This window comes from Leucopleurus acutus (assembly GCF_964270905.1).
Source record: "Leucopleurus acutus genome assembly, chromosome: 2".
Lineage (NCBI taxonomy): Eukaryota > Metazoa > Chordata > Mammalia > Artiodactyla > Delphinidae > Leucopleurus > Leucopleurus acutus.
The window spans coordinates 146,433,178-146,505,266 of NC_139143.1; positions in this window are offsets into that span (position 1 = coordinate 146,433,178).

Sequence of the window (72,089 nt, forward strand, 5' to 3'; positions counted from 1 at the left end):
AGGCTTTTTCTTTCCTTTCAAGCTCTAATAGCATGAAGAGAATTCTCATAAATCCACCCAACAAAGGTCCTGTATGTGGCAATCCATGGACTCCTCTGCTCCCATGTTCCTCTTCTGGCTACAGCTGAGTGGCTTCACTACCATCTTGCATGTTTAACCTGGCCTTTCCATTAGAAAAAAGCCAGCCACTCTGATCCTATTCCCTTGTCCATGAAGTGGGAATAATCATTCCTACCTTTGGGGAGAAGAGGTCTTGTGAGAATTAAATCGGATGATAAAGTAGTGTATCCAGTTCCTGATATTGAGCAAGTTTTCAACATGGTCATTCAAGCCTTCTCTATCTTGGTGAAGGTCAATACTCGATGTTGTCCATTTCAGGGGTGATCTGAAGTGCCCTAATTAAGCTTCAACTTAGCCTACTTAATAGTTCTGCAGTGACTGTATATTTCATTTCTAAAGACTTGGTCTTTTAATCTTATTCTGAAGAACAACACCTTACCCTGTACTCAAGAAACTTTGGGTCCCTCTCTTTTTCCTGTCTTGACCTAGTTGGTGCTTTCGCCCCAGCTCTTCAGAATGAGCCCCAAGGCTTCTATAGTTTTTCCTGTCGAGCCATAGCTTCCTGCCAGCAATGAATTGCCATCTAGCCTCATTCACCGATGCCATTAGTAACCTCTTAGGTAACATAGTTGACAGTTGAGCTCTCGAGATGTAAAGAAGATTGGTTCCAATCCTTACTTCCCTGCCTTTCTCAAGATGCCTCTAACTTTCAGGAGGCTTAGGTGATTGTGACCATCTTTGACACTGTTTTTTCTCTTATGAATCACCTCACTATTTCCATCTACATTCTCTGTTCTACATCATATTGCTCCTTTGCCTTGATTTCTGTACAAAATCAGCTCAAACAATTTGAATTTATGGGACATTTATTGAAGATTAGCAGAGGGTTCTAAGAAGGAATTAATACTGCAGCAGTGAAAACAATTTCAAATTAAGCGTGAGGCTTTTAGTAGATTAGATCATTGTTTAGAAAATATCTACTTCCTACTACTACCTCCTCCTCCATCAGAGGAGTTTACCTCTCTACTCCATTGACAATAGGCTTGGTCATGTGACTTGCTTCAGCCAACAGAATGCTATCAGAGGTAACATGAGCAGAGGCTTGAAATATACTTGTGAGAAGGGATCTGGCCCTTGTAATTCTGTTATTGTAATTTTGCTATTGCCTGAAATAAACACATGGCCTGGAGCCACACTCAGCCTAGACTTTCAGCTAACTCACAGATGTGGGTTAATAATTACTTGTTGTTTTGTGTTTTGGAATCACTTGTTATGCAGCAATATCTAACTGACACAAGGTCTCATTGTTCTTGAATGTTTTTTGGCAACCTTGGCCTTGGGGAGTTTCCACTGTTCTCTTCATTCTGTACAGCGACCTAGTCTCATGCCATTTCACTAACTAATTTCTCTCCATTTCCCCTCCTTTTTACAAATTTTCTCTCTTTCCTATACCCCCAAACTCCTATTAATTTTGGATGCAGTGTACATTATTTCTCTCTTTTCATGCCTTAGCTTCTGCTTATGCATTCCCTAGAATGGTACTTTCATTTCAAGCTGCTTTAAAATTTTTTAATAAACAAAGAAAGATTCTCCCTTGGAGGAATTCTTGCTCTACCTGTTAAAACAACATTTTTTTTTTCATCTATCATCTACTCCCATCTCCATTCCCCATCTCAGATGTCAGATCCACATGTGGTTGCCTCTTAGAGAATTTCAGCAATGATATCAGGTGGCAGGCCATGCTTAGGTGGTCTGGGCTTGCTTTTATCACAATATTTGCTTGGTATTCACACTGACCTGGGCATTAAAACTAGTCTAACCCACACTAAATAGCATGTGTCCTTGAAAAAGGATCGTGAAACCTCTTATTTTGTCCTTACCTTTGGCCTCTTTCTCCTATCCATTCCAACATCTATCTATTTGGCCTTGTCTCCTACTCTTTTATTCTCTGCCACTGTTTTTTAACTGGTGTGTATTTATCTGATCTTTCCTATTCTAGGTCCTTTCTGTGTAACTGCCACTCCCTCCTCCCCTCAAGTTTAATGACAAAAGACCCCCATACACCAGGACAGTGCCTCAGTTTCCCTGATCAGAGGGCTCTGAGATATGGATAATCAGGGTTTCTCCATCCACTCAGGGCCTAATGGAGGGATGGGGAAATACCACCCACAATCCCAGCCAAGCTTGACACTGTTGTTTCTGTTTCTTGCCAGTCTGCATCCAGAATATCTTTCCTTCTGTGTTTTTGCCAACCTTCTGGCTGATTCTGTTCTTTCTGGAGCTGCTACCTTCTCCAACCTGGGCTCCTAAGATCAACCTCTGTCCTGTTCCTTTTGGTTCTTACTGTTCCCCAGAAATGTGCTTCATCCGCTAGCCCTGCCTGTCCTCATGACTTGAATATTGGTCCCTTCTACAGGGTCCCCACTGCTGTTTGCCCCATATTCCCGCTAAAGCATGCCATTTCTTACAATCAGTGCCTCTGTGCTGTTGGCATATCAGGCAGTAGGACTGTAGGGGTGTGATTTGACGTTCTCTTAGGAGCTCTTGTTGACACTCAGTATCCCAGTGCCTCCTGGATCAGGATCAGGGTCACTAGATATCTGAAGCACTGAAAGGACTATGATGTCCCTCCCTCATATGCAAATCAAAATAAAATCAAATAAAGCCATAAAACATAAAACTGATAGGCTAGCTGAAACTAAAATAAACTCCTCCCTCATTTTTGGATTAGAACATTCTGGATCAGTTTACTAGAGCAGAACTTTTCTTATATTGTTTCATTTAAAGTTATTCATTCATTCATGTATTTGAGTATTTATTAGGTAATGCTTCTTGAGGCATGGGTTCAGGTGGCTGCTATTAGAAAACCCAGTGCTGATCAAGTCTCTCTCAGTCTTGCTTACACTACTCCTCCCCCTTGCCCATGCTACCTGTGCTATCCATTTACACCTGTCTGCTACATATTTCCTCTTTCCATGCCCTCCAGAAAGATGAATGTTCTGCTCTGCTACTTAGAAAGGCCTTCCTCTCCTGCTTTCCCTCTTGCGGGGAGGAAAACCTAGTTAGTACTGTGACTATGAGTGGCTAATTAACTTATACTTTCTTGAATCTAGAGATCTCAGTTTTCTTTTTCCTCCCATCCACAACCAAATTCACCTGACACCTACATATTGCAACATTTCTGGCATTTGTAGGGGGAGGGGAGGTCTATGGAGAAGAGGTCTTCCTGGGGCCCTTGAGTAGTCAAGGATCAGTATGAGGCCAGCTTGGGTGGTGGGTCATGGAGGAGAGGGTGCCACAATGGGACCTGTGCCTGCCAGAGGAGACAGGAGTACACACAACCTCTCACCTAGGCACAGGACTCTACAGTTTATAAGGCTTTCATGTCATTTTCTAAATCCATCCTTATCACAGCCGATTTGACACCATGCTAATATTATCCTCATTTTACAGATGAGGAATTAAATTCCAGAGAGCCTAAGTGATTCGCCAAGTTACCCAGATGGTCGAGAAAGCTTAACCAACTGGATGGTTTTGTCAAAGGCTGGTCCATATTTGAGATCCAGTTTGGCCCATTTCATAACACTGAAAAAAGAATGGTTTTCTCCTTGGATTGATTTAAGTTATTTGCACGTATTTATATTTCTTCTCTATCTTCTTCCAAACAAGATTTAAGCAAACACCCACATATACTCACCCATATCCCAACTGAATATGTGGAAATCGCATTTTTGAAAGATTTTTGAACCCCAAACCTCAAATGGTTTGTTTAGTTTTTGGTCAACAAACAAGAGCACTTATATTTCCTTCACTAAGTTTTTAGGCTGGTTTACTTTTGCAGCGGGGTGAATAATGTCTAGCAAGGCCTCTTCTGTTGAAACCCAAATACACTCACGTTATGCACTTAGGTCTGGCCAGAGGAAGCCGAGACCCAGGAAACCTGCCAGGTGTTTACACTGCCTTTTCATGGAAAGCAAAGCTTTTTATTTTTGTTTGCTTATTTGTTGAGCTGTGGAAGGGAAGCTTGAAAAAGATCCATTCCAGGGCAATGGAGGGCAGAATGTTAAGAGGTGCTGATGAAATACATAGCTGATCTCTAGGTGGGTGATCGTCTTGCTATTTGATAGCTGGGGAAATCAAAGGTCCTTGGAGGACAGAGGGGACAGGACTTGTTCTGGATCTGTCATTTGGATAGCTGTGTGCTTGTTGGGCAAGTTACAGTCCTTAGGGAATATGGCTTTGCAGCTAAGAACCAAGGCCCTGGGATTAGTTCTAGGCCTGAATCATAGTTCCATCTTAAGCAAGTTGCATCCTATATCTGGACCTCAGATTTCCTCACCTGAAAGTGAGGATCATATCTTACTCTTGGGGACTCTTTTTTTTTGGAAGATGTAGGACCCCTTCTGGCTCAGATGTTCTTGGGGTCCACGGCGGTACCAGGATTGCTCTGGGCTGCTTGCTTTCACAACCAGTCACCCCTTTCTTGGCCTCTTGATGTTTCTCAAGGCTTTCCTTGTTGCCATGACAACTCAGGCCCCGACTTGAGAAGAGCCTTTCTCCACATGAACAAACACGTTGGTGGTATGTATATATCTTGGACCAGGTGTTGTGACCTGTGTAAGGAAGGAAGAATTTCCCCTGAGTTGCAAAATTAGCTACTAGCATTTAGGCACTGGTGGTCAGAAAATGCAAGGGTGTTTGTTCTCAGGATGTTTTCTGCCTTCTTTTGGTGATTGCTTGTGTTGACCCCTCGCTGAAAATATCCTTTCCCAGCTTCACTTCATCCCTTGATCCTACTGACAGACAGTGTGGAGCAGAAAAGAAAATGGTGCTTCATAGCCAGACACACCAGAATTCAGTCCTGTATCTGCTACTGTCTCACAGTGGAACCTCGAGAATGTACTTAACTATTTTGATCTCTTTGAGGCAGTATGCATGATGATTAGAGCATGGACCAGAGTGTCTGGTTTCAAATCCCAACTGCCAGTGGGCTCTCTGACTTTGAACATGTTACTGAGCTCGCTCAGTCTCAGATTCTCTATACTTAGGATGGGGGTAACAATAGCACCTCTCCCATTGCTTGTTGCAAGGATTAAATAAGATGTATTAATAATGAATAAAGGTAACAATAAAATATATTAAATATATACATTTAATATGTGTATATGTACATTAAATAGGTGATAAGTATATATATACATATATGTAGAGATATATTTATTTTTATCACTTATTTATTATATATACATTTATATAAATATATCCACACATATACCACTTAGAACTGTGCTCAGTGTATAGTTAATGCTAAGTAAGAGTCTGCTATCACTATAATCATCATCATTAAATTCTTTTCCTATGAAATGGGTGATGATAAACCTACTTCATAGAGTTATCTTTTTTTTTTTTTTTTCGGTTACACGGGCCTCTCACTGTTGTGGCCTCTCCCGTCGTGGAACACAGGCTCTGGACGCGCAGGATCAGTGGCCATGGCTCACGGGGCCAGCCGCTCTGCGGCATGTGTGATCTTCCTGGACTGGGGCACGAACCCATGTCCCCTGCATTGGTGGCGGACTCTCAACCACTGCGCCACCAGGGAAGCCCCATAGAGTTATCTTAAGACAAAGTATTTCCTTTTCTTCATTCTTGCTCCCAGTCCAGCTCAACTTTCCCTTTCTTTCTTTCTTTCTTCCTTCCTTCCTTCCTTCCTTCCTTTCTCTTTCTTTCTTTCTTTCTTTTCTTTCTTTCTTTCTTTCTTTCTTTCTTTCTTTCTTTCTTTCTTTCTTTCTTTCTTTCTTTCTTTCTTTCTTTCTTTCTTTCTTTCTTTCTTTCTTTCTCCCTCCCTCCCTCCCTCCCTCCCTCCCTTTCTTCCTTCCTTCCTTCCTTTCTTTCTTTCTTTCTTTCTTTCTTTCTTTCTTTCTTTCAACTGTAGGGTCTTTGAATTTTTTTCAAAAAGTTACTGTCTCAGACATAAGTACAAGGCAGAAAACAGTATAATTAGGACAATAGAGTGTGGCAGACAACAGTCTAGAGAAAGATATTTAAAAATTTTAGCCGGTTGAAAGCAAAACTTGTTAATAACTGCTTTCACTACAAAGTGCTCCTTTCAAGAGTAAGAAAAAAATTAACTTAGATTTAACATCCAATGTACAATCTTTTAGGCAGTTCTACTAAATGCTGGGGTGTCAAAAAACAACATAGGTGATATTTTTACACATAACAGTGTTTGCTGATGGAAAATTTGTTAGACAAGTCTGGTTTCATTTGTTGTTAACCATGATTTAATAAAATAGTTGGATTTCTGCATACTTTTCTAGCTAACCTATCATTATTTTCTGATCCTTCCAGCTCACATCACTTATGTCTTTTTCTGTCTTTGTATCCCCAGCGTGTGATGTCTAGTAAAAGTTAAATAAATGTTGTTTAACAGCATAATTAGAACCATAGTTTAGTACTTTCTTTTAAAATTCAAGGCTCAGATCAAATCTACCTTTGCGCCTCTGGTTTCTCCCAGGGCAAGTCTATCTCATCTTTCTCTATGTGCCTGGCTGGAGGTAAAAGCTATAAGGGGAACACAGTTTGCTCTTAATTGATAGTCAGGATTGAAAACTGTCCACAAAAATCCTTTCTCCCTTTTAGCATACAGCTAGTTGAGGTTTCCTAATCGCACTTACATTAGGTGTGACCACATGTCAGAGTTCTCTCCCAGGGGCTGTGAGCCCAGTGATGGCTCCGCCAGCAGCCCTGACCCCCATCAACTTCCCACATTTGCTTCTCCACGCTCATTCTCTCTTCCAGCCCACTGAGATGTTGACACCTAGGGTAACCTTGGAAGCCACAAAGTAAATATTTCAAGCCTCTATCAGTATGGAGGAGAGTGACCCTGCCAACACACACTCAGGACTGTTAAGTGAGCAAGAAATACATTTTGATTGTGTTAAGCCACTGAAATTTTGTCTCTTTGTTACCACAGCCTAGCATAATACAATATTGGGTACATAAACAAATCAAATTTTTGGTCCAGAAAATTATGACCACAAGTTCGGTTGAGCTACCGAAGTGAAGGGTAATGGAAACTAACGTTCCTTTTGGGCTCACTGAGTACCAGAACTAATACTTGGCAAGTGGCAGGGGCATTGTACAATTCCTCCCACATAATTTGTCTTGGAAGCCCACAATGCTAGGTACTATAATTCCTATTTAACAGATGAGAGATCTGAAATAGAGAATGGTAATGGAAATTGCACAAGTAAGTGAGAGAACTGAGATTCAAGGCAAACCTGATGAAGTCCAAAGCTCTTTTGCCCACCCCATGCTGCCCCTGGGGAGATGTCCAGTCCATTGCTCTCCTCCACAGATGTTTCATGGGGGCAAAGAAAGCATCATATAAGTTGGTATGTGCCAGTCTTGTTTTCAGACACTTTGAATGAACACCTCATTTTTTTAACCACATAACTGAGGCTGTTTCATGCGAAGTCTCTACTCCTGCAGATTGGGGAATCATCCATCCCACACAGCTAAGTATCAGCACAGGTGACTCTCTCAAGAGCCTGGCGTGTGGCCTGGTGCCAGGTCATAGCAGCTGATCCCAGCTTTCATGTCCCTATTTATGTTTCATGGCCTTCCTGGCCTCTGTTATACCCCTCAGAGTGGCTGCTTTGTCTACATTCCTTGGCAATTCTGAATAAACAGAAAACCCCAGCCCCCTTATGCAACTTTCAAGAGAGGCTTCTAAACACAGAGATGTTTGTAAACCTTCTTTCTCCCGCTTGCTTTAATGGAGTGCTGGGGTTTGGAAACCAGTCTTCCAGCTGGGTCATCTTGGGCACATCTCTGGGCTTTAGTATTTCCCTCTGCAAAAGAAGCTGGTCTGGAGCTGAGTTTTTAAAACTTTCTGTCACCAAAGACATCATTTGGTATAATAATTGATCTCAAACACCCTGATATAAAAAACTAAGGGCCATGTCTTATCTTCAGTGCCTGGCACAAAACCAGTGTTTAGTAGATATTTGCTACAAATTAGAGTTGGGATTAGAGTCTACAAAACTTCCTTAAGCTTGGTAGTCATTCGTACTCTTCACCAACTATTCAAGTGCCCACCTCTTTCAGACACATGGTGCCTGGGTCTGCCAAGTCCCCTCATGGCTATTGCTAGGCCACCAGCCATGTTCTGGTCCACAAACTGTGAGCAGAAAGTTAAACATTTTGTCTCCGGTGCAAGATCCTCAAGTGTTCTATAGCTGTCCACAGGAAGAAGGCAATGTTCTAGATGGGGGCTGCCTGGTCATTCTGGGTCCTAGAGGGAGGGCAGTGACGCAGAGCCTTAGCTGGCTCAGCAGACATGCAGTAGAAGCAGAGGCACATCTTTGTTGCTCTAAAGCACTGAGATTTTTTTTTTTTTTTTTTGCGGTACGCGGGCCTCTCACTGTTGCGGCCTCTCCCGTTGTGGAGCACAGGCTCCAGACGCGCAGGCTCAGCGGCCATGGCTCACGGGCCCAGCTGCTCCATGGCATGTGGGATCTTCCCGGACCGGGGCACGAACCCGCGTCCCCTACATCGGCAGGTGGACTCTCAACCACTGCGCCACCAGGGAAGCCCAGCACTGAGATTTTGAAGTCGTTTGTTGTCATAGTGTAATCTAGCCTGTCCCCACTGATTCAGTAAATTACATCATGATCAAGTGGCTTTCCCATTTTTAATAACCACAGAAAATGTATATATACATCTTCCATCTAGAGCCTCTAACAAGAATGAACAAAGTAGTGTGATCACATTAAACTGATAGCATTCTGGCCAAAATCAAAGCAATGTGCTAATTTCAGTAGCAATGATCACAATAGGATAGTTTCTTTCCACTTAAGAATATATTTTCTGTTAGGCTTTAATTTAAGTTAATTTTTTGAATTGAAATATAGTTGATTTACAAAGTTTCAGGTACACATCAAAGTGATTCAGTTATACATATACATATATATATATATACATATATATACACACACACTATTTTTCAGATTCTTTTCCATTATAATTTATCACAAGATATTGAGTATAGTTCCCTGTGCTCTACAATAGGTCCTTGGTTATCTATTTTATATATAGTAGTGTGTATATTTTAATTCCAAACTGGTAATTTATCCCTCCCCTACCCCTTTTCCCCTTTGGTAACCATATATTTGTTTTTGGTGTCTGTGAGTCTATTTCTGTTTTGAGTATAAGTTCATTTCTATCATTTTTTTAAGATTCCACATATAAGTGATATCACGATATTTGTCTTTCTCTGTCTGACTTACTTCACCTAGTATGATAATCTCTAGGTCCATATATGTTGCTGCAAATAGCATTATTTCATTCTTTTTATGGCTGGGTAATATTTCATTGTATATATATACCACACCTTCTTTATTCATTCATCTGTCAATGGACACTTAGACATTTGTTTCCATGTCTCGGCTATTGTAAATAGTGCTGCTATGAAAATTGGGGTGCATGTATCTTTTCTAATTAGAGTTTTCTCCAGATATATGCCCAGGAGTGGGATTGTTGAATTGTATGATAACTCTATTTTTAGTTCTTTAAGGAACCTCCAAACTGTTTTCCATAGTGGCTGTACCAGTTTACATTCCTACCAACAGTGTAGGTGGGTTCCCTTTTCGCCACACCATTTATTATTTGTAGACTTTTTGATGATGGCCATTCTGACCAGTATGAGGTATTACCTCACTGTGGTTTTGATTTGCATTTCTCTAATAATTAGTGATGTTGACCATCTTTTCATATGCCTACTGGTCAGGTGTATGTCTTCTTCTTTTTTCTTTTTTTTTTTTTGGCCACACTGCACGGCATGTGGGATCTTAATTCCCTGACCAGGGATCGAACCCATGCCCCCTGCAGTGGAAGCGCGGAATCTTAACCACTGGACCGCCAGGGGAGACCCTGTATGTCTTCTTTAGAGAAATGTCTATTTAGATCTTCTGCCCATTTTTTGACGGGGCTGTTTGTTTGTTTCTTTGATATTGAGCTCTATGAGCTGTTTATATGTTTTGGAAATTAATCCCTTGTCGGTTGCATTGTTTGCAAATACCTTCTCTCATTCTATTAGGCTTTTAAAACTCTTATATATAACTTAGATGCTTGTTGCTACTTCATCTCTTGTTTCTATTGAGTGTGCCCAGTTCTGTATCACTGGCCTAATGTACCCTAGAGGCCCTCCCAGTCTGACCCACTGGAAAGAGCCTGCTTCTTGGAAGCAAATAGTATATTCTTTGACCTCTCTGAACTTCAGTTTCCTTACTTGTAAAGAGGAAGAAAAATACTACCTTACAGAGCGATTGTGAAGGTCAAATAAACTGTTATATCTGCTGCACTTCAAATAGCTTACAGCGCATGTGGAGTTGGCTCCCTGAGTGTGTCAGGTGCCCTTTAGCTTTTAGTGTGGTGACGATGTTTCGGTTTGTCCTGAATGGCCCCAATTTCTCTACTTGTCCTTACATAATTATTAAGTATCCCCTTTCACTCTCAAATATTCCTGTTTTGAGACAACTGATTGCATGATCCCTGTAGCTCTAAGCATCTGTGGTTCTATGGTCTTGATTATAACAAGCACCAGGGTCCATTTAGCTGCCATCTTCTGTGGTGGTTCCTTTGGTCATTCAGTAACTGTTCTCTCTTGCAAGGTGTTCAAGACAGACCTGCTTTAGCCAGAACTTTTCATATTAATGTGATAGTGGACATCTCTGAAAGAGGCATAGAGGCAAAGTGTTGGAGAGAACCCAAAGATCGTATAGTTCAACACCTCAATTATCCCTGGGCAAATAGGACATAGAAGAGAGGTCACCCAATAATTAGCAGAAGGCCAGCTCTCATGTCTCTCCATGTCACACTCCTTATATGCTAGCCTCGTAGGTAGGTGTCCAAGCCCTAGGATGAGATTACAGAGTTCAAGACCCAGCTCTGCTACATGCTGGGCACTTCTCATCTGTCATGTGTGGGTAATAGTATATCTACCTCCTAGTTATTGAGAGAGAGAGTTCATGACTTAAAGCATGCGGAATACTCAGAGCATGTGTGGGACACAGTGAGGGCTCAGAAAATGTTGCCTCCCTTCTGCTGTCATAATCTACCTCATGGTTCCAACCATGGGCATTGTTATTTTGTTAGATACTGGGCTACACAAAAGCTTGAACCTTCTTTGTCCTCATGGAGTATATTGTCCAGCAATTTGGATCTCTCTGCAAATTTTATAATCAGTTCATTGTAAAAAGTGGGACAGGAAGTGGCTGAGGAGAATCTGGCCCTTCTCTCCCATAATACATTTTGCGAGCCTAAAAGTTAATAATAAAATAATGACTATGGGCACAGACTTCTACATCCTTCTACATCCAGATTGCCTGGGTTCAAATCCTCGCTCTGCCACTTGTTAACCATGTGACTTGAGGAAGTTCCTTAATTACTCTGTGCTCCAGTCTTCTCATCTATGAAATGGGAGTGGTTATAGTAACACCTATCACACTGGGTGCTTGTGGTGGTCAGTGTGCTAATATGAATTAAGTACTTAGAACAGTGTGTAAAGCATAGTAAATGCCGTGTAATGCCAGATTTTTTAAAATTAGTATTACACACGCTAAATGATTTTCTCTAATATTTTTCTCTGCTTTCTCTATCTAGTGAAACTCTGGTCATTGTTTCCCTCTACCATGATGCCCTTTTAATTTATTATACAAACAGCTGTATAAAGTAATACAAATAAGGATAAATCATTTATAGGTCCATTACTTCATCAAGTTGTCTGCCATCTTTTCCCCAAGTTCTCTTGCAGTCTTAGACAATTCACACTTACAAACTTCACCTGGCTTTAATCATACTATATTAAGTTTTTATTTTTTCTTTGAACTTTTTATTTTAACATAAAGATTTAGAGAGAAGTTGCAGGAATAGTGCAAAGAATCCCTGTGCCTTACTTTGGGCTGTTATAACAAAGTACCATAGATTGGGGGGACTTATCAACAGCATGAATATGTTTCTTACGTCTCAGGAGACTGGTAAGTCCAAGAGCCAAGTGCCATCATGGCTGGGTTCTAGTGAGGGCCCCCTTCTGGGCTGCAGACTGCCCACTTCTCCCTGTGTCCTCACATGGCTGAAGGAGAGGGAAAACAAGTGGGCTGTCTCATGATTTTTATAAGGGCACTAATCCCATTCATGAGGGTTCTACCCTCTTGATCCCATGTGTTAATCCTAATTACCTCCCAAAGACCCCTACTTCCTAACACCATCACATTAGAGGGTAGGATTTCAGTATATGAATTTTGGAAGAAACACAAACATTCAGTCCATAACATCCTTTACACCGTTTTCCCTAGATCACCCAAATGTTAATATCTTATTACACTTTTAAAAATTATTTTCTCTTTTCCTCTCTGTGTTTTCTGAAATATTTGAGAATAAGTTGCAGACATATTTCTTTATCCCTAAATGCTTCAGTGTGTTTTTCCTAAAAACAAAGATATTCTCTTCCATATCCACAGTATAATTAGCAAAATCAGGAAATTAGCATTGAGAGAATACTATTATCTAATTTATGGACCTTATTCAAAATTTCCCAATTTCCCAATAATGCCTTTATAACAAAAGAAAATCATGGCTTATGCATTACATTCAATTGTCATGTCTCTTCAGTCTTAGTTAATCTGGAGCAATTTCACTCAGTCTCTCTATGTCTTTCCTGGCATTGACATTTTTGAAATGCACAGGTAAGTTATTTTGTGGAATATTCCTCAATTTGGTTATCTGATGTTCCCTCAGGATTAGATTCAGATTATGCATTTTTGGCAAAAATATCACAGAATGATGTTATGGTCTTCTCAGTGCCTTATGTCAGGAAGCACGTGGTGTCTGCCAGTTTTCTCTACTGTAAAGTTCCTATTTTCCTCTTTGTAATTAAGAATTTTGGAGAGATACTTTGAAACTATGCCAATATCTTGTTACTCCTCAAACTTTCACCCACTAGTTTTAGCACTCATTGATAATTCTTGCCTGAATCAATTATTGTTATGGGTGCCAAATGGTGATCTTTTAAATCCAATATTTTGTCTACTTTTCTACTTTCTACTGTAAGAAAGATCTTTCCCTTCTCCACCATTTGGTTAGATCCATACAGACTCATGTATGTATTCCTTTTTTATTCAGTGAATTATAATCTTTACTATATTTATTTGTTTGGCTGTTCATATTGTATCATTGGCCACCTCTAGTCATTTTCCAAATTTGTTTCAAAAACCACTTCTTTCAGAAACCTGGTCCAGTCCACTCAGGCTGAGTGAGCAGCTCACTCCTTTGTGTGCCTCTGGACTGTGTACTTTCCTCTCCTTATACATGTTTCTTGTTGGCTACTTGTTGGTTTCTATTTTCCCATTAGATTTTGAGCTTTTTAGTATTAGGAAACTGTCTGATTCATCTCTATATCCTCAATGTTTAGTGCAGTGACTGGTGGAAGGGGGAAACTCAGTTCATCCTTGTTAAAAGCATGAATGAATGGAAGAAAGAAAAACAGTGCTTAAGTTTCTACCAATCTGCCTCAATCTTTTTTGGACACCAGCTCCAACTAGCAAAAAGGAAATCATCTATTAACGTTCATAGCATGCTACTGTGGGTCTTGCAATAGCAAGGCCAAATCAGTGTGGATTAAATTGTTGACACGTAGGAACTTAACATAAACGTTTTTCCCCCATCGCAGGAGCTGCCTGCCAACTCTGATCTCATATCCTTACTATTTCTTTACCATTAGTTTGATATGGTGCTGTTTTTCCTATTGGTTCTTCATTCATTAAGAACCTCTATGCTCAAAGATAAAATAAAGAGGTGTTATCAACCCTGCCACTGGCGGTGGTAAATCTAATGGAAAGGGCCTGGGCTCTTGATCAAGTGACTAACTAACCTGGTTTAGTTTCCAATCCGTGCAGCTAGATGTGTGACTCTGGGCAAGTTATTAACCTTATTGAGGCTTCATTTCCTTCACTCTGAAATAAAGATCATAACACCTGTGACCCAAAGACATCTTGGGCTCCAAATGATATAACCTACGTGAAATCACTTTGAAACTCTCTGGAGCTTCTGAAACTTTACATGGTGTTCCATTTGTCTGAGATGAACCTTCCTGGTCTCTGCTGCCTCTTTATTGGCAAATCCCTCCTTACGTTTCAGAACTCCACTCATATATCACCTTGTGGCCTCCAAGTAACATATTGTGCCCCTCAGATCTCTGTTTTGTCCAAATACAATAAAAAGGGACCCTGGGGTATTTATTTTCCATTCACAAGCCACACACTGACTGGTTCCCCCTGAACTGCACCTGGATATTCTTCATGGCATCTTATTTCTTTGCATAGTAATGATCCCCCAGTTAAACTTTCAGCTCTTGGACTGTGAAAGTATCCTTTGGCCCCCAAAGGTTCCCCCTCTCAGGATAAGCCATACCTCAAATCCTCATACTTGGGCTTATCCACTATGTGAGACACTCATTCCTGCTTCACCCTAACCCAATGGATTTCCCCTAGATTTGAGAAGAAGAAAACTGTTATAGATGGAAAGGGAGACTCCCCAGGCCAGAACGTGCTCTGATGAACTTAGGGGCAGGAGAGGAATAAAGATGCAGACATAGAGCAAGGACTTGAGGACAACGGGGAGGGGGAAGGGTAAGCTGGGACAAAATGAGAGAGAGGCATGGACATATATACACTACCAAACATAAAATAGATAGCTAGTGGGAAGCAGCCATATGGCACAGCGAGATCAGCTCGGTGCTTTGTGACCACCTAGAGGGGTGGGTGGGATAGGGAGGTTGGGAGGGAGACGCAAGAGGGAGAAGATATGGGGATATATGTATACATATAGCTGATTCAATTTGTTATACAGCAGAAACTAACGCAACATTGTAAAGCAATTATACTCCAACAAAGATGTTAAAAAAAAAAGGAGCCAGATGGGGCACATTAAACTTTTCCTTTGTTTGTCCATTACCAGTAAGGAAGTATTCATCCCCTGTAATCTGCCTTTGTAGTGGTAGTAGGTTCAAAATATGCTATAGTAAGAAGGATTTTGCCATTGTTCCCAGGATGGAATGGAGTAATTGATCTGCAATGCTTCCAAGGACACAGAAAAGGGGAAGTGGCAGCACATGTGCCATATTTGTGCCATCCCTGATCTAGTCCAACCTTTTCTATAACTGATGAATCTTATTGCCATCTTGGGCTAGACGTTCTTTCTGGTCCTTGACGGTTTCACATTCTCAGTGTCTGGTCCTTCGCATTCAGAAGGAAGTGTGGGTAAGATGCTCTCCAAAGGTGAGGTATAGCAGGATGATGGATGATATTTCTGCCACTCCTGAATTTTCATCACTGCATTCCTGATTTGACAAGTGCACTAGTGTCCCAGGCTGGGGAAGGACTGATGGATGAATCGGTCCTCTGTACATGGCCGTTGGGCAGGAAATTAATAAGAATGCTAGCTGACATGATCTATGGTACTGTAAGCTCATTATGCCTGATTAGCTTCCAGCCTTTCACTCCCTCTGACAGCTACAGGGCCTCAAGGTTTCCAATAGCAACTGTTTCTCTTTCTCTAACTGATGGCTAGGTCTCCAACCATGAAACCAGACCCTCCCACAGACTTGTCAGAGTGGGGAATTTTCTGCTTCCTGTTACCTTCCCCTTCTCAGCAATGGGAAGGTGAGCTCCTGAGTTATCTAAGTGGTGTTGACAGTGAGACCCTTTGTACTCAGAAAACAAAGTTTGAAGGGGTCAATCCAGTTCAGCTGATCAAGTTCTTATCAAGCTACTTACTATGTGCTGACATCGGTGTTCATTATGGAGGAGGCTATAGAGGTAGACCACGTGAAGCAGAAAATGAGGGAGAAGTATTTTAATTTCTATAACAAATATTTATGAAGTACAATGGCCCCAAGCACTGTGGTAGGTGTTAGGAACAAAGGGGTATGAGAAAAGTAGATAGAATGAAATTGATGAGAATGCCATAAATCAATTCAAATCAATATATAGATATTGAATTCACATATTATTATATGAATATAATTGAATATATGTATTCAATTGAATCCAAAATGAATTATGTCTATCAATACATACATACATATACTCATATATATACATACATATATTTATTTATACACACATGTATTCATACTTGTTTATTATACATACATATATTCATATATACATATATTCTAAAAGCACCTACTATACCTACTATACCCTCAAAATTGGGTTAACCTCTCTACGGCGTCTCCCTTTGTCATTCTGAACACCCTATCACCCCAGTCTTCCTCCCTTAAAACACACACTTTTTTTGTATTTTTGTTTATTTATTTCAGCTTTTACTTTAGTTTGTTTTTCAGATAGCCATAGATTAGCCTACATTTGTCATTATGAAGAAGATATGTGGGCTGAGATTTCAATTTCAATAGAGATGGGAGAGCAAATTAATAGTGAGTAAATTTAATTTAGGTAATTATTACTGGCAGTTTTTATAGTAATTATTCTTATGAATATGGATTCCAAACAAATCCACTTCAAAGTGCTGTTGATTCTTCTCCCATAGGCAGCCAAGTGGAGACTTTTGCTATCTTGGTAGAATAGAAAGGAGATGGATTTTTGCTTTAGAGTCAATCTCAAAAGTTACGGCTTCAGAGAACTCTTCCCTGATCCCACTCACAAGGTCAGGCTTCCTGTTACGCGAGAAGTGTATTGACTGAAATTGTGGCTCTATAAGTCATAAAGTGCCACGCAAATGCTGATAATTATTATCTACTGTCTGGGACATGATCAGAGGGAAATAAAAATAAGATATGCTTTTGCATATCTTCGGGTTAGGTCTAGTTTAATTTTAGCCTATGGAAAAGGGTGAATTTTTCTTCTTCTTCCCACTATTCATGGCCAACCACAGGGGACCTCACTAGTGACTAAGTTGCCACACCCCTAACCTGGCCCAAAAAGTAATAGGGTATGAAAATACACATGGCCTTAGAACAATTCAGACCTGAATTTAATGGCATTTAAAGGATAACAACCAGGCAGACATGCCTAGCCTCCCTGAAACTGTCTCTCAATGACCTCTTAAGAAATTAACATTTGAGGTAGTGGGAAGTTCATTGGTCTGGGCAGATGTTGCAAACCTTAGTCCTCCAGTTAAAAGGGGAGCAGAGGACCATGCTCTTCCATATTCCCTGGTCTCTTGTCACAGCAAGACGTTCTGGCTCAAGTTCTATTCAATTTTCAAAAGATTTTTCTAAATACTTTAAGAGGCTGTTTTTTCCTATCTTTCTTTCCCAGGGATCATGGAGGGTGTTGTGGTTTGCTTGCCATGTGAACTCTAGTGAGTCATTTTGTGTCTCTGAAGCTGTTTCCTCATGTAGAAAATGGAACTCAAAATCTCTACCTTGCCTACCTCTGAAAGTTGTTTGTGGAACTGGATCAGCAAAGAGAGAGAAGATCCCTTAAAACTCTATGGAAATATAAGGATTCTTTATTATCAGGGGTCTTTGGAGGGAAGGGAAGAGAAGGAAGGTATGTGCTGTCTTCGCAGATCAGCACCAATATTTTCAAAATCAAGTTGACACGTACAAATTAATAGTCCCATCTTGACATGCTCACTGGTCAAAAACAAGTACAGACACCAAAATGCTGGCTGACCTTCTCACCCCTGCCCCGTCCTGCTTCCTCCAAGTGCATATCTGTGGTTTTTGACAGCTTAAGTTTCTTTCTTTCTTTTTTTCCCATACAACCATAGATTAGCCTACATCTGTCATTCTGAATAAGATATGAAGGCTGAAATTTCAACTTTAATAGTGATGGTGAGAGCAAATTAATATAGGATAAATCTGATTGAGCTAAATATTACTGGCAGTAATTTTATGATGATCATTCTTATGAGTATGGAGTTCTAAAGAAATTCACCTTGCAGCTTTGTCGGTGATTCTCTTTCCCATAGACAGCCAAACACAGAGTTTCGCTCTGATCATGGCAGAATAGAAAGGGGATAGGTTTTAGCCCCAGGCAGTTCTGAGTGCCAACCTTGATCAAATTACTTATTTTCCACATATGTGTTATAACAGGGCTACTTTTTTGTCAGGGCTACTTATTTTTAGCTGTACTTTCATATCATATAAATCTTGCTGCCTGCAGGCCTTCTCACTCTTTGAAACAATGAATTTCAGAGCTTTGGGGAGAAGCCTAGTATCTTCATAAAACAACAGAGCTATTGCTCAGTTATGACTTAAACATTAGATATTTGTTTGAGTCCGTAGCAAGCTAAAAGCTTAAAGGTGAGTTTTGTGGAAGAAGAATACAGCAGTTAGGATTTGCATTTGGTTGTGTGTCACAGAAACCTGGCTACCAGGACTTCATCCATAGCGTTTTGTTTCATGTTTTGTGGTTCTGTTTTTGTTTTTCTCACCTGACAACAAATCCAGAGGCAGGTAGTCCAGAGCTAGTGTGGTGGCAACACAATGCTGTTTGGGACCCTGTGATGGTCGGTTCTGTGTGTCAACTTGGCTAGACTACTATAGACTATAGTCACCAGTTATCCATGCAAACACTAATCTAGTGCTGGGAAGGTATTTTATAGATGCGATTCAAGCCTATAATCAGTTTTCTTTAGGTAAGGAAGATTATCCTAGATAATTTGGGTAGCCCCGATTCAATCCATTGAAAGACCTTCAGAGCAGAACTGAGGCTCCCCTGAAGAAAAAAGAATTTCACCTGTGGATCTCAGCTTCCTCCTGTGCCCCGGAGTTCCAGCCTGCCCTTCCTGATAAGCTGCCTTACAGGTTTCAGACTTGCCTGGACTAGACAGCCCTCATGATTGATTACATACATCAGTCCTTTGCAATGCAACTCTCTCTCTGTCATGGTCCCCACCTCCATCCCCCCAAACTAGTTCTGCTTCTCTAGTGGAACCATGCCTGATATAGATCCAGGCTCCTGCTACCTTTCTCTGTCACCATCTTTAGTGTTTGCAGGCTGGCTACTGCACTGCTAGGCCTCATGCCTGCGTTCCTGGCAGGAAGGAGGGGAAAAGAAAAAGGACAGAAACCCAAAACAAACACCAGTCAAGCCTGTTCTCTTTCCAGCGCCTTCCACTTGTAGCTTATTGGGGAGGACTCAGTCACATGACCAGCCCTAGCAACCACTGGGTCTGGGGCACACTCTGACCCTGAATGAAAAAGGGGATCTATAGTAAGGAAGAACATGTTGGGTTGGTGACTACAGAGAAAATTTTTAAAGTTCCTTTGTCCTATGAAGAACAAATCCTGAGCCTCTTAGGTCATAGTTTCTTCTGTAGTTGTAGGAAGGCTACTACTTCCACCTGTGGCAACCAGGCCCTGAGGCTGGCTGCCTTGATGTAGAAGAACACATGTGCAGGTAATGGGAGCCCTGAGGTCTATGCCTTCCACCTGGAAAGATTCTAGGAAAGAGAGAAATAGGAGAGGCAGGCAGATTGTGCCCTACCTCTCTCAGCGTCTCAATCCAGTGTAGGGAGAGCTGTAGGTGTTACATGAGTGGTATAGCAGAAAGAGGCACTGCTCTTGGCCTTATATTTAGGACTCTGAAAGGAAATGCAAAGGCAAACTCATCGGTACAGAATAGAGAGAGAGATAACCAAAATTAGGCTTTTCCAAACCATCTGTCTTTCCTGTGTGTTATGATCAGGTGACCCAAATTTCCCACATGACCCTGGGCTTGGAACGCGATTGAGCTGAGAGTCAGCAAGCTTTCTGTAGGATCTGCTGCAGCGAGTGAGGAGAGCCATGGGCAGGATGGAGACAGTGCTGTGGACTGGAGGTGAGGCGCTGGCAGAACCTGAGGTGTCAGAGACAAGGCTGAGTTGTTAGCAAGCACCCCAGGACCTTCAGAATCTGGCCAGGGGTATGGGAAGGAGGTAGGGTGGGTCTGGGAGAGAGAAATAGAGACCCTGAGCTGCCTAGGTGCCTCCTCTGGTGGCAGAGGACAGGGCAATGCCCAGGCTCAAGAGCAGTTTCCAGAAGTAATAGCGGTGGCCAGTCCAGTGAGCAGCTCCCAATGGCCCCTCCACAGAAGAGGCTGGCGATGGTCTGAGGGTCCCCAGGGATACAGCCCTCATCGCCACTCTGCTGTCTTCGGTCCTCTCCCCAGATACCACCCCAGACAGAAGCAGGAGAAGAGGGCCAAATATGAATGACTGAGCCAGTTTCACCCAAAGAAAGCTAAACTAACCACAAAGGACTGCTGACTTATTGCATCAGGATGTACGTGCAGCAGACTGGATTAGAATATAGGGCCCCGGACCCCTCAACTGTCCAGGAGATGGAAACTCATTCATAGTTAAACTCATGAGAGTTAAGGAGAAAATGAGCTATATTTCTTTGCACATTAGAATCAGTGTGTAATGTTGTACCCTCACACCCCACCCCCAGCCACCATGTGAAATGAGGACAGTAATACTTATTACCTCCTGAGGTGGTTGGGAGAATGTAAATGAATCTCGCCCCCTCTGTTAAGGCGCAGGTGGCTCAGGTATGATTAATAGGGTAGCTTAATATCAGTTACCTGCACTGACTGGCCAGCAGGACCTAAACAAAGCAAGGCTTCCTGTCGCCCTTGGGATGGCAAAGTAAGGAAGGTGTCTAGGAGCACACCTCACCCCTACCGGATTGTCACATTTTCTAACCCATATCTTCCCCACCCCACCAATCACCCATATGTGCTGTATTATCTCATTTCTTTTCCTTCATAGTGCATCACAATACTGTGTTTATTGTACATCTCTAGAAGGGCAAGAGCCATATCTAATTTCCTAAAAACTTATGTATATAGTAGCTATGTATTAATTAGTTAATGAATGATGTCATTACTTCCTTGGGGCCCTATGAACTCAGCTTTCATATACCCAATGTGGCTGATCATACGTGGGTGTATTTTCATCAAAGGGAAAAATAGTTTATAGAACATATTTCTCTCTGCAATCACTATCCATTAACATAATTTGTTAATTTTAATTTACTTTTCAAAACCAATGGAAAATTAGTATTTTAATAAACACCAACTTTAAAGTACTTATGAATCAGGATTCAAATATGTGATCTATTTAGTCTTATAATACAATACTTATATTTTTTTGTAACACAAAACCAAAACATACCACCTCCAAGAATTCTATATCCTAATCTTGCTTTCATTGTGATCTGTTTTCCAGATTTTTTCTTTACTCTTAGTGTTTTAGGGGAATGAAGCTCTCCTCCCACCTAGGACCCATTGTAGCTTGTAGGAAAGAAGTTCCAGAATGGCTTTCCAGAGTGTTTCCTCCAAAGAATATGTGTGTATATGCGTGTGTGTGTTTCATATATCAATACATACACACACACATATTTGCATGTGTTTTATATACATATGCAATGATATCTATATTTTTCACACACACAGAGTACATATATTTGAAGTATAGTACTTTATGAATCGTAAAGTCATAAAGTTAAAGCCAGAAGCCTCCTAAAAACTATCACTCCAGCTCCCTTGTTTTAGAGTTGAGGGACTTTTCAAAGATCAGACAGTCCGTGGATGCCAGAGCTGTGCTTTGCATACCAAACTCTTGACTTTTGGTTAAGAGCCTTTTCCAGGACCCAGCCTGCCTTCAATAAATGTGTCTCTCGTCTGGTTGGGAACTGGGCCCTGTGGCCAACCTAGACACATACCACTCTATTGAGAATCATGGTGAAAAAAACCCAATTTCTTGAACCCTATCAGTGAGAGAGCTCATTTAGCACCTACTCTGTTCACAGGAAACTTTTGACATATTCTTTAAGCTTCGTTATTATTCCAGCAGGAAATTGGAAAGATTCTGGTGCCAAAAAGGCTGTGCTGAAGTGATAAAGCCAGATAGAGCTGCTAATGGAGGGTGTCTGTGGAGGGAAGGGGCGAGAAAGACGGAGAAAGAGAGAGAAAGAGGGAGAGGTATGGGGAGGGGAGGACAGACATCGTGATGAAGAAATGAGAAGATAGAGATGGTGAGAGAGCCAGTGAGAGATTAGAGGGGAGCAGAGAGAGAGATGGACTTAGGGAAGATATACAGAGAGAAGAGCAGGAAAGGGAGGAAGGAGAAGGGAAGGTGAAGGCAGAGACACATACAGGATACCCAAAAGCCAGAGGACTTAGAATAAGCTTATTTTTACATGGTATATTAGTTACTTTTTCTAATATCATGTGCAATATATTTTTCTTCAACCTCCAGACACTTTTTCAGGTGAAGTACCTCCATATGCAAAGCATTGGGTCCAATTGTTAATATAAAAAGTTCAAATAAACACACTATTTTCGTTGTATTTTTCAAACTTTTTTGTAGTATACTGGCACCCTGGAAAGAGATAGAAGAGAGGAGAGAAGAGTGGAGGGGAGGTGGCAGTGGGGAGACAGGTGAGGAAAACGAAGAGCTAGGAACATGATAGGCAGATTCAGAAACTTAGACAAATAAAGCTACAGAAAGAACTAGGACTGAGACATGTATAATGCAGCTCTGCAATTCGACCTTAAAAGTGAAGAATGCAGTGGGCCTGGCATGGGAAACCCAAGAGAATCAACGGCCAAATGTCTTCCCTGGCTAAGGGGTTTGGAGTGGACGTAGATTTGGACTGTGATGTGGTTCTCTCTTTAAAGAACAGATTGGAGGGTTCTTTTCAATACATGAATCTGAAGAAAAAATGGGGGGTGTCTTTTTTCTAACTTGTTTATACAATACTGAAAGCTCAGGAGATGTTATGAACTGAATTTTGACCCCTAAAACTCATATGTTCATGGCCTAACTCCCAGTGTGAATGTATTTAGAGATGGAGCCTTTGGGCAAGTAAAAGGTTAAATGAGGTCATAGAGTGGGGCTCTGATCTAATAGGACTTGTGTCCTCATAAGAAGAGGAAGAGACACCATCTCTCTCTCTCTCTCTCTCTCTCTCTCTCCTCCCCCTCTCCCTCCCTCCCTCTCTCTCTCTGTCTCCATACACAGAGGAAAGGTTATGTGGGGACAAAGCAAGAAGGCAGCCATCAGCAAACAAGGAAGAGATTGTCACCAGAAACTGAATCTTCCCACACCTCGATCTGGGACTTCCAGACTCTAGTACTTTGAGAAAATTAATCTCTGTTGTTTAAGCCACCCAGTCTATGGTATTTTGTTATGGCAGCCCAAGCTGACTAATACAGGAGGGGTGGAGTTTGATTAGGTTTTGTCAAATGCCTTTATTTATAGGCACTGAAATTTACATCCAGACCTGGCAAATAGTAGTTCTCAATAAATGTGTGTTGAGAAAGACCAATAGGTAAGTATTTTTACCAGTTTACACTAGGCTAATGGTAATGTAATAGCAATCACATTAACATGAAATAATACCAAGCTATGAAAATGTTAGTTGTTTTTGCATTTGATCCTCACAGCAACTCAAGAGACACAGCTATGACTATCATGCCCATTTTACAGATGGGAAAATGATATTACCCCTTTAGTGCTGCAGTTTCCTAAAGGTCCCTCATTGGGTTAGTGTCAGGACCATTCTCAAACCCACACCTTCTGACTCCCTCCAGGACTCCCTTCAGCCAGAAATGCTTCTTCTCTGGGAAGAAGTTAGAACTCACTTGTTGGAGTTACTGCTTTTTTGAATCTGTCTAAAAAATAAAATGTGTTCCTTCATAGCTCAATGTGATCATAGCCAGGAATTTTTGGCAAAAATTTTTATCATCACAGTATGTTCTGGTCGATTAATGTGTGGAAGGGGATGGTGAAGCATGACATCCATCCATAATGCATGGAGGGTGGGTCAGGGGGGACTAGGGGAGCGGTGAGCAAAGCCCCTTTAGAATCAGGGACATCATGTGAACCACTGAAAGTTACATTAAACAAAGAGGAGGAATGTTGAAGTCCTGCAACTTGAGAGAAATCTAATACTGGAGCTTCAAGGCAGAATAACTTAGAAGTTCAGAGCAAGGAAAATAGAAAATGACATCTGATACAGGAAAATATCTCTGACCTGGACAATAAAATAAAATTAGCCTGCACTGCATGTTGGGAAGGTAGGGTTTTAAAGAAAGGGAATTTTGGCAATGATTAGTGACTTAGCTTTATACCAAAGAAAAAAATTGACTACATAATGAAATGCTTTTGTCTTTGACTGCTGGGTGGACAGTTTCAAGATACATTTCTTAAACACCTGTCTACCACAGGTGTGGCCAAATCAATGATGCAACCTTATATTGGCTTTCTCTCCTTCCTCTTTTTTGCCTGTGTTTTCCTCCTGTCCCTCATCCCTTCTTCCTGGAATCACTTCCTAAATAACCTGCCTGCACTTTGTCTTGGGTTCTGCCTTTGAGGGAATCCAGGCTAAGAGGGTCGATTATAGAAGAGATCCTGGAAAGTAGAACTTCAGAATGAGATTTCTGGGGCTTCATCAGTAGGATCTGCAGGATCAAAGGCCTAGTACCCAAGAAGGGAACTCATACTAGGAGACACACTAAGATTTGCACTGAACTTCAAACTGTATTTTCACCTGGCCATTTTGGGTTCCTCTATCATTGAACCAACAAGCAAAGAAGGAGTTGCTGAACTGGTTCAGGTAATGGACCCTGACTCCCAAGAGGAGCTAGGGTTGCTGCCATAGAATGGAGGGAGGGCTGAGTATGTCAGAAGCTCAAGGGACTCATCTTCCATGCGTGGTAAGAACGGTGAGCTGACAACTGAAGCAACCATGCCCAGGAGCAGCTTAGACACGCTTAGGGATGCCATCCTGGGGCAGGTCACCAGGAAAGCAGCCTAGACTGGCTCAAGTATGGGCTGGGAGTGAGGGCAATCTGTAGAAGGTGTTGGAGGAGGGAGGTAATGGATACTAATTAAGGCCTGGGACAGCTGTGACTGTGAGGATGTAGCTTGTTTCACTTGCAGAATAGCAGCTAGCCACCTCCTTGAAGGAGATGAACTTAGCTTTGCATGAGCAAATCTGGGTGATGCCAAGGATGGACCATATTAGGTGCCTCTTGTGAGGTACTTCAAACCCTCTCAGCACCTCTTCTTACTTCAGCTGCTTCTGAGACAGCAATTTCAATCTATAGGGAGCAGTATTGTGTTAACTGACAAAGCCAGGAAAGGTCTGAGTGTGAATGAGTTAGTTCCCATGGGGTTATGCTTGACCAATGGGGTCAACAGCTGGTGAATAAATTCTTCCTCTACTCACCTCCTGGGAGAATAGTTCTGAGATGTATTCTAGAAGACTCCTTAGGAGTCCTGGCAGGATCAAGCATCACTCTCCTATAGTGGTGACCAGATCAGTAATGATTCATCTTCATATTAGTCTTCTTTCCTTTTCTCTTTCCGTGTGTTTTATTTGCCCTGCTCCCAACTCCTATTTCCAGGAATCACTTCCCAGATGAAGTTTCTACACACTAGCCTTTGTCTCAGTATCTGCTTTGGGAGAAATCCAGGCTAAGATCATGCAGTTTTGAAATTGTCTTCTAGTTGCACTAGATATCTAGTTTTAGCAATACTATATTAAGCATATACATATTAAGTAAATACCATATTACTAGATTTTTATTTATTTTGGTGAGTTGGAGACTGCTCACCTTTTAATTATGGGACTTTGAATTATTCACAGTATTTATTGTACTTACAGTTTTCAAACAATTTTTAACTATTCTTTTCTGTTGTCTATTCTTACTATCAGACGTTTGCCTTTCTATATCTGGTTCTCAGAATGACAGTATTTGGGAATTCTCACAAGGGATGCTGATCAGATGGCTAACGACAAGGTGGGTAAGGAATCTTTCATAATCTTTTATATTTGCTATGTGTTTTTTCCTAGTCTGTTGCTTACTTTCTAAATAAGGGTTTTTTTTAATTGTTGATCTTGTATGTGATGTTTAATAATAGTCAATGTTTAAGGAGATTAAACTATATGTATTAAAAACAAATAATACTGGCTCTTAAAACTAGAACTATAACCAGAAAAATACGTTTATGGTATAACATTAAATGAAAAAAGAGGATATAAAACTGTATTATATTGAATACAATAACTATGAAAAAAGGCTGACAGTGATTCCTCTGAGATAGTAACTGATAGTATAGTACTCTAGTCTTGGGCTCAAGGATAAAAATATTTTTTAAATCTTATCTAATTCTGTTATATTCCTAAAAAATATTTTCTAAAGTAAGTGAAAGTTAAACACATGCAATTTTTGGTGTCAAGTAAACTGATGTGATTCAAATCTGATTGTGCCTGTCTTTTCCACGCAGTTGGTAACACACAGGGCTTTGTTCTTTCATTTGGAGAAAGTCACACTTTATTAATAATAACAACCCAGTCTCTTGAGGGATCACCGAGCAAAGGCACAGGGCTTTGAAATGCTAGGCTCTGCCCCAGCTTTCAGGATATTTGGAGAACATTTCCCTGGAAGCTAAAGGGGCAGGGAATTTACTTTCTTTCGATGGCCTCCTCAAACATATGTAACTTACTGGAGCTTAAAGACTTACATTTGTAAAAGCCATTAGTGTCGATTAATATAGACAAATGATTGAAATGGGGACATTGGGAGGTGCAACTCCACACCTTGTACCATTTATGGGCAGGAAATGAGGAACAATTAGGTTGGTGAGGCTGGAAAACACCCCACTAGCCCTGCCTGCATGGGGTCAGCTTCAGGAAAGCTCAAGGGGAGTGTAATGGGAGAAGGGCTAGGGCTAGGACAGCGACAGGTGGGAGCAACAGACAGCAGTTTTGGCCAAAGCAGATTTCTCAGCTCCGCTCCTCCATGTTTGACATTGCTGGTGATAATGATGACAACTTGGATTTGCGTTCTTACAACTACCTTGGAAGTATACTCAGTTGTTGGTTCACTCATCTATGTTTTTCAGTCAACAAATATTTTCTGAGAACTTAGTCTGTTCAAGGGATCTTATGGCGAATGGGGCATCATCTCTGCCTTTATGGAAGTGATAGTCTAGGGAATTTCAAGGTAGTGTGATAGATCATGGGAGATGAGGGAGCTCATAGGGTGGCACTTAAATCGAGTTGTACATGTTATGAAGGCTTCTTATAGGAGGTGAGGTGCAAGATGAGGCTGGATGAGCAAATAAAAATCCTCAATTTAAAAAATGAGAAAACTGACTTATAGAGTTCAAGCAATCTGCCATGCCACAAAAAACAAAGAGGAAGCCAGCTCATATCTGGCTTTAAGGGCAAAATGACATAAATGAATGTTTCTAATGGGAGTTGACCTACTTATATGCCTAATACATTTTGAAATTTTTGATTGAATTATTTGTGAAAAATTATATTTTATACCCTCTGCCTAAGCAGGCTAGGAAGTTGATGGTTTTTAATTTTACTAGAATTCACTCAAATACATACTTCTCAAATAACTCTAAGGCACTTTGCTTAGTCCCAAGGGGCACACAAGCAAATTCAGTGGTGCCCCTGTGCTCTAGACTCATGGGCTGGTGGAGAAGGCTGTGACGAGGATGAGAATAGAATTTCTCAAATCGTGCCCTGTGAGATAGGAGAATAAGAAATTCCATCTGGTTTTGTATAGAGAGTATGATTAACAGATTTAGATAGACCTAATGAGATATAGTATTTGAGTGAGGCTTTACAGTAGGAGACAGGGGGAAGGATCAATCTTATAAGCAAGAATTCACATAACATGATATTACGTTGAGTTGCTACATTTTGAGTGTGATTTTTGAATGTGATGCTTCATCATGATGAAGTGTTATGTCTCCTATTGGGTTTTTCTTTCTCCTGATCATCAGCTCTATGTATTCCAACAGCCATTTTTCTATCAGCCAGCTCATATGAATGCTTACCTAGTTTGCAGTTTAAAATTGTGTTTGGACTGGAAAATTTGATAACTCAACTCATTAAAGCATATGATAGATTAGATAACAGTTCAAAACATTATTAGAATGGACATAACACAGGGATCACTGGTTCAGCAGCACGAAACACAGATGAGACTAGAGTCTAAGGTAACATAAGGACTCTGATGATGCACTGGAGAGTGCATGCCTTTTTAAAATGGGGCCAGTTATTACTCATAGACCAAGAGATTATGGCCAGGCAGGAAGAGGTGTTCAGAGTTACTAGATCTTCTGATTTTCCAGAGAAATCAGGAATCTGCATTTTTTGTGTGTAATCTAAAGCATTTTAAATGTTAGCAATAAATTACTGCTTCAGAATATACTACATGGAGCAATTACAGTTAAAGATAATCCACAGATTGGATCCTACCTACAAACCAGCGATTTGCAACAGCTGGCTGGCCCAATAATAACTGGACTAAGGTTTTGAGCACATTCCTAAGTGCCTTATTCATATAACTCATTTAATTCTCACAACAAACCTTTAGAAGCAGGAAAGGTAATGATGATGATGATGATGATGATGATGATGATGATGATGATGATGATGATGATGATTTTACAAAATGAAGAAATGAAACACAGAGAAGTTAAGGAATTTCCCAAGAACATCCAGCTATCAAATAGCAGAGTCAGCATTCAATGCGAGGCGATTTGGCTCCAGAATTTGTGTTCATAATCACTACACTACAATGTTTCTCAAAATAAATGGCTTTTGTATAGGGACTCCTTGACAATGATTAGAGGTACCCATGGACCGTTTTTCTGATCTTAATTTTACTTCAAATGGTAGGGGTGTGAGAGACTCCCATGAATGCATTGCAATGCCTCACTTATTCTAAGTTTATTTTGCAATAGCGTCAAACTGTAATGCCAAGAACAAACGTCTTTGGAAGCCTAGACTCAAGTTTTAATTCTTGCTCCTCCAATTATTGGCTGGCTGAGTCTTGGTTTCCTCACTTGAATAATGAGGATGATGAAAAATATCCTGCAGGGTTATTGTAAGAAATAGAAATGATGCATGAAAAATACTTGGCTCAAAATAAGTGCTTGTTAAATTAGAGACATTATGATGACAATGATCATTTTTGGCGAAACATTTAACTAATACATTTAAGACACTATGTTGTGGAGAATCAAATATTAATCCTATATAGTTCCTGCCATAAGAAAATCGAGGGGTCAAGTAGTTAAGTAGAGATGATACACTTACGAATTGTGGCAATATAAGGTACCAATTATAAGTATACAGATGAGGATGATCTAAAAGGAAGAGATTAATATCATTGGAGGAGATCAATGAAGACTTCTTGAAAGAAGTGGCATTCAAGTTGCTTTTTTTTTAAAAAAAAAAGATAAGAGAGCTTTGGGCAAGAAGACTTGAAATTAGAAGGTTACAGATGAAGTAAGATAGTATGAGCAGAGGCACCAAGTTGGGACATATGGGTGTCCTGAATGTGGAAATACTAATTAGCTAACTGGACGTAGAGACCAGGATATGTGGAAGACAATGGCTGTAGAGACATCTGCAGGACCATTCTTCAGGTTCAGCCAACAGGTAGCATTGTTGTTTCTCACAGTCCACACAAGGTCTGTGTTTGCATGTTCTCTGGGTTGTAAAGGGGAAATGGAGGGGACAGCTGGCAAGTGTGCAAACTGGAGGGAAGGAACTTAATTCCTGTCCAGTCAATGTTCACTGACTTATGGAGAAGGAATTCCAGTTGGAAAGCCATATGTCCTGGTATAAAAGCAGGGGGATGATGTGTGGAATCAAAAGATTTTTATAAAACAAGTTGAAAATTGGGAGTTGTGAAGGTGTCTACTAGAAGAACCATTTGAAATCCATTGGCTCCATGTAAACCTGTAAGACTTCCCTATGTACAGAATGGAACGCTCATCTGGAGAGTTCTCTCTTCACAACAAAGACTAAGTTCAAACCAGAAAAGCAGTGTTATATGGTAGGAAAAATGCCAACTGTGGAGTCATTCACCCTGGGGTCCAAAGTCTGGGTCTTTTCCTGACTAGCTCTAAAAACTCAAACAAGTCATTTGTCTCTCAGCTCCCATCGCATCTTTAAAATGAAGATAATATTTACTGTGCTTTAATGATATCATAATTAAACATTTTATGAGGTGATGTTTATATGATAGGGGTATAGCCATGTTGGTGTAGTATCACCTGCAGCATGGTGTAATGCTGCAAGTGATACTGAGGTGAATCTGAGTCCATTCTCCGTGATATATTGTCTTGGTGTCTCTGGAGTAACATCCTGACTTATGTCCATCACCTCTTTCCAAATTCCTTCAGGCTACATCCCTATCTCTACATCCTTCGAATATATCCTTTCAAATTCTACCCAACTGCAATTAAGTATAGGCATGCCCAGGCAAAAGCAACATGGTACAGGAGAAAGAACATGGATTTGGAGTCATAAGTCATGGACTCTTAATGTTGGCCCTACCAATAAATGGGGGCTTTGAGCCTCAATTTCCTCATCTGAAAAAAGTAGTGAAGAAATGAGAAAAGGTATGTGAAAGTATATGATACACTCCAGGTTCTTAATGCATATGTAATGAATGATAGGGGTGGAAAGAAGAAAACCAAATGATTCTTGGCCACTGCCTCTGGAAACTGGCTGTCTTGGCATAGCACAAGGTGGTGGTGATGGAAAAAAAGGATTCACGATAGCTTCAGTTGCTAATGATGGCATTCTTTTTGTGCCCTGATGACAAAATAAGAGAATTTGTTTCTCCCCTGACCTACATGTGTAGTTAAGCCCACCAGGGGTTCCCAGATAGAGACCAGAACTATTTATTTCCCAACTACTCCTGTATTTTTCATATCTTTGCCTTTGCCCAGTATGTGCCCTCCACCTAAAATTATTTTCTTTTATATTTGACTATCCCTTCTCTTTTGCTATATCACTGAGGCTGAAAGTTGAATCTTATTTTTTACTATGTCTCCTATGATTTCCCCATATCACCTAACCCAATGCTATGCATGTGGTAAGTTCTCAGGACTTTTTTTCCCTTAGGGAATGGATAGAAAATATAGATGTTAAGAGTTAGAGGATAACTTAGATATTCATTCTAGTCCACGGCTGCCATTTCTCAAAATGAGATCCACAAACTATAGATGGCATTCTGTGAAGCACCTGAAAATATTGGTAAAATGTTGCATATAAAACTGAATATTCATTTTTTTTTCTAGGTAGAGTATCCATAGCTTTTCTCATATTTTCAAAGCCCAACATGATCCACAAAATGCTTAAAATCCACCCTTTTATTTTATAAATTAAGCCTAAAGAAGGCACATATTTTGGCTAAAGTAATATAGTCACCAAGATACTAATAGAACGAGGAAGAGACACAGGACTTATTAGTTTTCCTCCCAGAGGCCTTGACAAGCGTGCTATCATTCATTCATCTGTTCTTTCACCCTTTCAACTCATTCTTATATGGGTACTCTGTACTATTCACTATTGTAAGTGCTGAGCTTAGAACATTGAACTAAATGGACAAATACCCTTGCCTTCATAGAGCTTACTTTTTAAAATTATTTTTATTGTAGTGTAGTTGATTAACAATGTTGTGTTAGTTTCAGGTGTACAGCAAAGTGATTCAGTTATACATATACCCACTCTTTTTTAGATTCTTTTCCCTTATAGGTCATTACAGAGTATTGAGTAGAGTTCCCTGTGCTATACTGTAGGTTCTTATTAGTTATCTATTTTATATATAGCAGTGGGTATACTTACTTTCTAGAGGAGAGTGGCAGAAAATAAACAAAAAAACAATAAAACCCATGCTGTATCAGAAGGTGTATCGGAAGGTGGTTCCAAGGAGAAAACCAATAGTGAGAAAGGAAATGGAAAGTGCCCCTGGGGAGGGGTGGCACTGGTTTAAAGAAAGAGGTCAGAGAAAATCTCTCTGGAATGGAGATTTTTGAGCTGTCCGTGAATTACAGCCAATTCTTGTTATTTGTGGAGTTATGTTCTATAAAGTTGCCACGAGTACTAAATTAGCAAATAGTGAACCATGGCTCCCAGGGGAAATATAATGTTAGGCTCCTGTGAGCCTCTGTTCGCAACACCTTAGTCAGCCAATCAATTCATAATCCTGTTTTATGTGAGTTTCTGTTTAAAGACACCTAATTTAATATATACTGTTGAATCATTAGCATTGAACTCACGCCCAACAGTACTATAACTCATGCCTGCATGACGCTTATCTAACACATATATTAATCTCTGTCAGGCACATCACAACCTTCTCAGTCTTTGAAACACTAGCCAGCATTTCAGCACTATGTTTGGGGGCCATTTTAAACAGCAAAATCACCAACAGAGAGCACAAAAATGTGAAAAACATGGCACTATTAGGGCACGAGAAAGACACTTGTTTATAGGACAAGAGTCAAAATGAGAAGGCGGAGCATCTCCTAGTTTTAACTCAACTGGGGGCATGTGTGATGAGCATCTCAAGTGTTCCACCACCTTGTGAATGACCATGAAAGCTCGCAAGTATTGATTTGTGGGATTAGAAACAAATTTTAGCAAGCCAGCGAATTCACAAATTTGGAATCCACAAATAATGAGGACCAACTGTAGTTGGCTTGCTGGGAAATGGAGGTGGTTTCCTGGAATACTGATTGATACCCATAGGTTTCCTAACTCCCTGCTAGTGCTCTTCAGTGGTTTACAGTCTGTGCTTACTCTAAATGTTTGTTCCCAACGGCTGTGGTATAAGACATTTTTTTTTCTCTTAATCGGCTCAAATGTTACCGAGTGGGGAAAAAAAAAAAAGAGTGAGAAAAGCCAGATGCAGAAGCAGAGAAACTTTTCCATCCAGGAGTGTTGTTCAGGCAGACAAACTGCTTGTATTTCCTGTAGACCTTTAAATTTGGGGGCCCCAATCCTAGCCACTGTGCAGGGATAATTTGTGACTCCTTTTCAGTGTAATTAATCCCTCCTCTCCACCTCACCTCCAACTTCCCTTCCCCATGGACATGGTCCAAAAACATTAGCAAATTTCCTTTTCTGATTTGTGACTTGTCCCACAGAGCATAATGTCTCTAACTAGGTGATTTTAGTCAGAAAGTTAAGAGCAGTTTTATGTTGTCTTTAAACCAGAATTTCCCCCGCGCTCCCCGCCCCACCCACCCCCAGGCAACGCAATTCCAATTTTTAATGAAAATCACTGGAAACAGAAATTTTTGTGAAAAACAGTTTGAGAAAGGCAGTTTGTTCTGGAAAACAGGACTCAGCAGTGCAGCTTGGCCGTGCTACAGGAAGTCCTTGAATGGAGTGGAGGGACTGAATCTAAGCCGCAGACTAGGGAGGGGAAGAAACGCAGGGTCTAGGCCTAGTTCTACTTGTACACCCTATGTGACCTCGGGCAAATTTCTCCCTCTCTGTGCTTCCATTTCTTAATTGGGAAATGGGAGGTTAGATACTCTATAGGATAACTCCCAGCCTCAGGATTCTGGGACACTAGAAAGATAAAATCTAATAATAGTCTTTAATCTGTATCCATTAATTTATCAGAAAAATATTTTGAAGTATGTTTTGAAGCCTAGTTTCTTTCTAAGAAAATCTTTCTGAGACTAAAACATTTTAGAGTTTTTAGAATTTGTAGAGTTTTAGAGTCACCATCAATATGCTCTGAATGTCTGTACTTTACTTATGTAGCCATGGTATACCTGGTAACAAAGTCTGCATTTCCTCACACAAGAGCTAAGAGCTTGTATGATTTAACCCTTGCCTATCAATTCAGACTCACCTCTCCTCACCCCAACCCTTTCCTTTACCATTATTCACCCTATGTCAAACCACGCAGAGTTTTTCTTCAATTCCCTCTCCATATCAGGCACACTCACCTTTGCTCTCCATTTGGAAAAACCCATTTCCCCATTTGTTCTTTTAGAAGGAGACTATTTGTTCAAGGTTTTAAGAATTTGCTCATATCTAATCTCTCCTGGGAAGGCTTTCAGGTCTTTGCCAGGTATATCTGATTTCCCTCACCCCATACCAGTAGAGTTCTAGCAAAGCACTGGTAACTGTTTTTTTTTTGTTTGTTTGTTTTGTTTTTTGTGGTACGCGGGCCTCTCACTGCCGTGGCCTCTCCCGTTGTGGAGCACAGGCTCCGGACACGCAGGCTCAGCGGCCATGGCTCACGGGCCCAGCCACTCCGCGGCATGCGGGATCTTCCCGGACCGGGACACGAACCCACATCCCCTGCATTGACAGGCGGACTCTCAACCACTGCACCCCCAGGGAAGCCCAGCACTGGGAACTTTGGTAAAATGTATTTATACATTCATCTTCTTGGCTAAACTGTGAAACCCTGACAGACATGTCTACTTTCCTGACACCAAGAAAAATATTTGGTACCTGGTACTCAGGAATGCTTGATGAATGAAGAATGAATGAATAAATCCAAGATAAAAACACGTGGAAAATCGAAGCATGATTACTTCATCACTGATCCCAAATTATGGAGTCAACCTCTACATAGCACTAGCCATGGGTGTCATGAAGAATATGGGCCTAGTATTGCCAGATCTTCCAAATTTTCAAGCAAAGCAAAGCAAAAAATTCCAAATATTTATGCAAAATATTACCATTTTTAATATTGGCAAGGCATTTAAAATTGTTTAAAATCTGGTTTGGCACATATAACATAGGCCTCCAGGTGTGCAAGCTTTGGCCTAAGATAAAATCCTTTGCAAGCAATTTATGCCTTTCCAAACTTGTACCTGCCTGACTGTATTCTCCACTTCATCTTTACTCACTCATGGCAATCACTTCCATTTCTATCATTCTTTGATAACAACTCGTGTTTATGTTCTTTAAGACCGTTGCACCTACTTTTTCTCTTATGGACTTTTCTTTCAATCTTCAACTGGAGAAATTCTTCCATATTTCACTCTCAGTTTCATGTGACTAACCTATTTCTTATGGAGACTTCTACTCCAAAGAAAGAGAAACTCTCTCCTCTAAGATTTAGTAGAACTCTGGGTGGATTTCTATCATTGTTTTTGCCACCATGTATTATAGTCACTTGTCTGTAGGCTATTCTAGAGCATTCTTTTATGTATCTCTTTTTTTTACAAATAATTGAATTTCTCCACTGTGCCATATACTGTGTTACTGTTAAGGATTCAGATGTGAAATCAACATTGTCCCAGTTCCCAAGGAGCTCACAATCTGACAAAAAAGGGACATTATTTTATTTATCTCTCAATCTCTAGTACTTTGCACCAAATGATAGGGGCTCAATAGATTTAATTAAATGAGTCAAGTATACAATGCTGATTTTCTGAGCATTTATGATGAACAGTGCACTCTGAGGGAAGCAAAAACTGTCCCTGGTGTCTTGCAAATAGTAAGTACTCCCTCAGTATTTGCAAACATGAGTAAGGCATGACGCCTCCATTGCCGCCCCCCCCTCATTTTTATGATCTGCTTGGGAATATCTATATATCTATATCTATGTCTATATACTTATGGAAAATAATGATTGCATTTGAAGTCCCACCTAGAAAGTAGGTTAGAAGCATTGCAGAAGTTTAACATAATGAAAAGTAATCATGGAATGGGGTACTTAAGAAAGGTTCCAGTAAGGAGGTATGTTCTAAATTGTGGATTAAAGGATTAATATGATTGGATTTTGGGAAAAGATGCAGAGTAGGTGATGTCAATGGATACAGACGGTGAGGTAGGAATGGGTAAGTCTTATCTGGAGGTGAGTAAACCAAACAAGGGAACAAATGCTTAATGGACACCTATGGCCCATGCATAATCATATACACATCAAACACAGTGATCTCATGTCCTTCCCATAGCCAGGCTGGAAGCTCATGAGGATGGGGAGCTTTTCTGTTGGAGTCATCACTGTATCCCCACACTAACACCATATCTTGCACATGGTAAACACTCATAAATACATGAGTGAATGAAGGACCCTATGAAGTAGATGTGATTGTCCCCATTTTACAAATCAGGAAACAAATTTCAAAGATGGGCAATGACTTTCCCAATGTCCAGACCTGTAGTGAAAGCATGGACCACATCACCAGTATCTTCTGGAGAGTGGTTAGGAAGGAAAATTCTTCAGACCAATGGAATCTGAAATCCAGGTGGTTCTGATGTACACAAAAATTTGTGACCTACACTTTCAGGGGAGAAGGTGGCAGTGCAAGTTCTGTCTGGCTTAAAATACTAAACTACGGTCTATCTGCAACCAAAGCATTATTTAAGACTACATTTTCTAAAATGTGTTTTGTGGAACATTTTCTAATGTTCCTAATGTTAATATCATGACAAAATCAAAATTTCCGTGTTCAAATATGTTGGAAAAACACTGGGTTTAACAAGGTTAAACAGGTTTCTTTTTTAAAATGTTTTTTTATTGTGGTAAAAGTCACATAAAACATACTATTTTAACCATATATTGATATGCATTTTTAAGGTTAACTTAATATATGTCCTACAAACAGATTGTACTTTTCTCCCCTTGTGCTATACAGGAGGCCCTCACCAGCCGTCTACTTTATACATAGTATTATACATATGTCAATCCCAATCTCCCAATCCATCCTCCCCCATCCCCCCTTGGTGTCCATACATTGGGTCTCTATGTCTATGTCTCTATTTCTACTTTGGAAATAGGTTCATCTGTATCATTTTTCTAAATTCCACATATATGCGTTATATCCCTTTTATGGCTGAGTAATATTTCATTGTATATATGTACCACATCTTCTTTATCCATTCGCCTTTTGATGGACATTTAGGTTGCTTCCATGTCCTGGTTATTGTAAATAGTGCTGCAATGAACATTGGGGTGCATGTATTTTTGGAATTATAGTTTTCTCAGGGTATATGCCCAGGAGTGGGATTGCTAGGTCATATAGTAGTTCTATTTTTAGTTTTTTAAGGTACCTCCATACTGTTTTCCACAGTGGGCTGTATCAATTTACATTCTACCAACAGTGTAAGAGGGTTCCTTTCCTCCACACCCTCTCCAGGATTTATTGCTTGTAGATTTTTTGATGATGGCCATTCTGACCAGTGTGAGGTGATACCTCATTGTAGTTTTGATTTACATTTCTCTAATAAGTAGTGAAGTTGAGCATCTTTTCACATTCCTCTTGGCCATCTGTATGTCTTCTTTGGAGAAATATCTATTTAGGTCTTCCATCCAATTTTTTTTTTTTTTTTTTTTTTGGCGGTACGCAGGCCTCTCACTGTTGTGGCCCTTTCTGCTGCAGAGCACAGGCTCCGGACATGCAGGCTCAGCGGGCATGGCTCACGGGCCCAGCCGCTCTGCGGCACGTGGGATCCCCCCAGACCAGGGCATGAACCTGCGTCTCCTGCATTGGCAGGTGGACTCCCAACCACTGCACCACCAGGGAAGCCCCCACCCATTTTTTGATTGGGTTGTTTGTTTGTTTAATTTGAGCTGCATGAGCTGTTTGTATATTTTGGAGATTAATCTGTTGTTGGTTGCTTCCTTTGCAAATATTTTCTCTCATTCTGAGGGTTGTCTTTTCATCTTGTTTATGGTCTCCTTTGCTGTGCAACAGCTTTTAAGTTTAATTAGGTCCCATTTGTTTGTTTTTATTTTCATTACTCTAGGAGGTGGGTAAAAAAATAGCTTGTTGTGATTTATGTCAAAGAGTATTTTCCTCTAAGAGTTTTATAGTGTCTGGCCTTACATTTAGGTCTTTAATCCATTTTGAGTTTATTTTTGTATATGTGTTAGGAAGTGTTCTAATTTTATTCTTTTACATGTAGCTGTACAGTTTTCCCAGCACCACTTATTGAAGAGACTGTCTTTTCTCCATTGTATTCTTCCCTCCTTTGTCATAGATTAGGTGACCACAGGTGTGTGAGTTTATCTCTGGGCTTTCTATCCTGTTCCATTGATCTGTATTTCTGTTTTTGTGCCAGTACCATACAGTCTTGATTACTATAGCTTTGTAATATAGTCTGAAGTCAGGGAGCCTGATTCTTCCAGCTCCATTTTTCTTTCTGAAGATTGCTTTGGCTATTCAGAGTCTTTTTTCAGGGTCTTTTTGTTTCCATAAAAAATGTAAAATTGTTTGTTCTAATTCTGTGAAAAATGCCATTGGTAATTTGATAGGGATTGTATTGAACCTGTAGATAATTTGGGCAGTATAGTAATTTTTACAGTAATTATTCTTCCAATTCAGGAGCATGGCATATCTCTCCATCTGTTTGTGTCATCTTTGATTTCTTTCATCAGTGTTTTATAGTGTTCTGAGTACAGGTCTTTTGTCTTCTTAGGTAGGTTTATTCCTAGGTATTTTATTCTTCTTTGTTGCGATGGTAAATGGGGTTGTTTCCTTAATTTCTCTTTCTCATTTTTCATTGTTAGTTATAGGAATGCAAGGGATTTCTGTGCATTAATTTTGTATCCTGCAACTTTACCAAATTCATTGATTAGCACCAGTAGTTTTCTGGTGACATCTTTAGGATTTTCTTTGTATAGTATCATGTTATCTGCAAACAGTGACAGTTTTACTTCTTCTTTTCCAATTTGGATTCCTTTTATTTCTTTTTCTTCTCTGATTGCTGTGGCTAAGACTTCCAGAAGAGTGTTGAATAATAATGGCAAGAATGGACACCCTCGTCTTGTTCCTGATCTTAGAGGAAATACTGTTTATCCTATATGGGACTCTCTGTGCTTTCTGGACTTGGGTTGCTATTTCCTCTCACACGTTAGGGAAGTTTTCAACTATAATCTCTTCAAATATTTTCTCAGATGCTTTCTCTTTCTCTTCTTCTTCTGGGACCCCTATATTTTTAATGCTGGTGCACTTAATGTTGTCCCAGAGGTCTCTGAGACTGTCCTCATTTCTTTTCATTCTTTATTCTGCTCCTCTGTAGTTATTTCCACCATTCTATCTTCCAGCTCACTTATTCATTCTTCTGCCTCAGTTATTCTGCTATTGATTCCTTCTAGTGTATTTTTCATTTCAGCTATTGTGTTGTTCATCACTGTTCATTTCCTCTTTAGTTCTTCTAGGTCTTTGTTAAACATTTCTTGTATTTTCTCGTTCCATGCCTCCATTATATTTCTGGGATTTTGGATCATCTTTATTATCATTACTCTGAATTCTTTTTCAGGTAGATTGCCTGTTTCCTCTTCATTTATTTGGTCTTGTAGGTTTTTACCTTGATCCTTTGTCTCTGACATATTTCTTGGTCACCTCATTTTTGTTGATAGGTGGAGCTGTGTTCCTGTCTTGCTGGTTGTTTGGCTTAAGGCATCCAGCACTGGAGTTTATAGGCAGTTGGGTGGAGTCGGGTCTTGGTGCCAAGATGAGGACCTCTGGGAGAGCTCACACCAATTAATATTTCCTGGGGCCTGAAGTTCTCTGTTAGTCCAGTGACTTGGACTCAGCACTCCCACCACAGGGGTTCAGGCCCGACCCCTGGCCTGGGAACAAAGACCCCACAAGCCACGTGGTGCAGCAAAAACAAACAAACAAAAAACCACAAAAATCAGACAACAAATGAAAAGAGCATAACAATAGCAGAGAAAAAAAATAAAATTAGAAAATATATTAGAAAAAATAAAAATGAAACAACCACCACAAAATAAAATACAGCAACAAAATAAAAAAGATTTAAGAACATTTTTAAAATAAATAAATAAGTAATCAGTAAAAAAATAAAAATTCCCTGGTGCTTCCACTATCAGTGTCCTTACCCCCATGGTGAGCTACATCAAACCCCCACCTCCCTGGGAGGACTTCCAAGACCTCTAGGTAGGTCTCTGGACCTGTTGTGTCACCCCCACCTCTGTGTGTGTTCTTTTCACCGGTGTCTGCTCCTGAAACTGGCCCAGATCACATGTTCCCTTGCTGGCCACCTGGGGCACAGGCTTCCATGGGTGTGTCCTCAGGGGTAGGCACAGTGGGAGGACGGTTTAATCTTCTAGACCTTCCCCAAGGAGAACAGGTTCCTGTAGGTCTCCTCTATCATGTCCCTTTATGAGGCCCTCTGAGCAGGGTTCAGGCATTCCCACTCCTCCTGAGTGAATTCAGTGGCCACACCCTCAAAGCTGAACTGTTCCCAAGAAAGAACCATTCAAGACTCCAGTTCTTCCCTCTCCTGGTGTCTTCCTTAGGCAAAATGAGTCTTTAGAAGTCAATCCAAGAAACTTTCCAATATATTAGAAGAGGAGAAGAAGGCACTCAAGCCTGGAATAAAGCTGAGGTGGAGGGCCAGGTGCTAGGATTTTAGGTCCCTAGAGACTCTCACACCTTGAGTATGGGTAGATGGCTACTGCGCAGCACAGATTTACATTAGAAAGAAAAAACGTATACTCTGTACTGTGACCTTGGCTCTGAGATCTCTCAACAGGTTTCTTTATAGTAGAGTTTATCTGAGACTTTACAGTACACTGTCTTCATGCATCTCTAATATGGCAATATGAGTTTCCAGTCTTATATAAGGCAGTGTGGATTAGTAGTAAATGTAGACTTTGGAGTTTGACCACTTGTATTCAAATTCTTTATCACTGACTATCTTTGTGGCCTTGGGCAAATCTGCTAACAACTCTGTCTCTCAGTTTCCTAATCTGTAAGTGGATAATAATAATTTCTACTTCATGGAGTTTTTGTGGAGATTAAATAAGATACTACAAGTAAAACATTTATCATAATATTTGGTACATAGCTTAAAATAGATGTTAGTGATTATCATTATTTTAATGTCAACATTTTTAGAAAATACTACAGATTGGCTCACTCAACACCCATGTTGGCCCCTTTCTAGGATGTTTTCCTACATTGGCTGGACATCCCCAAAGTACATTTGCTGACATCCTTGAACTGAAGTGCAGTATTTGACTTAGGTTATGCCAAGCAAACATACTTAAACAAGTTTTAGAGGGAAGAAGAGGCAATGAGAGGAGATAGCCCAGAATGATCGAATCTTCTGGAAAGGGAAAATGGAGAGATGTTTGGTTTTGGCGGGGAGGGAGTTGAGGCAGAAGCTCGAGTGTCCACTTTTAGCATCGTGAGTACCCTTTGGCAGATGGCAGCAATGGCAGTGAGGACTCTGATATATACAGTCTCATTTCTCAAAGTGTGGTTCACAGACCAGCACTGGCATCACCAGTGAGCTGGTTAGAAAAGCAAAAGCTCAGGCCACACCCTAGACCTGTAAAATGGGAATCTGTATTAACCAAAGCCCAGAAGATTTGCATGCGTATTAAAGTCTGAGAAACACTCACTGGAGTCCTATGGGACATTCTTATGGTGTAGCTAGACACCTTTGCTGGCTGCATTTAGCACTTAACATTCAGTTATAGAGTACCGTTTCTGTAAAATTCTTTCTGCTCAAATTAGCTAGTGTGAGTTCTTTTAACTACAACTGAAAGTTTGACCATATAACCACAAAAGTCTTTTTTTTTTTTTTTTTTGGTGAGGGAGGGTTAGCATGTGACACTTTGGAAAGCACTCTTGTAAAACAATAGGAAGTAAAAGTCACTCATGAATAGGGAACCAGATTTTAGAGGGAAGTCCTCTTTTATTCTCTTGAATCTATTGCTCATAAAGGCAAAAGGAGCTTTGCATTAGCAAGTACAAAAATCCTCGACTGGACTTCCCTGGTGGCGCAGTGGTTGACAGTCTGCCTGCCGATGCAGGGGACATGGGTTTGTGCCCTTGTCCGGGAAGATTCCACATGCCGCGGAGCGGCTGGGCCCGTGAGCCACGGCCGCTGGGCCTGCGTGTCCGGAGCCTGGGCTCCGCAGCGGGAGAGGCCACAACAGTGAGAGGCCTGTGTACCGCAAAAAAAAAAAAAAAAAAAAAAAAAAAAGAAAAAATCCACAACTGACAGAACTGGATTGTGTTTAAAACAATCTGGAAATTTTCAGTAGAGGCACTAATATGTTTCCATGCACTTTAGATAAACATTTATTTCTCCTTACAGAAACCTTAATTCATATGTACAAATTTCCTTGATTAGTTATAAAGCAAGATGCTAAGATCATGTGTTAGAAATCGACCTAAGCCAGTTGGGTTAAACACACATCTTGGTTTCTTTTTGGTAGAAATTAGTAGGTTCAAAGAGTTTGGGGTGGGAGAGCTTTAGCTGCACACTCATAACCTTGCTACCAGGTTATTCTCAAAGCTAATCCCAGACCAAATTCTTCCATATATATAAACATTTCATAAAAAACAAATATATCATTAACAAGCTGACACCAAACAGTTCATACATGTGTTTTCTAAAGTTGAATTTCCAGCTCTTTGTCTTTTCAGTTTCTGTAAACAGAATTTTGAATAAAACGTGGCTCTCAAGGCAAACATAGCAACTTTCCAGAGGCAGGGTTCTGTGACCCTTGAAGTTACCTCCAGCCATCCAGGGCAAAAGGTGGAGGCACCATTCTTAAGAGTTACAGCTTATAAGCCTTGCTGGATTCTTACACCCTGAATATACAATAGTGGGGTGAGAGAATGTAAGAGTGTGGGAGAATCTCTAATATACTTTAACAAATTCTTACACATTTCACCGAAGGGAGCCCATTCTAACATTTGCCTTGGTAATTATCCAACTACCAAAATCACCAATTAAAAACATTTATGACATTCACTCTGCTAAATAACAAAGCCTTGGAATTGATTCTAGCTATTGCTGTCATAGTTGCTTCTGGACTACAGCTTTTCTGATGTAATGCCAGCTGATAACCTTTGCAGTATATATTCCTACTTAGAATCCTCGTGGAGCCTCTGGCCTGTAGTTTTTACCTAGGGAAGGCACACATAATTTCACATTATTTATGGTGAGTAAATTACAGACAGTTTAGAAGCAGGGATGTGGGTTTGTTTAAACAGAGTTCTGGGTTAACAGGGAAACCAAGTTTGAGTCCTAATAAAGAATTTATTAATTGATTCCTTTACTCATCGATTAGTGAGCCATGCACTATATACTAAGGTGCGAAGACAAAAAGGCAGCCCCTGCCTCTAGGAGAGCAGAGCCTATAGAAGAGAACATGCAATGAAAACAATATAGCAGAAACCATGACAGGTGAGCCCCGGATGCTGCAGTCACATTGATAATGTGTGGAGAATGGAGGTGTGGCATGAAATGAGTGATGTCCCTGAGGAAGTGACTTCCCTGAGAAATTGACATCTAAGGTGAGTTTTTAGGGTGAACAGAAATTTGCCAGTCCATTCAGGGAGACAAAGGTGGGCTGTGGTAGTATTGTTTCAGTAATGACAGTATACTTTGAAATTCACTTTAGTAATGGTGAGACCAATAAGATTGCATTCTTTCCCTTCTCCCATCTCTCATACTTTATGGGCACGAAGGAATGAAAAGAGTTTGGATTGTTATATAGTGCAAACTGGAAGTAATTGCTTTAGACTCAGAAAACCAGAGAATCATAGAATTATAACTGCTATGCTGAAGACTCTTCGCTAGGTTTAAACCTTTTTATTTCTTTATCATCACTGAGTGATTTTTTCCTCTTTCAGGAGGAAGCAAAGCAAAGGTTTCCATGGCTTTTGTTGTTGTTATTTTCAGCTATTCAAGATATCTAGTTCTTCATACCTATAGTTTCATACAATGTATTCCTCAGAACTTTCTGTTCAAATCCTTATTCTGCTACTTACAAAGTAACTGGACAACATAATTCAACTTTCTAAACCCCTGAAGGGGTCATGATACGGACTTAATCTGTTATAAGAGTTAAATTAAATAATTTACAAGTACCTAATCCAGTGTTTGTCACATAGTAGGAACTGAATACATGCTATTCACAATAATGTAACATTATTAGTGATACTAGTAATCACATTTTAAAAATTATAATATTCTGTTGTCTGTCACACTGCACAGGTGAGCAGGGGAGACTCATTTATGGTGGTGGGATTGGCCTGGGCCAGGAATCATTGAGCTGTTGATCCATCCTGGCCATTGAGTTTTCTTTTAGTTTTGGAGCTGAGTTCAAAAAGTCATCTTTTTAAAAAATATATTTATTTATTTTCTTTTTATGGCTGCGTCTGGTCTCAGTTGTGGCACGCGGGATCTTCGTTGAGGCATGTGGGCTCTTCATTGCTGTGCAATGTGGCATGTGGACTTCTCTCTAGTTGTGGCGTGCGAGTTTTCTCTCTCTAGTTGCGGCATGTGGGCTCCAGAGTACGAGGGCTCTGTAGTTTGTGGCACTCAGGCTCTCTAGCTGAGGCGAGAGAGCTCAGTAGCTGTGGCACGTGGGCTTAGTTGCCCCACGGCATGCGGGATCTTAGTTCACCGACCAGGGATCGAACCCACGTCCCCTGAATTGGAAGGCGGATTCTTTACCACTGGACCACCAAGGAAGTCCCCAAAGTCATCTTTATATGGGAGTGGCTCAATATGGCAGCTCCAGACAAAGCTGCTATCTGGCATAAATCTTGGTTCTGCCCTGCATTCAAGCCCCCTTAGTCTCCCAGTTGCTGGCACCCTCCTCAATGCTGATCCTTCCTCCCTGACTCCTGGGGCTCAGGTCCCGGGTGTCTCCTGCAACAAGTTCTAATCCCTGCCTTCCTCACTGTCTTTCTAATCCACTACCTATCCATAGGTAGCTATAAAGGATTCCACCTTCCTCCGTCAGTGGAAAGAGCACACACTTTGCAGTCCACTTTTCACCCATGTGAATTCCAAGGAACTTGAAACCCATATGTTTTTGATTCATTTGCACTTAACTCATCAAAATATGATTTTGAGAGAGAGAGAGTGGATTTGCAGAGAAGTGAATTTTAAAGTTCTGTCTTGCTGGAAAACAGGATGTCTACTCTGGCCAAAATCATAAAAACTTCAAACTTCAAGTGTTAGGGTTCAGATTAATACATAGAAGTAATGCGATTTGAGGGAGCTGTAATTTTAGAATAACACTTTGCTGCAAGCCAAGTATGAGAGGAGATGAGCCCACATTAGTGCTATCAGATGAGGACTTGTAGGTGCCCTGTTAAGTACATTTCTTCTATTGCCATCATCATTATAAAAGATATTGACAGTGTGGGCAAAATAACATTCATATTTTAGGATTGGAAGAGATGCCAGAAGTCACATCATTTAATAGTCTCAGTTTATGGACCAGGAAACTAAAGCCCAGCAAGATCTGGGGGTGTGCTCAAGGTCACAGAGGTGTACCTAACCCCCTATGTCCTGGACTCCAAGTTTATTGCTCTTTTCCTTACCTTACTGTAAAACAATACAGATGACACTGTATTACTTTTATTAAAAATCTCTCCATAATATATACCATCTTTGATTCAGATACTGCACTAAAAATTTTAAAAATAAATAAGATTTCCTGCCTCCATGGCAAAAAAAAAAAAATCTGTTTGTATGTCAGTGTGAAAAATGACCCTAATTCACTTGAGAAAATGACTCTTAAACCTCACCCGCAATGGTGTACATCATAGGTGATAGTAAATGTTCCTTTACACATAAGAGGTGGGAAATTAATAAAAATATCCAATCTGTGCCAGCCACCTAACACAGGTTTCAATAGTAATAACAACAATATTAATAACTGATAATTCAGAGGTAATATGCATATTATTTCTGAGTAAGTGTTTTGCAGTCAGAATAGGATCTGACTATGTAAGTAACTATGTAATCCTAGGCAAAGATGACTGATATTTTAGGCAAGTGAAGCCTCAGTATAAACATCTTTAAGATGGTATTAATAACAATAGTCACCCATGGAGTGTTGTGAAGATTAAAGAATGCACATAAGCTTGTGTCTCAAATGTGCAAAACAGGACATATTGATTTTGATAATATTGAGTGCTTATAAGATACAAGGGCCTTGCTGAGCAATTTACAACAGTTATTTATCTTAATCTTTACAAAAAGACTATCAAATAGACATGCTTTTCCTCATTTTGCAGGTAAAGAGACAATGGTCTAGAGTGATGAATAAGGGGCAGAAGAGAGGCTCCAACCCAAACCTGACATCATAGCACCTCTCTTTAACCACACTACTCTACTTGTTTATTAATATATTACATAATTTCATTTGGATGTCACAATTTCCTTATGATGTAGGTATTATTATCTCTATCTTATAGATGAAAAAACTGTAGTTTAAAGAGTTTAATATCCTAACCAAGCTCACAAGGTTATTAAGCAGCAAATTCAAAATTAGTATCCTGTTTTCAGGTTCTAAGTTCTGTGTTCATTCCAGTGTGTCCTGCTGCCTCCTAAGGAAAGTGTGATCAAAACTTGTAGAGTCCTGGAAAGGCTGATTACAAAAAATATTCTGGAGATTGGTTGAGTGTTAGAAACTGGATACCACACTGGCAAGCATGAGCCCATATTTGCTGTTCTTAGGTGTTGCTGTCCTGCTGAGCCCTATACAGCTGTCAACTGCCATCCAGTCTTCCGACCTGAACCGCAAGGCTTTTAGAGTTCCAGCATTTTATCTAAATTTAATCCTTCCAAGCAAATTGGAGTGGCTTCTGTATTCCAGCCGTCTTGTCTAGACCAGGTCTTACGGGGAGGTTGCTTCCCGTGGCCCCAGCGTGCATGGCAGCCCCTAACACGTGAGCTTGTCTCACTATGATTCTTTCATGTATGGGAATCGAGAGAACACATTCTTGTCTTTGCTGTCACTTTCATCTTTGCTTTCTGGATTCATTATTACTAGGAGTTAGAAAAGAGAGAGAAAGAGTGTTCATTTCATTCAATAGTTTAAATCAATGAGTATCTACTGTGTCAGGCCAAAAGACCAAGGATGCAGAGATAAATAAATGCAAGTTCTTTGATCTTCTTTCACCCCTTGACTGGAGTCCAGTCAGAAAAACAGAACCCACACAGGAAGCTTAATAGGGAGGATTTAGCATGGTGAAATGGTGACAAACTTATAGGTAGAGCTGAAAGTTTAAGTGGAGACAGTGAGTCAACCTAGAGATTAGAAATTTAAGAGAAAGCTGCTTCCACCCCTAGGGCTGTAGGGACCAAAGAAAATAACATTGAATGACAGTATTATAAGAACCCAGGAGAGAGGTGCATCAATAGGGCCTGGGAATATCCAGAGAGGGGCTGGCACAGGGTGCTGTGACAGTAAAGGAGAGGCAGACACTGTTGGAGACACCTGTGGAACAGAAAACCAGGGCAGAAATACCCTGGTAGCTTCTCTTCTCCCACCCTCCAAACTGCCACCAGTGCCCCCATTGCCAAACTGAACTGAAGCCAGTTGGTTTGGGTGCCTGGGAACTGGAGTTTCACAGGGTTCATCTCCCTGCACTTCAAGGCCCAGCAGGGTGGGGAGTGGATATCACAGTCCTTAAACTCTTTCCTTTCTCTTTTCTCCATCCCTGCCACCACTATCCCTCTACCTTCAAATCACAGGACATTGAAACAGGTAAAAAAAAGTTTGTCCCAGTTCTGATTGTAAATCATTCAACTGCCTTCAAAATCAAATCCGAATGTTTTACTATGTACACATAACCCTCTTTGATCTGGGTTCTTCCTGCTGTTTCTATCTCATCTTTCACTAATTCCCTAATATTCCCTGGCTCCTATGCAACTAAGGTAGGCACATTTCCTTTCCTTCTCTCTCTTTTCCTTTGGCCAGCTTGTTCTCTATAAATGTCTGGATTTTCCTCTCTTTACATAATGTTATTTATTCAATAGACATTTCCTTAGGTACTCTCATGTGTCAGCATCTGTGAGAAGAACAGAGGTAAGATAGGATCCTTGCTCTCAGAGTGATTCTGGTGTCTTCTTCCCTCATGGAGGACTAGATCCAGATAAGACAAGACATTTACACAAAACAGTCAGAGCAAGAAAAGACAGAGGAGAGTACAACTCGGGTCTGTGGTTGTTTCAAAGATTAATCTAGGAAAGTCAGGTTCAATTATCAGTTTCCAAAGGTAAGCACATATCAGAAAATAGAGATAAAGTTAGAGGTAAGAAGATAGATCATCACTAGATGGGACCAACGCAAGGGAGCTGAAAGCACTTGTAATAAGTAGGCTGAAAGTAGTTTGAGCTCATCTTAATTGACCCACTGTATAACGAGTTGGTCTATTTTAAAGACGTAGGATTGGCCTCACCATTTATAGAGCAGTGGAGATTGTCTGAGCCTGTGTATTCCTTAAGCCAGGAGTTGGCCAACTTTTTCTAAAAGGGCCAGATAGTAAATATTGCAGACTGTGCTGGAAACATGGTCTCTGATACAACTACTCAACCCAGCTGTTGCAAAAGTTGCCACAGACAGTACATAAACAATGGGTATGGGTGGGTTCCATTAAAATTATGTCTACAAAAACAGGTGTTAGCCTGTGGGTCAACTTCTGCTAAGCCACCAGACCTGTCTCCATGTCTCATAACTGGCACTATTTAGGTGAGCCTCTGGCAGGCTTCCTCTACCATTAACTCTAGCTATATTTATTGAACTTGTATTAAGCATCCAGAATTAAACCAGGTGCTTTATGTTTGTTTAATCTATGTTGAATAAATTGATATTCACAGTAACTCTGTGAGATAGCTATTATTACTTTAATTCAGCAAATGATGAACTTGAAGCTGAGAAGTTAAATGCTTTATCCAAGGATACAGCTAGTGGGTGCAATAGTTGATATTTAAACCACATATATTTAAATACAAAGCACAGTTTTTTCACTCATTATACTATCAAATTACAAATTAACTTTTATGGGATAACAAAAATTTGTCAGTGGGACTCGCAGGGTTCCTCTGCAAAAATCAGTAGTGCTCTATGGAAAGAGACATCTTGTAAATGAGGTAGCAGTGAGCTGGGAGTCGTGCCCCATGGACATGGTCCTTGCCCAGTCTAAACTGGCTGCATGACATTGGCTTCTCCAGGACTCCTCCTGGAGCCCCTGGTCCTCTGCTATTCATCCTTTCTTACCTTCTGTTGGAATAATAAATTTGTTTCAATGCTCATATTTCTACTACTGTATTTCAAAAAAGTACAAAATTATTCATTTAATATTTATCCATAGGATTTTAACATATGTGTCTAAATTTCAAATAAAGTCTAAAGTCAACCAGTGTCTAAATCCTGTTCTCAAAAGAGATGTGGATCTGAGCATGTTTTCACAGCTCTCTGCAAGCAACCTACACCAACCTCCATGATATTGTTATCTAATTTTATAGTTCCAGCTTAAACACTTATGTGAATATTGTCATTCTTATTGTTTATTCATATTATAGTCAATACTTGTTTACTTATTTAGATTTACCAATTAGTTTGCCAATTTTTTCCTCATGCTTATTTCTTTTTTTATTTTTTTAATAAATTTATTTTGTTTATTTATTTATTTTTGGCTGTGTTGGGTCTTCGTTTCTGTGCAAGGGCTTTCTCTAGTTGCAGCGAGTGGGGGCTACTCTTCATTGCGGTGTGCGGGCCTCTCACTGTCACGGCCTCTCTCGTTGAGGAGCACAGGCTCCAGACGCGCAGGCTCAGCAGCTGTGGCTCACGGGCCCAGTTGCTCGGCGGCATGTGGGATCTTACCAGACCAGGGCTCGAACCCGTGTCCCCTGCATTGGCAGGCAGATTCTCAACCACTGCGCCACCAGGGAAGCCCCATCCTTATTTCTTATATCTACTCCTATCTAATAGATTTTTTTTTTCCAGCAAAGCTCCTTAGACAGTAAATTGGGTATGAAGTGGTATCTTGGTGGTTACTTTGGCTTTTTTAAATATTTACTTTAAAGAAATCTCCTTTTTCATATTGTTCTCATTTTTCCTTTAATTATTTGAACATTTTAATCATGCTCATTAAATTTCTCTCCAGATCAAAATGTTACCTCTGGTTCTCATATTTGTGTCCCTATTTTGGAGGGTTTGTGATCCTTCTTACATGCATTGATTTATTATGCATTTGAATATATATAGACACGCTTATAATATATATTTATTATATACTATATAATACATATTTAATTATATATTTATATGAATATATACATATGTATGTTTTGGAATTTTGTTCTGCAAGTTCATCTTCGGCATGAGTTATCTTATGCAGGGTTTTTCTCCCACATTTGCACTGGGTTGTGAACTTCCCTTCTGAATTGTCACATCAGTATCATCCCTGACCTTTTGACATTCTCCATTATATCTAAGAGTGAAGTGTGAGAATTACATTTCCCAGAGTCCTTTGAATAGATTTTGGCAATGAGAAACACGCAAGATTTGGAAAGTGGAAAAGCTGTTCTCAAGCCACAGATGCTGCAAGAGTATGCAAGTGCACTGACAGACAGCAAAGGTGGGGTTTTGCCAAGTGCCTTCCAGATAACCTCATGAGCAAGGGTCGAGCAAACTTCTTCTGTAAAAGACTAGGTATAAATATTTCCATCTTGCAGGCTGTGTTAGGTCTCCATTACATATTCATTCTTCTTTTTTACTTCCCTTTGTAAATATAAAGAAACATTCTTAGGTAGCCAGCAGTACAATAACAGGCGGTGATCCAGGTTCGTCCCACAGGCCGTAGTTTTCTGACTCTTGCTCTGAAAAATCTCCCACTTCAAGCAACTGAGCTCACTGGTGGCAGTCTGCCTGTTATTCCTGCACTTCCAGATCCTGAAGGCCAGCAATGGCCTTCCTGATTTTGTTCTCCAAGTCCTTCCAAATGCTGTGTAAAGTTACGAATTCCCTAAAGTAGCTTCTGATGTTCTATCCAAAGTCAATAAGGTACTTTAATGTTTGTCCTTGACCAGGCACTGTAGAGTTTATTCCCTCTAAATTGTTTTCTAGGTTAGTTTCTAGAATTTTGGCTTTCCACACAGATAAGACAAGTCAGGTTTGCTCATGGTAAGGCACAATTTTAGAATTTCCATTTCGTGCTGTATTCCACCCTCAGCCAGTGTACATAGGCTTGCTTCTGGCTATGGTCTAGTGCTACTTGTTGGAGATTTCCAGATCCTCTTTCATGGACAAAAAGCCTATTCTAACTCCCAGGTCCACGCAGGGCTCCTAGTTTCAGATCCCTATAGTGAGCTGAGTCTTGACCCAACCCCTTTCCAACATGAACATTGAAACTTCAGTCCCTGAAGCTTGCGCTGGACGTAACCCCTCAGGAGCAATTCAGCTTCAGCTTCCACTAACCACTGGGGTTCCCTCTGAATTTCTGGCAGAGGGAGATTTCCCTTCCTTGCTTTGTAGTCAATTTTTGTATTTTTTAAAATGTTCCATCCAGAATTTCTATGAGTTTGAACTGTGGAAAGGGTAATTTTAGCATGTACTTAATCTACCCTCTTGACCTGGAAGTCCAGTGTTCACATCTGTGAAGTAAAAGGGTTGTGTTTAATGATTCCCAGAGATCCTTCAAGCACTCTGTTGTTCTAAGTTGCTACATCTAGGCACATTGTGTTTATATATAAATATTGCTTCCAACACTCAGACACATGTGCTGGCCCAGTGGTTATCACTGAAGGAAGACCATTAGTGGGAGGTTAAGCCAGCAGACATTTAATATTTGGCAATGGGGAGAAACAAAAATGTGACCAAGATGTTGCATGCAATGATTAAATTCACCACATTAACCAATGTTAGTGAATCCAAAACGATTCTGCATCAGCTATTGTTTACAATGGTACCATTCATTTTGAGAAAATAAGAAGTGTTCTTGAGAAAACAAGAAGTATTAAATAGCACAAGACAAACCACACTTGATACCTGGATTCTATGTTTCCCATGTGCAGCAGTCTGTAAGGATGTGAATTCGAGGCTGTCTATAGCAGAAATGCTCAGGTCCCACACATTATTTATCCTTTCACTTGGAAAGTTAATCCTTAATTTCATTCATTCATTCACCATGTATTAATTGAACACTCACCATGTGCCATGCATTGGGCTTGGTACTGGGGAAAGCAGAGCACTTAGGAGAGTCAGAGCTCCAATCCTCACAGAGCACATGGTCCACAGGGGAAGATAGACACGGAACATCTGTTTCAGGGTTGTTGAATGAGACTAAAGATTAAACGAAATTGCCATGAGAGTGTCTAAAAGAGGGATCTGATCTGGAAAGTCCTGGAAGGTGAACTTGCATAAGTGAAGTTCAGGCTGAGACCTGAAGTCTGAGTGTTAGCCAAGCAAAGATGTCCCCAAGCACATGGAAGGGCTGGACAGCAAACCAGAGAGCAGGAAGGGAAGCAGGTCTGAATGGGGAACAGAGGCATCATCAGAGGATCTTGTCAACTCTGCTAGGGATTTGAGGGTTTGTCCCAAAGGCAATAGCAAGCCATCAATGAGTTTTAGGTAGAGAAGTTATACAGTCAGATAAAAAGATCCCTCTAGCTCCAACATGTAGTGTGGAGATGGGGGGTGGTAAATTGGAAGGCTTCTATGGTGATCCAGGTGGTAGCTGGTAATGTCATGATGAAGGGTGGTGGCAGTGGGGAGGGGAGAAGTAGGTAGATTTTTAGCAAGTAGCATGCACAAAACTTGGAGCTTAATTAAATGTGGGTTTTGAAAGGGAGGGAAGACTTCCAGTTTCTGGTCTGAGCCACTGTGTAGATGGTGGTTCCATTTACTGGGAAAAGAGACCCTACAAAGAGAAAGAGAGAGGGAGAAGGAGAGAGAAGGAGAGAGAGGGAAAGAAGAGGGAGAGAGAGAGAAGAGGAGAGGAGAAAGATCAGGGTTCAGCTATGGACATATTACTGGAGGGGACACAAGCTTTGGAATTGGAGAGACCTGGTTCTACAAGTAAGTTCTGCCACTTTTCTGCTATGTGCAAATAGAAAAAGTACTTAAAATTTTGAGCCTTAATTCCCTCATCTATAACATGAAGATAATATCAGTTTTCAATGAAGTTATAATGCTCATGAAGATAAAATGCACAATGACTGTCATAGAGTAGATCAAGAAGTGAGATTCTTCATCTATCCCCTGGCTAGAAGGTCTTATCAGTCAAATTCTTGGTTGATGGAGCAGTATTCAGTGACAAGAATCCAAGGCTGAGAATCAAGAGAGTAGTGCTATGCTTATCAGTAAGTTGCTGTGTGACATTGGGTGAGTGACTGTCCCTCTCTGTTTCTCAGTATTTTCTATTTGGTGAGCGATTGTGTGGATGAATTCTAAAGCTTCTCCTAGTTTAATAAATCGATGATACTGCAGTTAGAATGTCTACAGATCTCAGGGTATCTCCCAATGTCATAGTCACCCTCTGGAGAAATATGTCATGGGCACAGGATTGTGGGGGATGGGAAAGGTATAGAAAAGTTTTCTATTTCAGCTTCACTCAAAACAACATGAATCATCTTCTCAGCAAGCAGCCTTCCTTTACTGACAGGAGTGACATGCCAATTACCTTGATGTGCTCACACTTCACTCCTCCTGTCAGAACTTAATGATGAGGGAGATGTGTATTGGTTTCTTAAAACCAATATCTCCGTGGAATGGGAGTGCCTGGAAGAGAAACACACATGAAAAAGGAGAATGCCACAGAGCTATATTTTCAAGACAGTGCGGAGAAGCAAGAATCTGTTTTTCATTATAAAGGAGAATGTTTTCCTAGATGGTGCAGGCCACCTTAGTGTAGTATTTTAGAATGAGGGGATCGATATCTCCAGTGTAGACTGTCCTGGTCAGACCACAACTAGGGATCCTGTTTGAGAGCTGTCATGTGTGAAACCACAGGCCCTAGAATCAGGGAGTCCTGGGTTCAAAATATTGTTACTCTTTTTTAGCTGTGTGATGCTGGAAAAGTAATATAACCAGTCTAAACCTCAGTTTTCTCATCTTAAAATTGGGATAACAATCATGACATCTTCTCCATAGGTTTCTTGTGAGAATTAAAAAAGAGAGTGTAAATAATTAGCACAGTGCCTGGAAAATCATGCTGCTGGTGCTGACAGCTGAGCTTTGGGCCATGGAAGATTCAAGACCATGACCCTAGTGGAATCATTATATTAACTGAAGATGTTTGGCTGAGAGAAGAGAATGCTCGGAGCTTTTGATCATAGGTTTTAAGAGACTAAAGAGCAATATTAAGGAGGAAAATGGATTCGTAGATGGTGTTCAGCCACCAGCTGAAGAGGTGGATTAGATGGCTTTTAATGACCCACTCCAGTCTGAGTTTCTGGGACTAGGTGGAAAGTCTAGAAAATTATTTGTTCTTCTATTTAGTTGATATTTGCATAACATATTATCTTTGTCAAGTGCATAAGGAGCAGAAATAAACAAGATATGCTCTTGGCCCTCAAGGAGCTCACAGCCTAATCTGCTGTCAGAAAAATCACTAGGCAGAAAATAGAGAGACCCAGTTTCTATTATCAAATCCATATTCTATCATTAATTTTTTTTTACGCAAGTCACTTATCTTCCTTAGACCTTAGTTTACTCCTCTATAAAATGGGGTTCACACTAGCCCTAAAAATGTAGACTTCTTTTGAAAATCAAATGAAGTAATAGATGTGGGATTCATATCAAAATTTGGTGGAACGAGCAAGTGTTAGGTGCTCAGTGGGACTTTTTTTGATTTTCATAGAATTACGACTAAGACCTAAAGATGAGAACAAAGTAGAAAAGTGCCAAATGTGGGAGGCAGCGCCTGCCCAAGAGGGCTTGCTGAGAACATTCTCATCTTTCTAATTTCACAGTAGAGGAGGACTGGCAAAGAGAAAGGGCATCACAGCTTAGGGAAGGGCTAGTCTTTCCCTTCACCTCTGCAAGAGTTTCCCCTTCCCGAAGCACAGGGAAAAGGGGCCCATAAAAAGTGCTCACTCGTAAAGATTGAGGATGCTCAAGAAGTGCCCTCTCCACTAAGCTGGGGACTGATCATCTCGGAGCTGCATAGCAATGAATCAGCAAAATGGCCAATACTGGCAGGGTGTGAGAAAGACAGGAGAGGGATGGTGGGGCTGAATGCCAAAGGGAAGTCAGCAAGGACATGGGAATTTTCCTTCATCACTGAGTGGCTGGACTTGAGCAATTTTTCTGGCACCCCTGGGGCAGGATATTTAGTAAGTGAGATACTCCCAAAGCAAGAAAGTGTGGCCGGGATGCCTTTGATGGAGTAGTGAATGGGAGGAGAAGAGGTCAAATGAAAACCAATAATTTCCATTCAGGATGATTTTTGGAGTGCTTTCTTCAACAAAAGAAAGTCAACGGCCAGTCAACATTAGAGAAACACCTCAATCCATCTTAGAGAATCCAGCTACCTCCCCTGTCACTTAAGAAGGGACAGTGTGTCTTTCCTGATTCCTCCACCTCACTCCCAATATCAAGTGGGAAGCACAGGGAAAAGGATGGTGAAGGGGATGTATATGAGAGCTGACCATGGAACCTGTCCTCAGGGACCAGAGCCACTAGCCAAACCTGTATGGGGTGAGGTGGAAGGATTACAAGTATGAGACTGAAGTGTTAAAATGAATGGCACTATCTTTAAAAATGGAATGAGATTTTCTTTGTAACCAAGAGTGGTTGAAAGCTATGCATTCTTATTGAGGTGTGATATAGAGAACTTGCGTCCTGCCCCCAAAAGGGGATTTAATAGGATATAGTTGATAAATGTTAGAATAAGAATAAATTGTTTCATGTTTATTCTTCAGTACATGGAGACATCTCACTAAAGTCATTATACTGACAAAAGCTTAATAAACGGAAAAGGTCATTACGTGATCCCTGTTGCTCAGTGCATAGATCACTATCAAGATCCCAGCAGGAAGCAGATGGCTTCACCCAAACTGGGCAATTGAGGAAAGTTTAATAGAGGGATTATTCCCAACAGTGTATCCAGAATATATGGAAGCCAAGAAGGAATGGAGCAGTGCTACGTGGGTTATCAACAGCTGGGAGCTGTGACTACCATGAGACACGTGTTAGGGAGAGAACTCGGAATCTAGCTGCATAGGAAGGGTCCCCTGACAGTAGGTGTGACCTTTGGTGAAGGATGTAACCATCCCCGGGCAACCCAACAGGAAACTTGCTGATGTCACCTATTCAGGTCAACCTTCCGGGGCAGAGTAGAAAAGGAAGGAGTATGGGTCTATGGAGACTAGCCAGCACGTCTCTCAACTTTTTCCTTTAGTCATCTGTGCTCATTTGACTGAGGTAAGTAGAAGACTATTATCCCCTGACACCATTCTGCCCTCATCCCACCTCTTGTACTTACTCTCCATTTAACTTCAAGTGTCAGATCTATCGCCTTTGGAAAACCTGGAGACATTCTCCAGAAATCAATGAAAGGGAGGCATGTTGGCATGTCAATTGCCTTCGCCCCTCACCTAGTGGGGTTTTAGGATTAGCATTTCTACTGTTCTAAATCTCAGAGGGTTATGATTTGTTGGTGACCTCAGGCATCTTTTTTCCAATTCTGCAAACCCCTTTAGGGTGATCATGACTTTCCAGTCCCCTGGATAGCTGAGCTAGGCTTAGAAATTGGAGGAGGAGATTCTTTCCTGTTCAAAAAAGGGACAAAGCCCTGTGTTTGTTCCTCCTCCATCCCCAATTGCCTTGTCTCTGGCAGAATTCCTGTACTTTCGTGAGGTCATGCAGCACACAATATAGTGATCTGGATAAAATAGGTACTGAGTAAACGTTTTTAAATAGTAGAATAGGAAGTAGCAAAGCCAGGTCTGTCTGAGCCCAAAGGTGCCTTCCTTTTTCCCTATAGGATGTTGCATTTGAGGCAATTTTCTGTGAGCACTGTCAGAAGCCATCAGAGGAGCTCCCTACCTGATACAGAGTGTTCTATACTGTGCCTCAGCAGGTCAGACCAACATGGATCAGTAAGGTTTGTGTAAGGTGGTTTGCATAGGCAAGATTTATAGGAGACCCAAACAGGGTGGGGCTCAGCATCTGGGAGAGGTCCAAGGGGCTCTGGATGTGCTTATGTTTTTTGATTTACATGTGTGACATTCCTCCAAGATGCCAGAAGCCATAGTAGCACTTTGCAGGTGCAGATTTTCAGAATTCTCAGAATTCTCCCAAGAACCCTGCAATGTAACTGACCAGATCCCTACTTGACAGGTGAGGAAACCGAGCCCCAGAGAGCCAGAATCACTTATGTAATTAGCATCAGAGCTGGAATTCCAACTCCAGTTCATCTGAATTGAAAGCCCATTCCCTATTTCACACGTCAGTATGCAGTGGGTTACCAAATCACCCCAGTCCCTCAGGGTGGAATTCCCTAAGCCTTCAAGAGAAATCTAATAGTCTTCATGTATTAGCTTCCCTAGTACATCCTTATAATTTTGTTGTTTGAGTCTGAGAAGAGTTTATTCACTTAAGGACCTGAATATGTCTCGTAAAGGGATCAGGGGCTCTCCTAGATGCTGTGGGTTTCACCACTGGGGCAGATGATTATGATACAAGAGAAGACCCCCTCTTCCACTGGAGGCACTAAACCAGCCAGCCCTCTAGACCTCTGAAAGTACAGTACAGTAGATTCTCTCAGTGTCACTGCCTCCCACCTCTCCCCCATTCCCTGCCTCTAATCTCTTGTATCATTAAGTGTACCTCTGCAGACCCCCAGATGCCAGTTCTGCATCTCTTCATTTCTGGAAGCACAGGAGACAACCCTGCTCAGCATGTCAGACTTGAAGTACCAGGGGTTAAGCTTCAGTTCCCTGGGTGGTAGCTGACTTAATAATACACCTTTTATTGACCATGTTCCCTCCTCTGTTTCTCTTCCCCATTTACCTACCACTGTTGTCTGCATGACCCAAATAAACCATTTGCACGCAAATCCTTGTCTCAGAATCTTCTGGGAGAACCAAAACAAAGAGAGTAAGAGTCATGGTTTTGGGTTTGACTTGTTCTATGAGGATGTGTCTAAAGTTGACTCAAAGCAGAACCGTTGCTTTGGTTCTAGGGTCACATTCACATGGCATGAAAAACAGCAACAATCAATAAGAAACAGCATAGCTGCCCTGTAGTGTCCCTGCCCAGGGAATTTCAGACCCTTAAAGAAACAGTGTGGGCTAGGTTCTTTCAACCACGTGATCTCTGGTTCTCTGTTATTGCCCCATCTATCTTGGGAGACATTTCCACACTTCCATTCTGAATGCTCTTGCTCTCTCTCCAGATGTTATCCCTCTAATGCCTTCATAAATACCCCCACCTGGTTTGGAAAAATCCACACTTCTAAGCCTTAAAGTCATTTCATCATTGCTGACACTAGCCCATTGCTCAGACTCTCATGCCTCATTTTTTCTTGTTATGTAGGAAATTTTCTTATTATGCTGGAAGGTGTCCTGGGAGATAAAACCTCAAAAGTATCTGGTTTTTATTAAAAGCAAGTCTGTAGGATTAGAAGTTTCTTAATGCACAATTACAAAATGCATAACACCAGATGTAGTCACCCGTATCTTCTTTCTTATTCCTCCTTTCCTATTATTGCTCAGCTTAATGCTTCCATGGGGAAGAACAACTTCTGAATCTTAAAGGGAACTCTCAGTTGATGTTCCTGAAGTATACTCGTGATACCATCTTGCATGTCTACTTCTCTTTGGGGAATACATAATATCCTAGAATCCAGTTCTGCGTAGCCTCATTAATGGCAAAGAACACTGAAGGAAGTTCAAAGAGACCCAGCCTGGCAGATAGAACAAGGTATCTGTCGGCCAAGGTGAGCAATAGTATATTCATCCAAGCTAGGGGGAAGTTTCAGAGGTCACTAAAGTGGGTAAACTAGCAGTTATACCCATAAAGTGGATAAAATAGTAGATGACAACACAGAATCTCAGATGCTAGGAGGACTCCAAGGTTAGGGACTGGGCTTGAGTCCTAGCAGTGTTTCTTCATCTGCATCTGCAAAGAGTTGAAATGTGGTCCATGAATGTTCTAACAACATTGTAGAAATTACAGAAAGAGAATGAGGACAATACCATCCAGTCTAATATCATAGCTTCCTTATTTTTATTTTGAAAATGCAGCATCTTATCATGCTCATAAACTCATGGGAGACATTGAATAACATTTACATCATTTTTATTAAGAAAAAGCATGATAATGTAATGATAAACCTGAATTCAGTTTAAGTATTATTTGTTCATCCTTATGCCTCCCACTAGAGATATGTTTCTCAAGTTCAAGTTTCAATCTTAATTAACTTTCCATTCTCAGCACCCAGCCCAGGAATTGCTATGTAGTAGACACTGAATAAATGCAATCTTTGAATGTTGAATAAGAAACCATTTGTGACTTTAGCACTTAACACAATGGTGCAATGTGCAAACGTTTTTTGAATGGTTGAATTAAGTATACAAAATATTGCATAACTCAGGGATCTGGCTAGGCAGAAGCAGGAGTGGGTCTAACTACAAGGAAGGGAAGGAAGTGCAGTTTTAACATGGGGGAGGAATCTGACAGAGTACAGCACAATTATACCTACTAAAAGCAAAACCAGGGGTGTAGGGATTCCTTTTTCCCCATCCCCCAAATGCCACTCACCACCATCATTGATTTCAAATACATCACAGAGTAACTAGGAAATGGAAACAGATCATCCTGGCTTTGCAAACATAGAAACAGAGAGGTTAAGCAAGTTGGCCCCTATCACTCTGTATGGCTGAGAACTTGAAATAAGTGTCATTTACAATTCCTCTTTCAGACCACCTAGTTTCTCATTCATGTGTTATGTTTCCCTAAAGAGTACACACTTGAGACTACTTCCTCTGGAGTTTGCTCCAAGAACGTTTACTAACATTAACACAAACTTCATCATATGACCTAGGAATAAAAAGCGTCATAGGGGAAAAACGTTTCTGAGAGGAGGAGATAATGTGAGGTAGTTGAAAGAGTCAGGAGACTGGGTTTTATTCCCAGCTCTGACACTAACTGTGTGGCCTTGGAGGGAAATCATAAAACCTCTAAGGACCTCAGTTTCCCCATCTCAAAAATAAAGGGGTTGTGGAAGCTAGTCTCTGTGGTGTGTTGTAGTGAGTCTCTATAAGATTCTCCAAGTAAATTAGGGCACATAAAAATATGAGGTCTTGGGTACACTATCCAAGAACCATCAAGAGAGAAGGTAAGCCAAGTTCATAAGACGATTTAATCCTCAGAAGCAAGACCCAGCCAATAGCCAGACAGACTGTGATTCCCTCTGCTATGTTTTCCTACTTTTGTGCCAACCCCAAAATGCTAAGTCATTGCTTTTGCTAGAAGGATATTTTCTTATTGCATTCTGAGGATTTGAACAAATATTTTCATTTTGAGGAAAGCTTTCAGAACATTTTCAAATTGAAGGTTAGGCTTTTAGGACAAGAGAAGCCTCCAGACTGCAAAATAGAGCTCCCAGGTTTGGACAGACTCTACACTTGGAGGAGAGGGAATCAGCATTTGTTTGACATGGCCCTTTCTTTCCGCTGAAACTCAAAAGGCTTTCAGCAAAGCCTGTGGGCACTGTGGTTACCATGGCAGTTCTTTTGAAGGAGCAGACACTGACGAAGCACTTAGCTTCAGCCTCATGACTGGTAACAGGCTGAGGCCAACAAGTTGGCCACCTAAATGGAAAACTACATACTTGCTTCCTCCCTCACCCTCCATCTGTAGGGATGCCTGCTGGAAATTTCACTTCTGGATCCCTCTCTCTTTCCTTCAACTAGGCAGCTTTTTCTTTTTTCTTCCCCCCTCTCCCCGCAGTTGCAGTTCCCCTGGGAAAAGACAGTATGCAAAGGCCCAGGTCCACAAATTAAAAGATCGCTTGCAGTTCACCTTGTGAAAAACACACAAGAGCTAGGCTCCCATAACTTTTCTATTTATTATATCTTTTAAGCACTTTCAAATACTTTGTTTTTCTTGATTCTGGTTATCAGATGGGAAAAAGTGAACTCTGAGGCAGTAAGTGACTAGGATTCTCTCACGCTACTGAGTGACAGGTGGTATGTAAAAGAGCTCTGCATAAAATTGTGCTCCCTAAGTGGCTACTCACTTAGCGGTCAGTTCATCTTCTAAGTACCATTGTATCAGGAATGGAAAAAAATAAGCTTTATATTAATGTTTATTCACCTTTTAAAACTCATATCAGGAATTACCTCCAAAAAGCCTTTCCTAATCTCCGGATTGGAGAGTTTTCCTTTGACGTGTGTTCCCATGGCACCTGAGCTTTGCTGTGTTTTTGTCTTTCCAGTAGAGAGAGAGCCCCTGTGTGTACCTCTCAATTCTTTAAAGATTTTGCTAAAATGCTACCTTCTCCATGAGACCACCTTATTTAAAATTTCAACCTATACTCCACCTCTAACTTTCTGTTTTTTATTTCACATAGCAGGTATGCTTTATGACATATTTATTTATTTGCTTATTTGCTAGGCTTTTTTTTATTTTGATAGACTGTTATTTAGAGCAGTTCTAGGTTTACACAAAACTTGAGTGGAAGGTACAGAGTTTTCCCATGTACTCCACTGCCTCCAGTCATGCATCAACTCCCCCATTATCAACATTCCCCACCATAGTGATACATTTGATAAACCTAAACCGACACATCATCATCATCCAAAGTCCATGGTTTACATTAGGGCTCATTCTTGGTATAAAGACCCTTCTATGGGTCTGGACAAATGTATAATGACATGTATCCACCATTATGGTATCATACAGAGTATTTTCATCTACTAGGCTTATTTTTATTGTCTGTCTCCCTCTTCCAGCTAGAGTGTAGGCTCTACAAAGGCAGTCTTTCTTTGTTTATTGGTGTATCTTAAAAACCTAAAATAGTGCCTGGCATATAGCAGGCCCTCAAAAATATTTGTTGAATAAATGAATAGGGAAAAAGAAAACATCTCAGCATCCTTCACGGAAAATGCTAGAAGTTTATCAGCCTGTTGTGGTTAAAGTTGGAAGACCAGATTAAGCATGTTTATGAAGTAAAGTAGGGGAAACGTGGTGGCTGTGTTGTCTTTAATAATATTGTTTGTTCCCATCTATTAAACCTTGAATCTGGGGCAGTTATTTAACCCAGATAATGAGAAAGAAAACATAGGAGAGCAGTGACTTAGGTTGAGGTTTAGTTAGCTATGAAGATGGGTTGGTGAACTGAGAGGACAAAGGGTCAAGGGAGCTATTACAAGATTTCCTTCAGAAGGAATTGATTCATCTTGTCAAGACTATCCTCCCATAGGCAACAAGAAACCATCATGAGCAGGATAGATACACAGAGCAGCATTTCCCACTAATCCCTTTAGATTCTTCATGGAAAAAAAGAAAAGCTTTCATGGCCAAATCAAGTTAGGAAACTTTGTATATTTCACAATCCATGATAACATAGCATTTGAGATGTTCTGCAATAAAGAATTTAATTTTGTTTAATCCAATGTTTTATTTGACCTCAGAAACCTGTTTTTATTGTTCTTGTTTTAAACATCTGTGCAAATATCCCTCTTTTGCTTGTGAAATTTTCCTTAAAATCCTCCTTTCTTCCCATCCATCCACATATGGCCTAAATCCCTCTAAATCAGTCCTAACTTCAGAGCTAATATAGCAATGACTTCTGGGGGAATAATATCTCTGGGAAGGCCCCAAGCCAAGGATGTCAAAATGCAATAATTATTTATTGAAAAGCAGCTTAAATGAGGGCCCAATCATAATCTCAAAGAACTTTCTGCTTAGTATTTAGGTGTAAAACATAGAGAAATACCTCTATTACATTGTAGAGGATGGGAAAGATCTTAAGGGAGTTGCCATTAAAGTAAACACAGTTTAAAGATATGCAAGTGTCTTAGGAATACAGGGTCAGTGAGAAGAGGAAAGAAGGTAGAACTGGCTACAGAAGGGTTGGGTGAATTTTCGAAAACTGTTCTAGCTTTAGGGCTAATCTTTGAGAGGGCGTTGATGTCACGTTCAATATATAAAGGGGCATAGAGAATTCATGCTTAGTCCCAATAGGCATCATTAGTCATGGAACTTCATCGATAAGGTGAAAATGGCATTTACTTATTTAGCAAATATTTACTAATGTGAAGTAGCCACTTGCTAGGGATATAGAAAAGGACATCCTCTACCTCTATCTATAGGATATATATTCTGGAGACCACAGTCTAGAAGAAAGGAAAAGGAGGTTGGTGATCAACTTTATTGTGTTACTCCTCTATGGTAAATAATACTTTCTCACTTGAGCAAATTCTCAGGACTCCTTGTGGAACTGCAGGAAGCAAAGAGTACTACAAGTCAGAAGGAACTTGACCTTGTCCGGCAATTCAGTCTTTCATGTTGGGACTCCAGTTTCAGGGATCTGTGGCAGCAGTCCTTTTAAAGAGTGAGTTAGTAAGAAGGTATCAGCAACTGGGTGGGCACTGTGGTAGGTATCACACATAGAAGAGCTTGTTTCATCCTCACAACCATCTTTTGAGCTAGGTATTTTGCAGATGGGGAAACAAAGGCTCGAGATGTCAAGTAACCTTCCCAAGGTTCGCAACTTGTAAATATCAGAGTCTGGTGTCTTCATGGAGTTTGTCTTCATTATCTATCATGATAAGCTATCCAAATATCAGCAAGTTGGAAAGTTTTATTGATATAAAGTAAGGTCCAGACACTAAGGCAATCAGGATAACCTAGATTTCACAGTCTGATTGTTTTATGTGGAAATGTTGGCCCTAAGTTAGGTACTAACTCATTAAAACCTGTGGAAATTGGAACCTGGTTTGAGGGCAAAAGGTGGAGGTGGGTGGAAGATGATATAGAAAATTAAGTTCAGCCAAAATGTAAGTCAAAATGTAAGAAAAAGAAAAAATAATTTAAATTCCCCTAAGTATTTAGTGCTTGTTTAGAATATATGATGCTAAATTTCAGTAGTATCATAGTAAATTATGTAGCATAGTCAGGCAGAAATCACATCAAGAGAGCATATTAAAAAGAATCTAGTATTCCCATAGCTAGAATCTAGACTCCTGTGTACCAAAGTTTGTTTAACCAGTATCCTTAAATTACATTTACATTGTTTTCTACAGAATCTTTTAACCTGGGACATAATGAGGATGATAAAAGTTTTCCTTAAAAATAATTGAGTGAACTTGAATGAAACATTTAAAAAATGTACGAGCAATGAACTCAAAACTAAAGACCTATCTCTTTCTAAATATCTCTACTCTTTTCCTCTAGGTCTCTTGTAGAAAGAGATCTGTTTCCTCATGCTTAATTGATTAATATTAACCAGTATGACTAAAAGAATAGGTAGCCCTTGTCTGGTCCAATTTAAGTCCTCTTTTTCATGGGTTTCTATTTTTGTGGTCCTGGTCCTCTTCTGTGTATACCATTAGGTCTTGTTGGAGTTTTTGTTTGTTCTGAAATAATTGTGTCTATCTATATCTGTACCTGTATCTGTATATCTATAGCTATATGTATATATGTATATATGTATATGTATATCTATATACACACACAAACATATTGACAGTTTTTGAATTTTATTTTATTCATTTTTTTATACAGCAGGTTCTTATTAGTTATCCATTTTATACATATTAGTGTATATATGTCAATCCCAAGCTCCCAATTCATCACACCACCACCCTCCCCCCACCCCCGGCCATTTCCCCCCTTGGTGTCCATAACTTTGTTCTCTACATCTGTGTCTCAATTTCTGCCCTGCAAACCAGTTCATCTGTACCATTTTTCTAGGTTCCATATATATGTGTTAATATACGATATTCGTTTCTCTTTTTCTGACTGACTTCACTCTGTATGACAGTCTCTAGGTCCATCCATGTCTCTACAAATGACCCAATTTCGTTCCTTTTTATGGCTGAGTAATATTCCATTGTATATATGCACCACATCTTCTTTATCCATTTGTCTCTTGATGGGCATTTAGGTTGCTTCCATGTCCTGGCTATTGTAAATAGTGCTGCAATGAACATTGGGGTGCATGTGTCTTTTTGAATTATGGTTTTCTCTGGGTATATGCCCAGTGGTGGGATTGCTGGGTCATATGGTAATTCTAATTTTGGTTTTTAAGGAACCACCATACTGTTCTCCATAGTGACTGTATCAATTTACATTCCCACCAATAATGCAAGACGGTGCCCTTTTCTCCACACCTTCTCCAGCATTTGCTGTTTGTAGATTTTCTGATGATGCCCATGTTTTTTATTTTTGAATTTTATTTTATTTTTTTAATACAGCATTTTCTTATTAGTCATCCATTTTATACACATCAATGTATACATGTCAATCCCAATCTCCCAGTTCATCACACCACCACGCCCACCCCCCACTGCTTTCCGTTGGTATCCACATGTTTGTTCTCTACATCTGTGTCTCAATTTCTGCCCTGCAGACTGGTTCATCTGTACCATTTTTCTAGGTTCCACATATATGCATTAATATACGGTATTTATTTTTCTCTTTCTGACTTACTTCACTCTGTGTGACAGTCTCTAGATCCATCCACATCTCTACAAATGACCCAATTTCATTCCTTTTTAAAGCTGAATAATATTCCATTGTATGTATGTACCACATCTTCTTTATCCATTTGTCTCTCGATGGGCATTTAGGTTGCTTCCGTGTCCTGGCTATTGTAAATAGTGCTGCAATGAACATTGGGGTGCATGAGTCTTTTTGAATTATGGCTTTCTCTGGGTATATGCCCAGCAGTGGGATTGCTGAGTCATATGTTAGTTCTATTTTTAGTTTTGTAGGAACTGCCATACTGTTCTCCATAGTGGCTGTATCAATTTACATTCCCACCAACAGTGCAAGGGGGTTCCCTTTTCACTACACCCTCTCCAGCATTTGCTGTTTGTACATTTTCTGATGATGCCCATTCTAACAGGTGTGAGGTGATACCTCACTGTAGTTTTGATTTGTATTTCTCTAGTAATTAGTGATGTTGAGCAGCTTTTCATGTGCCTCTTGGCCATCTGTATGTCTTCTTTGGAGAAATGTCTATTTAGGTCTTCTGCCCATTTTTGGATTGGGTTTTTTTTTTTTTTAATGTTGAGCTGCATGAGCTGTTCGTATATTTTGTAGATTAATTCTTTGTCCGCTGATTGGTTTGCAAATATTTTCTCCCTTTCTGAGGGTTGTCTTTTTGCCTTGTTTGTAGTTTCCTTTGCTGTGCGAAAGCTTTGAAGTTTCATTAGGTCCCATTTGTTTATTTTTGGTTTTATTTCCATTACTCTAGAAGGTGGATCAAAAAAGATCTTGCTGTGATTTGTGTCATAGAGTGTTCTTCCTATGTTTTCCTCTAAGAATTTTATAGTATCTGGTCTTACATTTATGTCTCTAATCCACTTTGAGTTTATTTTTGTGTATGGTGTTAGGAAGTGTTCTAACTTCATTCTTTTACATGTAGCTGTCCAGTTTTCCCAGCAGCACTTATTGAAGAGACTGTCTTTTCTCCACTGTATATCCTTGCCTCCATTGTCATAGATTAGTTGATCATAGTTACGTGGGTTTATCTCTGGGCTTTCTGTCCTGTTCCATTGATCCATATTTCTGTGTTTGTGCCAGTGCCATACTGTCTTGATTACTGTAGCTTTGTAGTATAGTCTGATGTCACAGAGTCTGATTCCTCCAGCTCCGTTCTTTCCCCTCAAGACCACTTGGGCTATTCAGGTTCTTTTGTGTCTCCATAGACATTTTAAGATTTTTTGTTCTAGTTCTGTAAAAAATACTGTTGGTAATTTGATAGGGATTGCCTTGAATCTGTAGTTTGCTTTGGGTAGTATAGTCATTTCACAATATTGATTCTTCCAATCCAAGAACATGGTATATCTCTCCATCTGTTTGTATCATCTTTAATTTCTTTCATCAGTATCTTATAGTTTTCCGCATACAGGCCTTTTGTCTCTCTAGGTAGGTTTATACCTAGGTATTTTATTGTTTTGGTTGCAATGGCAAATGGGATTTTTTCCTTAATTTCTCTTTCAGATTTTTCATCATTAGTGTAAAGGAATGCAAGAGAATTCTGTGCATTAATTTTGTATCCTGCAACATTACCAGATTCATTGATTAGCCCTAGTAGTTTTCTGGTGGCATCTTTAGGTTTCTCTATATATAGTATCATATCATCTGCAAACAGTGACAGTTTTACTTCTTCTTTTCCAATTTGTATTCCTTTTATTTGTTTTTCTTCTCTGATTGCTGTGACTAGGACTTCCAAAACTATGTTGACTAATAGTGGTGAGAGTGGACATCCTTGTCCTATTCCTGATCTTAGAGGAAATACTTTCAGTTTTTCACCATTGAGAATGATGTTTGCTGTGGGTTTGTCGAATATGGTCTTTATTATGTTGAGGTAGTTTCCCTCTATGCTCACTTTCTGGAGAGTTTTTATCATAAATGGGTGTTGAGTTTTGTCAAAACATTTTCTGCTTCTATTGAGATGATCATATGGTTTTTCTTCTTCAATTTGTTAATATGGTGTATCATATTGATTGATTTGCTTATACTGAAGAATCCTTGCATCCTTGGGATAAATCCCACTTGATCATGGTGTATGATTCTTTTAATGTGCTGCTGGATTCTGTTTGCTAGTATTTTGTTGACAATTCTTGCATCTATATTCATCAGTGATATTGGTCTCTAATTTTCTTTTTTTGTCGTATCTTTGTCTGGTTTTGATATCAGGGTGATAGTAGCCTCATAGAATGAGTTTGGGTGTGTTCCTTCCTCTGCAATTTTTTGGAAGAATTTGAGAAGGATGGGTGTTAGCTCTTCTCTAAATGTTTTATAGAATTCACCTGTGAAGCCATCTGGTCCTTGAGCTTTTGTTTGTTGGAAGATTTTTAATCACAGTTTCAATTTCATTACTTGTGATTGATCTGTTCATATTTCTATTTCTTCCTGGTTCAGTCTTGGAAATTTATTCCTTTCTAAGAATTTGTCCGTTTCTCCAGGTTGTCCATTTTATTGGCATACAATTGCTTTTAGTAGTCTCTTAGGATGCTTTGTATTTTTGTGGTGTCCATTGTAACTTCTCCTTTTTCATTTCTAATTTTATTGATTTGAGTCCTCTCTCTGTTCTTCTTGATGTGTCTGGCTAATGGTTTATCAATTTTGTTTATCTTCTCAAAGAACCAGGTTTAGTTTTATTGGTCTTTGCTATTGTTTTCTTTGTTTCTATTTCATTTATTTCTGCTCTGATTTTTGTGATTTCTTTCCTTCTACTAACTTTGGGTTTTGTTTTTTCTTCTTTCTCTAGTTCCTTTAGGTGTAGGGTAAGATTGTTTATTTGAGATGTTTGTTGTTTCTTGAGGTAGGATTATATTGCTATAACCTTCCCTCTTAGAACTGCCTTTGCTGCATCCCATATGTTTTGGATCGTTGTGTTTCATTGTCATTTGTCTCTAAGTATTTTTTGATTTCTTCTTTGATTTCTTCAGTGATCTCTTGGTTATTTAGTAATGTATTGTTTAGCCCCCATGTGTTTGTTTTTTTTACATTTTTTTCCCTGTTAATTGATTTCTAATCTCATAGCATTGTGGTCAGAAAAGATACTTGATATGATTTCAATTTTCTTAAATTTACCAAGGCTTGATTTGTGACCCAAGATGTGATCTATCCTGGAGAATGTTCTGTGCGGACTTGAGACAAAAGTGTAATCTGCTCTTTTTTGATGGAATGTCCTATAAATATCAATTAAATATATCTGGTCTATTGTGTCATTTAAAGCTTGTGTTTCCTTATTAATTTTCTGTTTGAATGATCTGTCTATGGTGCAAGTGGGTTGTTAAAGTCCCCTACTATTATTGTGTCACTGTAGATTTCCCCTTTTATAGCTGTTAGCAGTTGCCTTATGTATTGAGGTGCTCCTATGTTGGGTGCATATGTATTTATAATTGTTGTATCTTCTTCTTGGATTGATCCCTTGATCACTATGTAGTGTCCTTCCTTTTCTCTTGTAACATTCTTTATTTTAAAGTCTATTTTGTCTGATATGAGAATTGCTACTCCAGCTTTCTTTTGATTTCCATTTGCATGGAATACCTTTTTCCACCCCCTCACTTTCAGTGTGTATGTTTCCCTAGTTCGGAAGTGGATCTCTTGTAGACAGCATATATATGGGTCTTATTTTTATATTCATTCAGTGAGCCTGTGTCTTTTTGTTGGGGTATTTAATCCACTCATGTTTAAGGTAGTTATCGATATGTATGTTTCTATGACCATTTTCTTAATTGTTTGTGGTTTGTGGTTTTTTTTTTTTTAACATCTTTATTGGGGTATAATTGCTTTACAATGGTGTGTTAGTTTCTGCTTTATAACAAAGTGAATCAGTCATACATAAACATATGTTCCCATATGTCCTCCCTGTTGCGTCTCCCTCCCTCCCACCCTCCCTATCCCACCCCTCCAGGCTGTCACAAAGCACCGAGTCAATATCCCTGTGCCATGCGGCTGCTTCCCACTAGCTATCTACCTTACTACGTTTGTTAGTGTGTATATGCCCATGACTCTCTCTCGCCCTGTCACAGCTCACCCTTCCCCCTCCCCATAACCTCAAGTCCGTTCTCTAGGAGGTCTGCGTCTTTATTCCTGCTTTACCCCTAGGTTCTTCATGACATTTTTTTTCTTAAATTCCATATATATGTGTTAGCATACGGTATTTGTCTTTTTCTTTCTGACTTACTTCACTCTGTATGACAGACTCTAGGTCTATCCACCTCATTACAAATAGCTCAATTTCATTTCTTTTTATGGCTGAGTAATATTCCATTGTATATATGTGCCACATCTTCTTTATCCATTCATCCGATGATGGGCACTTAGGTTGTTTCCATCTCCGGGCTATTGTAAATAAAGCTGCAATGAACATTTTGGTACATGACTCTTTTTGAATTTTGGTTTTCTCAGGGTATATGCCCAGTAGTGGGATTGCTTGGTCATATAGTAATTCTATTTGTAGTTTTTTAAGGAACCTCCATACTGTTCTCCATAGTGGCTGAACCAATTCACATTCCCACCAGCAGTGCAAGAGTGTTCCCTTTTCTCCACACCCTCTCCAGCATTTATTGTTTCTAGATTTTTTGATGATGGCCATTCTGACTGGTGTGAGATGATATCTCATTGTAGTTTTGATTTGCATTTCTCTAATGATTAATGATGTTGAGCATTCTTTCATGTGTTTGTTGGCAGTCTGTATATCTTCTTTGGAGAAATGTCTATTTAGGTCTTCTGCCCATTTTTGGATTGGGTTGTTTGTTTTCTTGTTATTGAGCTGCATGAGCTGCTTGTAAATTTTGGAGATTAATCCTTTGTCGGTTGCTTCATTTGCAAATATTTTCTCCCATTCTGAGGGTTGTCTTTTGGTCCTGTTTATGGTTTCCTTTGCTGTGCAAAAGCTTTGAAGTTTCATTAGGTCCCATTTGTTTATTTTTGTTTTTATTTCCATTACTCTAGGAGGTGGGTCAGAAAGGATCTTGCTGTGATTTATGTCATAGAGTGTTCTGCCTATGTTTTCCTCTAAGAGTTTGATAGTTTCTGGCCTTACATTTAGGTCTTTAATCCATTTTGAGCTTATTTTTGTGTATGGTGTTAGGGTGTGATCTAATCTCATACTTTTACATGTACCTGTCCAGTTTTCCCAGCACCACTTATTGAAGAGGCTGTCCTTTCTCCATTGTACATTACTGCCACCTTTATCAAAGATAAGGTGTCCATATGTGCATGGGTTTATCTCTGGGCTTTCTATCCTGTTCCATTGATCTATCTTTCTGTTTTTGTGTCAGTACCACACTGTCTTGATAACTGTAGCTTTGTAGTATAGTCTGAAGTCAGGGAGCCTGATTCCTCCAGTTCCTTCTTTCATTGTCAAGATTGCTTTGGCTATTCGGGGTCTTTTGTGTTTCCATACAAATTGCAAAATTTTTTGTTCTAGTTCTGTGAGAAATGCCAGCGGTAGTTTGATAGGGATTGCATTGAATCTATAGATTGCTTTGGGTAGTAGAGTCATTTTCACAATGTTGATTCTTCCAATCCAAGAACATGGTATATCTCTCCATCTATTTGTATCATCTTTAATTTCTTTCATCAGTGTATTATAATTTTCTGCATACAGGTCTTTTGTCTCCTTAGGTAGGTTTATTCCTAGATATTTTATTCTTTTTGTTGCAATGGTAAATGGGAGTGTTTTCTTGATTCCACTTTCAGATTTTTCATCATTAGTATATAGGAATACCAGAGATTTCTGTGCATTAATTTTGTATCCTGCCACTTTACCAAATTCATTGATTAGCTCTAGTAGTTTTCTGGTAGCATCTTTAGGGTTCTCTATGTATAGGATCATGTCATCTGCAAACAGTGACAGCTTTACTTCTTCTTTTCCGATTTGGATTCCTTTTATTTCCTTTTCTTCTCTGATTGCTGTGGCTAAAACTTCCAAAACAATGTTGAATAATAGTGGTGAGAGTGGGCAACCTTGTCTTGTTCCTGATCTTAGTGGAAATGCTTTCAGTTTTTCACCATTGAGGATGATGTTTGCTGTGGGCTTGTCATTTATGGCCTTTATTATGTTGAGGAAAGTTCCCTCTATGCCTACTTTCTGCAGGGTTTTTATCATAAATGGGTGTTGAATTTTGTCAAAAGCTTTCTCTGCATCTATTGAGATGATCATATGGTTTTTCTCCTTCAATTTGTTAATATGGTTTATCACATTGATAGATTTGCGTATATTGAAGAATCCTTGCATTCCTGGAATAAACCCCACTTGATCATGGTGTATGATCCTTTTAATGTGCTGTTGGATTCTGTTTGCTAGTATTTTGTTGAGGATTTTTGCATCTATGTTCATCAGTGATATTGGCCTGTAGTTTTCTTTCTTTGTGACATCCTTGTCTGGTTTTGGTATCAAGGTGATGGTGGCCTCGTAGAAGGAGTTTGGGAGTGTTCCTCCCTCTGCTATATTTTGGAAGAGTTTGAGAAGGATAGGTGTTAGCTCTTCTCTAAATGTTTGATAGAATTCGCCTGTGAAGCCATCTGGTCCTGGGCTTTTCTTTGTTGGAAGGTTTTTAATCACAGTTTCAATTTCAGTGCTTGTGATTGGTCTGTTCATATTTTCTATTTCTTCCTGATTCAGTCTTGGCAGGTTGTGCATTTCTAAGAATTTGTCCATTTCTTCCAGATTGTCCATTTTATTGGCATAGAGTTGCTTGTAGTAATCTCTCATGATCTCTTTTATCTCTGCAGTGTCAGTTGTTACCTCTCCTTTTTCAT